At 35.3% G+C, this 72,089-nt stretch overlaps 1 protein-coding gene across 1 annotated transcript; it reads left to right on the top strand.

The window, feature by feature from the left end:
• Positions 1-14,834: 14,834 nt before the first annotated feature.
• On the top strand, positions 14,835-57,794 carry LOC110097064 (probable serine/threonine-protein kinase PIX7). Its single transcript, XM_020823288.2, has 6 exons — positions 14,835-15,496; positions 31,952-32,289; positions 32,405-32,540; positions 35,933-36,069; positions 36,155-36,278; positions 57,041-57,794. The coding sequence occupies exons 1-6, from the start codon at positions 15,304-15,306 to the stop codon at positions 57,538-57,540; spliced, it is 1,428 nt and encodes a 475-aa protein (XP_020678947.1). The 5' UTR covers positions 14,835-15,303; the 3' UTR covers positions 57,541-57,794.
• The last annotated feature ends 14,295 nt before the right edge of the window (positions 57,795-72,089 follow it).

The following is a 72,089-nucleotide window of genomic DNA, read 5'->3' on the forward strand; positions in this document are numbered from 1 at the left end:
TGAAACATTTCTTGGTAGAAATTTTGGTCGGGTCCAAGTGTAGGTGCTGGAGCAGGAGCTCCTCCTTCTTCCTTATAATCATCTCCCTCAAAACTTTGATCCCGCACAAAGAGTGCTGTAAATAGACATCAATAAAGAAAATAGGAAGTTCAGTAGGTGGATCAAGATGGATAAGATTATACTTCTTTTTTAAGATATAGACAATTAGATATCCTAAGGTCACATTTTTCTTCCTCTTATTGTGAGGAAGTCCAATATCATAGAGTTTTTAAATGTAATCCATGATAAGTTGGGCTTCATCAAAAGGTTTTTTCAGTCATAATCAAATATATGATGGTGGACAAGAAAGGAATAAAGTTTATGCGATCACCAACTTTTGGAATAATTGAGGTTCTCAAAATATGCTGGATAATCCAGGCATTTTAATTGAGAGTATAAACATGAGACAAATGACTCACTTGGGCAACACCTCTAAGAGTTCCATTTATTTTTGACAATCAAAGATTGCTCTAGAGGTTAAGGTGTGCACTCTAATTCCTTGGGTTCTTGGGTGAAGGAAGTTGCCTAAGTCTTCCATAGTGATTTCTACTCGTTACTTGAAAACATAGGAGGTAATCCTAATGTGGTATTGGTTTACCATCATGTTAGCCAGAAAAATTTGGAATGTCTCTTTATGGTAGGCATAGATGAGAGTCAAGATAAAAGAAAATTGAGTTGAGGCAAAAGTGTCATAACAGAAAACTTAATGTCACTTTCAATCAGAAGTTGAGATGGGGTAATTTTTGCAGCAAAATACCTATGAAAAGCTTCCTCATTCTATTTAGAAAGAAAGTTGTTGTCGCTACTAGATCAGGAGGATTATCTCTTAGAGGTGTGAGGTCATTTGCTACTGCTGGCCATTCCTATGATTTGGACTCAATAAGATTTGGAATGAATGAGAATATGAAGAAAAACTTATCCAAGACATATCCTTTTAAAGAAAAAATGACCCATCGTATAGTACAATATTGAAATCATATGTATAATTTTAAAATCTTACGGGACAAAAATGTTTTCGGACATACGAACGAATTTGGCCAAAAATGAAATGGCTTTTCATAAAATGTCATTTCTGAGGCATCCTTTCGTACAAACTTTTTTACCACTGGATAGTACAGACGAACACCTATTTGTCCGAGACGATTAGAATAATAAAGATTACTTTATAACGATTAGGTTTTTCCCCATTATAAACTGATAATAGGATCGTACAAATAAAATGCAATTTTGAACGTACAATTTGTGATAAATAACTGTCATTTATTTGAAAATCACCTCCAATCATATGGATAAAATGGCACATATCATTCAATATGATGACATCATTATATAGTACAAAACTCAATAAAAACTTAGTTTTGTGTTCTCAACTTAGAAACCTATCATGTACATGTTACAGAATTCGTACAATATGAAAAAATTAGTATAGTATAAAAAGAACACTTAAAACATGGTAAGATAAACAGAAAATCTTGTAAAAACCAATCACCATAAATCCAATGACATGCAAAAAATTGAAAATTAAGACCAACGATAAAATACTAAATAAAAAATAAACAAAAATAAATAAAGTAAAAACACACAAACTCTCACAAACAATCTAAGAAAACAAACACACAATTACACAACAAATCAAGTTCGTAGAATTTCAATTTAAGCATTAAGATCAATAACACCTAATCTTGTCACTTCATTGAAAATATTTGTATGTTGATTCTCAGTAGCAATATGATGTAAGTCAATTTCTCCTTTAGCTATATGATCTTTAATGAAGTGATGTCTTATGTCTATATATTTGGTTCTAGAATGTTGAATAGGATTCTTTGAAATGCATGTGGCACTAGTATTATTACAGAAAATTAAAATTGTGCCAATAGAAAATCCTAAGTCAATCAATTATTGTTTTGACCAAAGAACTTGTGCCACACAATTACCTAAGATAATGTATTCTGCTTCAGTGGTAAAAAGGGTTACTTAATTCTATTTTTTATTTAACCAAGAAACTAAAGAATTTTTAATGAATTGATAAGTTTTAGAAATACTTTTCTGATCAACCCAATATCTTGCAAAATATGAATTTGAATATCTAATAATTTCAAAAGAAGAGTTGTGTTTAGGATACCAAATTCCTATTTTGAGTTTCCAAAAGATATCACAAAATTCTTTTAACTACCATTAAATATATTTTATTTGGATTAGATTAAAATCTAGCACATAAATAAATACTGAATATTATATTTGATATGCTAGCAATCAAGTAAAGCAATAATCCAATTATACCTCTAAATTTAATTTGATTAACAAATTTTCCCTTATGGTCTTTATCCAACTACACTAAGGAACTCATTAGTGTAGTCACTAGTTTTGAATTATCTATTTTATATATCTTGATGATGTTCTTATTATACTTTGACTGACAAAGAAAAGTTCCTTCCTCATTTTACTTTATGCTAAAACTAAGAAAATAACTCAAATCTCTCATCAAACTCATCTCAAATTTATTACTCATTATTTTTGAAAAATCATCACAAAGATTTTTATTTATATATCCAAATAAGATATTATCAATATATATTTGAATAATGAGTATGTCATCTCCTATCCTTTTCAAAAGAGAGTGGTGTCTACACTTCCTTTAACAAATGAACTCTCTAATAGGAAAGTACTTAACCTCTCATACCAAGCCCTAGGTGCATGTTTAAGTCCATACTATGCCTTATTCAATTTAAATATATGATTAGAGAATTTAGAAATTTTAAACCCTGGAGATTGCTCAACATAAGCATCCTCTTATATCACCCAATTTAAAAAGATACTCTTAATATCCATTTGATATAATTTAAAGTCCTTAAAATAAGCAAAGGCTAACAATACCCTAACTACTTCAAGTCTAGCTACAGGGGCAAACATTTCTTCAAAATCAATCCTTTCTATTTAATTATACCCCTTGGCCACCAATCTTATCTTATTTTTAATCATAACTCTTGAATCATTCATTTTATTTTTGAACACCCACTTAGTTCCAACAACACTTTGATTCTTAGGCTTTTCAATTAATTCTCAAATATAATTTTTAACAAATTGATTTAATTCTTCTTGGATGGCTAAAATCCAAAATTTATTTGAAAGTGCTTGATTTATATTAAAGGGTTTGATCATAAATATAAAGGTAGAATGGTTCACTTATTTGTTAAGTATATGCCTAGTCCGAACACCCTCACTAAGTTCACCTAAAATCAATTTCTTAGGATGATTCTTTGAAAATCTCCATTCTCTATGCAAAGGATTTTCTTTTCCCATATCTTCTTCCAAATTTGTCTTTTTAATTCCTTGGGAGATATTTTTAATATGATCATCTTCTAAACATAGCTCTTTTGAAATGCCAGATTTATCAAAAACAAAATGTGTGGTCTCCTAACCTTCCAAAGTTCTCTTATTAAAAACTCTAGAGCATTTGCCAACACAAGAATATTTAAGAAAAATTCCTTTATCAGATTTTGGATCAAATTTTTCTAAAGGAGTTTTACCATTATTATGAATGAACACCTTACATCCAAAAATATACAAATGTGAAAGATTAGGTGTTCTACCCATAAGAAGTTTATAGGGTATCTTATTTAATTTTGATCTAATGTTCACCCTATTCAGAACATAACAAGCTGTACTAACCGCTTCACCCAAAATATTTTATAAGTGAGTATTCTACTAACATAGCTCTAGTGGCTTCAATTTATATTTTGTTCTTCTTTACTACTATCTCATTGTGTTGAGGGGTCCTAGGTACTGAAATATTGTGATCAATTTATTTCTCTTTAATAAAATCTTCAAATTTTCCATTTTTAAATTTTCCTTCATGATCACTTTAAATTGATAAAATCTCACACCCTAATTTTCTCAAATTCTAAGTACAAAAGTTTCTAAATTTCTCAAATGATTCACACTTATGAAATAAAAATATAATCTAAGTGAATCTTAAAAATCATCAACTATCACAAATCTAAATATTTTACCTCCCAGACTTACAGTGCTAACTGATAAAAAAAAACCATGTGAATGATTTTCAACTGTTTGCTAGTTTTAAGATCCATAATTGAATAAAATGATGACTTCATATATTTTTCTAAATAACATGCATCATACAGGTGATCCTTAATAAAATTTAGTTTAGGTATTCCTCTAACTAATTTATTTTGGATAATTTTTCTAAGATTTTTCATGCTCACGTAATAAAGTTTCCTATTTCATTAACATTATTCATCAATAATTATTTTAAGACAAAAGGCATTAAAAGATTTAATATAATTCAAAACAAGTATATACACATTATTTACCCTATTTCCATGCGATACATTAATTCCATTTTGGCTTATTATGCAGCTTGTGGAAAAAAAATTTACACTATAACTTTTATCACATAGCTGACTAATACTCAATAAATTATGCTTTAAACCTTCTACTACCAATAAAATATTCTTAATGAAAAAATTATTTAAATTTCCAATTATACATGTGCCTACCACTTTCCTAGTGGTATTATCTCTCAGTATAACCTTGCATCCATTATTGGCTTCCAGCGATATGAATTGTGTCATATCTCTAGTCATATGCTTCAAATATCCACCGTCATGTTACCAAATGCTCTCATGAGGTCTTATATGAGAGTGATTCTATAAAAAAAAATTAAATGTTAGACTTAGGAACCCAAACAAATTTGGGTTCACTATTAGCAATAATAATCTCGATGCATAGTTGATATGCTGTGAATTATGTATCTTAGGTCTCTATACTAAATGAGTTTTATTATAAATAGTACAAGTGTGTGAGATATGCCCAATCAATTTAAAAAAAAAATTATTTCACTCTAGGAAAAAAATTTATAAAACTATATGAGTTATATTATCTTTTCCTAAGTTTTAAAATTTTAGATTTCATATTAGGATTATAAAAATCTTCAAGTGTTAGGGGTATCCTATTTTCCTCAAGAGCTTTTATTTTCTCTCTAAGATATGTGTTAGCGCTTTCTTAAATTGCATTGTCAACTTTTAAATAGTGCTCCCTACTATTAGCTATCATATTCATCCATAAATGTTTTAAAATCATTTTTTAAGTTCAATGTGTGACGATTTTAATAATTATACTTTTTGTTTAAATAATCAAACTCATCCAATAATTTCATGTGGTTGTTATTAATGAATATGTAATCATTTCTAAGGATTTCATATTTTTTTGTAATTCTAAAAATTCTATGTTCAACCTAGCATGTAGCTTTTTGAGTTTCATATAAGCATTATGAATTTTCTCAGAAATATTAAATAACTCATAGGTTAAGTTACATACCTCTTCTTGATCTGACTGATCAAGCTTGTCAGTCATTAAACACAAGTTCGTGACTTCCTCCTCTACTTCTATTTCTGAGGAATTTGAAGCTATGTCTGCCCAACATGCTCTTTGCAATCTCTTCTTGCCCTCCCTTACATTGCTTTTCTCCTCAACCTTCTCCTTACTAGGATTCGCTTTGAGATTAGGGCAATCAAATTTAATTTGTCCAGGCTTCCTATATTCATAGCAAATTAAATCATTAGAAGCTTTAGCATTTTTGTAGAACTTACATTTTTTCCAAAGCTGACATCTCATTTGTTTCCTCTTCAGAAAACTTCTGAATTTCCTTGTCATTAAGGCAGTATCATCTTCATACTCAGGCTGAGATTGATCACTATATGAGTCATGCACTTTCAATGCAATATTTTTCTCCTTATGCTTATCACCTACATCAATCTATCTTTGAGTCACTCCTTGCTCGTAAGTAATTAGTGATCCAAGAAGATTGTCAATAGAATAAATATTTAAGACTTTTGATTTCATTATAGTAGTTATTTTTGCATCATAAGCAATAGGCAAACAATGAAGAATTTTTTTATTTTTTCAGTATTTATTAAATCCCTATCTAAACTATGCAATGAGATGATTATTTATGTGAAATGACAGTACATGTCATTGATTAATTCATTTGATTTCATGTGAAATAATTCATAACCGTGTTGTAGAATATCCAATCTTGATTGTTTCACCTCATTAGTTTCTTCATATGTAATTCAAAGCCTATCTCTAATTTCTTTTCTAAATCTACAGGTTGAGACATAAATATAATCTTTAGATAGTGCACAAAAAAAGCTATTTAAACATTTATCATTTAACCGAGCTAAGTCTTTTTCTTTTACTATCAAGTTAGTAAATGGTATTTTAGTTATAATGCCATCTATAAGTTTAGTTGGTCTAGTGTAGCCTTTATGTATTAAAATTCACATGTGATAGATAATTGATTGAAGAAAAGTAGACATATATGTTTTCCAAAAATTGAAAGGGATGTTATCAAACAATTATGGTCTAGTGATCGAATATCCTTCAGGTGTGTTATGGTTTCCAAAAGTAGCCTTAATCAGTTTCAAAAAGTTGTCTAAACCTTAATTTTTGAAAGTAGGCTCTGATATCACTTGAAAGTCTAAATAGGTTATTAAACCTAAAGCAAATGTCCCAAGGCTAATCAAGAGGGGAGGTGAATTAGTAATTTAAAAATCTCTTGGAAATTTTAAAATTTTGATTTTATAATTTTTTAAGCACAATAAAGTTTTATCAAAATAAAATTTTCAACCATAAAATTACTTGTAGAAAAAAATATTAAAAAGTAAATACAAAAAAATAAATAAATTTATAATGATTTGGTCCAACGAAATATACGTCAACTCCCTAAAGACTCCCTCTTCAGGTACTGCACTATACCAAAGTAACTCTCCTTTTACTCCCATAGCAAGGTGAAAAACCCCTTACAATAACCTCTCTTCCACCAAACCCCAGTGATGGCAAAGTACCGGCATCCTTTCATACCCTTATGGTGTTGGTAGAGTACCATCATCCTTTCACAACCTCCTAGTGTCGGTAGAGTACGGTCATCCTTTCACACCCTCCTGGTGTTAGTAGAGTACCATCATCCTTTCACACCCTCCTAGTTTCGATAGAGTACCGGCACTCTTTGAAAATCTTCTTCCAACAGTCTTCAAGAAAGTAGGGAAGTATATTGAAGAATAAGCAAGAGATCTTCAACGTTAGGTAACCTTATAAATCCCCTCACAAATCCCTCTTAGGAAAAATCTAACTCCCCAATCCCAAGACACTCTCCCAAACACTCTCCAAGTACACTCTCAAAAGAAATTTGTAGTAGGAGTTCTTGGGCAGTCTATTTTTAGGACCTAATATAGAAAAGATAAGAAAAACTATCCCAAAAAATAAAATTTCAATTTGACCATCCATAATCATACAGTATTATCATACTTCATATGTACAAACAGTTCAAAAATCCTAGTACAAACTTGTATGAACCTATTTTAGTACTCTATCAGTCGTATGTACAAACTGACATTATACTGTACGAATAGTTCAAAAAATGAACAAGTTCATCAGGTACGATTCTGTATGAATGAATTTCATACTCTAGTCGGCATACTATATGATACTCATTTCGTATAGTATGATCGGTTTAACTAAATTAGGCTTTTTTTGGTACGGACATCATCTGTACAAACCCAATTTTATACTATGGACGTCGTCTGTACAAACTTAATTTTATACAGTACTAACAGTTCAAAAAATTTATATATTTGTATGGATAAACTGGTACACACCCACTTTGTACTCTAGATGTTGTATATACGAAACTCATTTCGTATAATACGATTAGTTCAAAAAATGTTGAGTTCATTTGGAACGAATTAGTATGTAGTCATTTCATACTCTAGACGTTGTCTGTATGACTATAACTTTGTACAGTACAAACAGTTCAATCAAAATTTTCTAAAGCATTATTTGACTAACTGCTTTCTAAAGAAACACATAGTTTAAATTGTCCAGTACGATTACAAAATCATATAGTACAATTAGTTTAAAAAACTATATGTTTTGACTCACTCTCTTAGTGTATGTGTGCAAGGTTACTTAATTATAATCACACTCTCTTAGACTCAAGAAAAAAAAAGTTTATACTTCAATTACAATAAACCCTAATCTAATCTATCTTGAAGTCTTCAACAATTTGGAGTATGATTTTTCTGAAACATTAATACACACAAATAACACAAATAAGGCTTTTCCAATATGCGTTAGAAAAAAAATAAATAATCAACACAATAATATTTTGGTATCTTCAAAAACCCACATGATATAACAGTATAGATTTATAAACTAAGTCGCAACAGTTTCTCACCCTATCCCTAAAAAGAGGAGCACCCAAACCTCTAATGTGTTGTAAATCTGAGTTTATAGATTAGACTTTTGATGATAGTAAACATTCATGATTTCCTATGACTGTCTTGCCTACTAACTTTTCAGGACCACAAGATTGAATGCAACTCAAGCTAGCTCAAGATCGGGTAGATTTAGGTTGAGTCAAGTCTATATTTTTTCCTTTCTTGAGTTAATTGTAAAAGTGGTTCCTTATGCTAAGTAACATTGCACACAAATGCTTGAGGGTTTTTTTTTTAATTATTTTCTGTTTTAAGTACATCAGCCTGAATGATATTCATATCGACTAGGACAATCTAACTAAAAATAGAAACCCTAATTAGGGCATCCTAGTTAAGCAGTCGTCATTAAGCAAATCATCCTAGATGATACTTGTATCGGCCAGGACGATAGGCTCAAATCAGAAAGAACTCCATAATCAATTTAGGTATTCTTTATTTTAATTCATCGGTTAGGACGAACTCAACATCGGGTTGGATGATGCAGCACAATTATGTCTAAATTAATCTAGAAATTATGGAAAGCAATTAAGGCTGATTAATATGATCACATTGGCCGGGCCGATCGCAGGATCGGCCAGGACAATGGACTGGGCGATTGACATCAGCTAGAATCTAATCAGGGCGATGTTCAGGATGATTTTCCTTGGATTTGAACTAGTCATCCAGGACGATATGGAATCGGCCTGGACGATGTAACCAATTTTCTTCTGATTGTCCCAAATCATCTCGGCTGATTGAGCTTACTTTGTACTGATCGACCAGGATGATATTCCTATCGGCATGGATGATAATGTCAGAGACACTTAGTTAGTGCAATACTCGGAGGGTGCCTCCGAGGAGTGGACGTAGGTTAAGGTTTGACCGAACCACTATAAATCCGATGTTATCTTTCTTTGTTTTACTTCCACATTTAATTTCTACATCCGCTACTCTTGTGGTGAATTATTTTGGTTTTTAATTTTATGCTTTACCTAAAGGAAAATTTTTAAAAATATCAATTCACCCCCTCTTGGTTAGCCTCGGGCTAGTTCTTAAGGGATTAACATCTCTAATGAACTTTCATAATATTCCAAATGAAAGCTTTAACCATTAAAAGAAGATGTAACAATTGAAGCATAAGTAACTCTAGGAGTTTGGCCAGTTAAACTCTTATTCATATTATTTTTCTTCTTTTTAACATAAGTAAAACTTTTCTCATTGTTATTGGCATGTTCTTTTGAAGAAGGGGATGACAATGAAACATTATCTATGCCTCCATGATTACCCATAAGAGAATCCTTAGCATGAGTCACAATCTCACCCTCCACCATATTATCCTCCTCATCAACCTCATCAATATTGAGTTGTTCGCTATTTGTATTGAATAAGAGGCAAATCACTAACAACATCACTATTGTGAACCACATCTTCCCTACACTCTAAATCAAAAATTTCATTAGATTGCAAGCTATTATGAATAGGAGAACTACCTTCTATATTTTGAGTATTATCCTAAGGTTTGCTAAAATCCCGAATAGAATTATTCGAAGGTATAGTTTCAGTGCATCTCCCACAATCGTAAGGTCAGGATTCAATTGAACAAGGACATCAACTTATTTAGAATCTCCAATGTCAGATTGATTCACTCCCTTAATTCCTTTCTTGAGGTGTGGATGAAACACAAAACATTCGTTGACCGAATGACCATGGACCTTACAATACGTACAATAATCAGGAATATTTCAAACTCAACGTTCTGTAGATAACCAAAAGTTTCTGAGACAAGTCAAACCACTATTGGATATTCTTTAGTAATATCCAATTCCACAAGTATACATGCTATAAAAGGTCTGGATCTTGAGGCTATTGCTCGGTCTGATTGTAAGGGTCTAACAAAAATTGAACCCAAAGCCTGTAAAATGTGAGAGTTAAATAAGTTCAAACTTAAATTCAGAAAAGAAAACCATATTGGGACAATAGGAGATTCCTCCTTGATGTCAAAATAAGGAGTCCACTTCAACAATCTCATTTGAAAATTGTTTATGTAACATGTTCTTCTAGCAAACACCCGACTATAATCCAAATCATTTGAAAGTTGTATAGCCACATGACTTGCTTCTAACAAACCAATAGAGAAAACACAAGAAAGCTTCAAATTATCAAAAAATGATTGAATATCATCAAGGTTTGTGCAACGAATCAAGAACTTCCTAGCTAAAATAAACTAATACGGAGAAGCTAATTTCATAAAATCATAGTCAGATATCAATAAAGCCAAAAATCCTTTAATGGAAGCTTTCCAAAAAGAAAATTATGGATCTTTTGATGAGGAGGTACCCGAAACTACATCATAAAAGAACCTAGATTTAGGTGAAGAATTGTTACTACTCCCATCAAAGAAGCCAACCTTAGGAGCAATTAAAGAAGAAGGAGGATTACCCGAGAGATTTAGAGTGGAAGACGACGGATTCGATGCCATCAAAAAAGAATGCGAAAAACCTAAGGACAACCAGCCTTATGAGCAAAAAAGGATAAGAATCTACCAAAGCTACGAGGTTAGAAAATGAAGACAACAGGAATGTGATGAGTTCAATAGTGAAAACCATAATCATCAGAGCACTATAATGCAAAGAGGAGAACGAATATAGATGTTAGATTTTTTTTTTTCACAAGCACTTTTTGTTTTGTTAAAACCCTCGAAGGGGCCTACCCGTTAATAAAAAAATGATTATAATGTCCTTACGAGGGACCTTCAGCTCACTATTGCTTAGAAGAGAAACAACATAAGCAAAAATGAAAACCTACAAGACAAATGTACCCTAAAAAAAAAATAGAAAAATATCTAGTAACAATCAAGGGCAGCAAGAAGACAACACCCAAAAAGAGACAACAAAAAATAAGACCTAACATTCAATAAAGAATAATGACTATATTTCAAACAATATGGCTAGATCGGACAATAACTGGTACCCCAAGATTGATGCCCAATTAAAACATAAGTGCAACAATCCAGCGAGCAATAAACGTAGTGTAGCAAAAAAATAAATATATAAAAAATGGATAATCGATCATGCACTCTAAACCTATTAAAAAGGTAATATAAAACAACAAGTAACATATAATAACGATCCCACTTACAGTCAATGGAGTGATCACTAAGAGTTCAATTCCATAAAATAAATTGGCATAGAATTAAAGTAGCATGATAATTATTATTAATACAAAAAAATTGATGCTCAAATCTGACCCATCTCCAATACATCTCAAATCTAATTAATCAAAATACCACATGGGTAGACTCTTTTACTACTAGGATTTTCTTATTGAAGATTATATAGGCTTTACATACAGAAGAATAACCTAGGAAGACTCCTTTATCAGATTTAGGATCAATTTTTTTAAGGGTGACTTTTCATTGATTAAGATAAAGTAGTTACATCGAAAAATATATAAGTAAGAAAGATTGGGTGTTCTACTCTTAAGGAGTTCATATGATGTTTTATTCAACTTGTATCTAATATTCACCCTATTTAAAACATAGCAAGCAGTGTTCACTACTTCTGCCCAAATATACCTAAGGAGTAATTACTGAGCTAGCATTGCCCTAACAGCTTCCATAAAGGTTCTATTTTTCCATTCAGCTATTTCATTCTGGGGGGTCATAGAGGCAAAGAAATTATATTATATTCTTATCTCTTGATAGAATGATTCAAATATATCATTTTCTAACTCTCCACCATGATCAGTATAAATTGCTAAAATTTACCATACTAATTTACTTTAAATCCAAGTGGGGAAGGTTCTAAATTCCTCAAATGACTCACTTTTATTACTAGAAATCTTACCAAAGTGAATCTAGAGTAGTCATCTACTATTATAAATCCATAAGTCTTTCCTCTTATACTGGTTGTACTAATCGGTCTAAATAGATCCATATGAAGGATTTCTAGTGCCCTAGAGGTGTTGATATCCTTAATTGAATGAAATGATAATTTTACTTATTTTTTAAGTTGGCAGGTATCGTATATGTGGTCCTTAGTGAAGGCTAACTTAGGTATGTCTCTAACTAGGTGTTTCTGAGTGACATTCCTAAGTATTTTTATGCTAGCATGGTGCAGTCTTCTATGCCATAACCAAAATTCATCAATTATTATTTTTAAATACAAGGAATTTGAATATTCAATGCAATTCAAGTCTAATATGTAAATATTGTTCATCCATTTTCCTTCTAACACAAGTTTATCATCCAAGCTAATCATATATTTGTTAGAAAGAAATTTTATATCAAATCCTTTATCGCATATTTGACTAATACTTAATAAGTTATATTTTATCATCAATTAACATAATATTTTTAATCATAAAGTGTTTAGAGTTTCCAATTGTACCTAAACCTGCTACTTTCTTAGTGGTGTTGTCTCCTAATGTCACTTTGCCTCCCAACATGGCCTACAATGTGATGAACTGCTTCATATTATCAGTCATATGCCTTGATCACCCTTCATATAATCAGTCACATACTCTCACTAGGTCTTTTGTGAGAGCACCCATATAATATCATTCAATGGTTATATTTGGGAACCTAAGTGAGTTTGAGTTCCACCTTATGCTTGAATGAATGAGATGTATGCATATTATGCTATGATGAATACAATGTAGGCCTCTACACTAGATGTATCCTATAATGGATAGTGCAAGTGCGGGCTATGTGCCATAACATGCCACAATAGTAACACCTAACACAAGGGAATGGGTTTACTAACCTATGTGGGTGATGGTGCCTCTTCCAAGATTTATGTGATGCAAGCTACGTTGAGAGATTTTACCATTGAGAAGTGGTGGTTTATTATTCTTAACTGCAGTAATTTATACTCTTAAATATTCATTTACATTTTCATAGCTTACCACTTTCAGTTTTAGTGCACGCTCACTGATATCTAATTGACATGCAAGTTCTTCTAGATCCTTAAATGCATTTTCTAGCTCAAGATGCTTTTAAAGAATTGTGTGCATTAGATAGATTAATATGCTTTATATTTAATGCATCAAACTCATCTAATAAAGTCATATGATCGCTATCTAAAGTAGAGTGCTTGATAATTAAACTAATAAGCTTTTTTTGCAAAGTAGAAAATCCAGTATTAAAACTAGCATATATTTTATTAAGCTTCTTATACGAATCATGAAATTTTACAAAAATTATAAGCAATTCATCACAAGAGAGTTGACATATATTACTTTGATCTGGTTGATCAAGATTATCATTAACCATTAGACACAAGTTTGTTACCGCCTTCTCTGCTTCTTCTTCTGACAATTCTGAAGTAGAGTCAGCCCAAAAAGCTTTTTTATGTCTTATGCTTGCCCCTCTTATACTTTGGCTTCTCTTCACCATTCTCCTTATTCAAGTGAGTCTTCAGGTTGGGGCAGTCAGCTTGAAGGAAACCTGATTTTCTGCACTTAAAGCAAATTATATTAGATAAAACTTAGTAGATTTGTGGCCATTAGTAAGGCCTTTTTCCAATAAAAAAACCCACCAATAAAAGATTCCATTCCTTCACTCCCTTGGCAATATGTTCCAACGAGAAATGAAATACATGATCCAAAGAAATAACATAGGTAAGGGGAAAATCCACCGTAGAAGTATTCCGAGAAGCTAGAAGGGACTTCTAGTTAAGCATAGAGGGAGAAGCATCTAATCTAGCGTTACAAGATTTGGGAGAATGGGGGTTTAAGAGGAGCGGAGGAAAACCTAAAATGGAAAGAGGGTCATTCGACTCCATATTAAAGAATTTTAAAAAGTAAGAGGCCTCTTTGGATGAGTGTAACGTATATTTTGGTGAATGATTTTTTTTTTTGTTTTGGTTTGAAGTAAAATGAATATAATGTAAAGAATTAAAATGACGTTTGTTGGCAGTTGACGGCGGCGGCGGCGACGACGATGGTGTCCAGTGCCAGTAGTGGTGGTGGTAGACTATTGGCTGCGGTGATGCCCAAAAGGTGGCGACTGTCGTGGCTTGTGCTGGTGGTAGTGGTGGTTGGAGGATGATGATGGTGGGGCACAAGTGGCCAGAAGGGGTTGCTGGTGGGTGGCAGTGGTGGCTTGAGGTTTGTTGAGCTGGCCTACAGTGGTCAGTAGTGATCAAACAAGCTTGCTCATGATGTAAAATATTCTTGCTCAAAATTACACGAATTTGGTTTACCTAAAAAATAAATTAGAATAATTTACACTATATTTATTTTATTTTATTTTAAATTCTATTTTGTCTCACAAAATTTAAAATTATTAAAATTCATACATTTAAAATATTTTATAATTTAAAATATTCTAATGACATAGGCCCTATATAAAATGCTTGCAGCAAGCACCTAGGCCTAGCCCTACATTCGGACCTTCCTGGGCCATTTTCGCTGCCCTGCCCGATGTGCCCGCATTTTCGCTGCCCTGCCCGTTGTGCCCGCATTTTCGCTGCCCTGCCCGTTGTGCCCGCCACCCATTTTGATGAAAACACTGTTCTTCATTGCTGCTTGCTCGCCTAGTTTCTCTCCATCTTGATTTTCCACTGAAAAGGAAAGAAAAAAAAAAAAAAAAAAAGACAAAAGAGAGGCTCCCTCCCCTCCCCTCCGCATCCTTCCTGCCTTTCCGCGCTCTCCGATGGTCGCTCTCGCTTCCCTTCCGGGCGCCCTCTTGTTGCCGTTTCGGCGTCTTCCAGGCCGGCGGGCTGTTCATTTGGATTCCAAGATTCGGTTTTAGGGTTCTAAGCTTGTTTCTGCTGATCCAAGACTACGAATCGCTTTCCAACAAGATCTTTCGCGGTGGATTCCCGATAAAGCATCGGCTTCTGCTTCGGCTTGAAAGCAGGCTTCTAAGGAGAATAATCTTGCTTAGGGCGCGAAGGAGAAAGGGTGTTCATTTTCAATGTCGTGATAGGAGTGGAAGAGATCTGGGGTTTGCCAAGTAATGTGATTTCAGAAGCTTGGATTCTTGAAGATGGGATTGGGTCCCGATGCGGTTCAGGTGGAGGGGTGGGGGAATGTTGGGAAGGAGAAGGGGAAGACAAAGAAGAATAAGAGGAAGGATGAGGAGGAGAGTGGGTGTTGGATAAGGTTTCGGTTGAGGGGGATTTGCATTTCCTTGAGACCCAAAGTGGATGTTTCTACTAGCAGCGCCATCACTACCTGTGGTAATTTTTTGTAATAGATTATCATATTTTGTTATCATGTTTCTTTGTTGTCGATATTTCTCTTTTTATATGTTTAGGGAGGTGTATTTAAAATATTTTCATGGACCAAGCGGAAATTTATCGTAAGGTGCCGTGGCCCATTCCTGTAATTGTCGCTTTTCGTATATATTACAGTCATTGGGCAAGTGATAGTAATTCTGGAAGAGGGATGTATGTCTGACTGGTTTGGATAATCTTGCCATCCTGTATTCTCTGTTCATCTCACTGGTTTTATTGTTGTTTGATTTAATGGTAAAATTTTAATGCAAAGAGAAATAGTTAATAGTTCGCAATTGTACTCTATGTTAGGATAGCAGTTGTTTTCATAATCTATGTGGTGTGGCTTAGTGCTAGGCCATTGAGTGGTGATAGATTTGGGATTGGAAGTTTTTAAAAATATTTTAGGGATGGTGTAGAAGCCTTTGGAATGGTTTAAGAGCAGTGGTGTTAAATTCCTATGCAAAGGAAGTAGGATAAGTAGTGGTGAAGGGAATCTTGCTGAATTTCCCAACTAGAGATTTAGGATTTTGGGGTTTAAAATATGGAAACTCCAAGCCTTGGAAACACTTGGAAATGGAAGAGGAGTTTGTCTACTTTAATTCTGGAATGCTTCACAAATTTTCAAGGGGTTTGGATGGCTCAAATGAGGTGTATAATCAAATTAGTTTAGATTTAGCCTAGCATTGGCTGAGAGCCCTTATAAGTTTTTGAGTGGATTTTTTTGTGGGGAAGTGGATGTGTAGTTGGTATGAGAGTGTGAGGGGATTAATATAGAAGAGTTCAACAACAAGCTATAGATAGGGCTTAATAAGATATGAGTAATTATCACTCATCAAAGTGGCAATATTTGAAGGAATCATCAAACTCCTTGAATGGTGAGGTCGGGTACCAAACCTTCTCTTTCTTTGGAAGAAAATTCAACTTTTTCAATAGAACGACTATCCTTTGATTCTTCATTTTAGCAAGTATAAATATGTTTACAATAATTAATTTGAATTGCATAAAGAAATGGAAAAGGAGGGGGCAAACCACACTAGTGAGTAGTAGAGAGAAAGAGAGTGAGGTAACTACCAAAATAACTACCCCATCCTTTTTGTTTTGGTCGACCAATATTGCTTGGGCCCATGCTTATATGAATTATTCTATTCAAATAAACATTTGAACATTAAAAAAACATATCGTCAAAATTAAAAAAACTCGAAGTTGTGAATTTTTAAATTTTGAATTTTCATAGTTCAAATTTCAAAATTTGGAAATTCACATTTTTTGAATTATAATTGCAACCACAAATTCAAAATCACAAATATTTATTTGTTCACAGAAATTAGCACACAATTAAAATAGAAATTTAACTTAAGAGCCTTCATCTTGCTCATTGTCAGGAGTCCTTGAATCCTCTCAACTTCCTTCTTGCTCTGGATTCTAGTTTATGGTCCACTTTTTATTGGATTGGCATCTTATGCCACAATTTAATTTGTCACATTGTGTCACATCACTATGAGTTTACATGTTATCTAGAATGTAGGTCCTTTATCGCTTCCTTTTTTATTTACATATGCTATTCTTGGTATGTTTAGGACCAAGACATGGTCTAATGATAAGAGAATTCAAATTTTTCTTGAACCTTGGAAAGCTTTTATCTCCTTAAAGAATTATCAATTCATATGCATGTTCACCTTTCACATCAGCATGATAAACTACATCCTTATGTATTCCACCATTTTATAAGGAGAATTGTTATATGATGTGTTCCTCGACATCGTTTCTGTTTTCTGCACTTGTTATCTAAATGACCTAATTGTTTTGTGTTATATGTCGTCATACATTTTGTTTAAGAAAATAGATATATATTTCTTACAACTCATCAGTAAGGTTTTCTATGTTGTCATACATTTTGTTGGGAAAGGTTGACAAAATCAGTTATTTATTTTAGACCTAATGTTCCTTGACTTCTTTAGAAAAACAAATGTTTCCCAGTTGCAGAGGCGCACCATCCAATTTTCTCCTTATTGCTTCTTAATTGAATACATAACTTTGTTTGCAATTAGTAAAGTTTGTGATGGAATTGTATGGAAAATTGTTATATTATGTTCTCTTTGATTTTTTTCCTGCTCTTTGCACAAAATGATCTATTTTTTGTGTTATAGATATCATATCCCTTTTGACGCTCATCAAATGTTGATGAAAATTAAAATATATTTCTGACAATGTGAGAACTATTTTTTTTGTTGCCGTTTATTTTGTTGGGAAAAGTTTATGAAATATGTTTTTATTTTAGATTTAAGGTTCCTTTATTAAGCAAACACATGTTTCTCAGATTCAAAGGTAGAATGTCCAATTTTTTGTTTATTGCTTTTGAATGGAACACGCAACATATTTTGCAATTAGAAAAGTTTGTCTGGATGGGGGGTGAGGACATTGGGCCCAAAGAATTTTATGAGGGTATCATATTTGCATCCAATATAGATTAGGTTCCTATAAAACACTAAAGGGTACCATCTTAGATACCTTATTATTATTTATGTTTAAAAAAAATACAGTATTTATATGCATGAAATGGCATTTGTTTGAATCTTTTGCAAAGAATTCTTTGGCGCATAAATGAACTTATTGGTCTATTTGTATATATTATTTTGTGCTAATGTTTTCTGAGCTATCTTTCACTTGTTGTGTAATTTATATAAGTTCACAGATTTGTTTTGCTTGTATTTTAAGGGTTAAATCTGCATAAAATGATGTTTGCATTTGGATTTATATTTTTACTCTTATGCTTGCGGGCGATTATTTATTTTTCTTTTTTCTGTAGATGAGGCTTAGGCCCCTATCAGTTCCATATGCTAGTTATCTATGTATTGAATTATATTGCATCTTTGTATTACCATCCCTTATTTTGTCCTTACTTCATAGTTGCTTGATGAAGTATTTATGAAGAATATATATATATATATATATATATGAGAGAGAGAGAGAGAGAGAGAGAGAGAGATGTATTGTAAGCTGTCCATTTATTCAGCATATTTGAGCAATGGCATAATATTTGTTATAATTCATATGCATGTACAGCTTGCACATCAGCTTGATAAACCACATCCTTATGTATTCCACCATATTATAAGGTGAATTTTTATATGTTGTGTTCCTCGATATTCTGCATTTGTTATCCAAATGACCTAGTTGTTTTGTGTTATATGTTGTCATACATTTTGATATATACTTCTTACAACTTAATGGCAAGGTTTTCTATGTTTCATACATTTTGTTGGGAAAGGTTGACAAAATCATTTTTTTATCTTAGACTTAATGTTCCTTGGCTTCTTTAGAAAAACAAATATTTCTAGTTGCAGAAGTGCACCATACAATTTTCTCCTTATTGCTTCTTAATTGAATACATAACTTTGTTTGCAATTAGTAAATTTTATGTGGGAATTGTATGGAAAATTATTATATTATGTACTCTATGATATTTTTTCCTGCTCTTTGTATCAAAATGATCTATTTTTTGTGTTGTAGATATCATCTCCCTTTTGATGCTCATCAAATGTTGAAGAAAGTTAAAATATATTTATGACAACTTGATAACTATTTTTTTTTTGCCGTTTATTTTGTTGGGAAAAGTCTATGAAATGTGTTTCTTATGGTAGATCTAAGGTTCCTTTATTAGAGAAACCATGCTTCTTAGTTTCAAAGGTAGAATGCCCAATTTTGTGTTTATTGCTTTTGAATGGAACACAACTTATTTTGCAATTATAAAAGTTTGTCTGGATGGTCGGTGAGGACTAAGCATGCAACCGAGTCAAGCCGAGCTCGACTCATTAACGAGCTTGCGATTCAAGCTTATTGAGTTTCGAGCCCAAGCATAATTTCGAGCTCGAGTTCGATCATCTTGATTACTCATCGAGTGACTTGAGTGTGGAATGGGAACAACAAAATTGTGGAGCAGAAGGCATAATTGCAAGGTGGGCTCGAACATGGAAGAAAAAATCGGGGTGGGCTCGGATTTGGGTTTGGACGTGAAAAGAGGAATCAGAATGCGGGCTCAGACGTGGAAGACAGGCTTGGATGTGGAAGGATGAAGCTGAATCATGGAAGGCAGGGGCGGGCCGTGGATGCTAAATCGGAGCTCAAACCGCCGATTTGAGTTGCTCAACAAGCTCTTTTCACTGGTACGAGCCAAGCTTGAGCTCGACTTGAGTTCGAGCTCGATTTTGAGCTCAAAATTTGGCTTGCGAGAAGCTCGAGTTTGGCCTGACTCGAGCTCGACTCGACTCGTTTGCACCCGTAATGAGGACATTGGGCCCAAAGAATTTTATGAGGGTATCATATTTGTATTCAATATAGTTTAGGTCCTATAATACACTAAAGGGTACCATCTTAGATATGTTATTATTATTTATGTTTTAAAAAAGGTACAATAATATATGCATGAAATGGCATTTGTTTTAAATTTTTTGCAAAGAATTCTTTGGCGATAAGATGTTCTTATTGGTCGTATATATTATTTTGGGCTAATGTTTTTTGAGCTATCTTGAACTTGTTATGTAATTTTGATAAGTGCGCAGGTTTGTTTTGTTTGTATTTTGAGGGTTACATCTCCATAAATATGATGTTTATATTTGGTTTTATATTTTTACTCTTATGCATGTGGGTGCTTATTTATTTATTTATTCTTTTAGATGAGGAATACACTTATATGAAATTCCTTATGCCCCTATCTATTCCATATGCTAGTCGTCTATGTATTGAATTCTATTGTATCTTTGTAGTACTAGAGCTTATATTATTTTAAATTCAATTGGTAAGCCAAGATGTTCTTAATCTAAAACATGAGAAGTTATAGGATGCAAAATTTCATGAAATTTTACTTTCTTTGGTTATCCAGCAAACATGCGGTGATGCGATCGTGGAAAGTCAAGTAAGCATGGTTTTGAGTAGTATTAAAATTGTTGGTGAGATGTATTGTAAGCTGTCCATTTATTCAGCATATTTGATCAATGTCATAATATTTGTTATAACTTATCAAATTTGATTACCAAATTATAAGGTTGATCACATAAATGATTTTGATCTATTATTGAGGGTAGTCTCATTCTAATTTTCATGATTGTATCAGAGCCATTAAAGTTCTACTCATTGTGAGGCTAACGAGCCTTTCAATTTGGAGTCTCTCCTCTATGCTTACGGGCCATTCACTAACAATTGAAGCCAGTCTTCGTCCAACAAGAGTTGGGGAAATACATATGAAGGATCCTTCATTTCCTTCTTGTTTAGGTCATTTGGACCACTAACGCAAAAACAACCATTATTCTTCCAATAAAAACTTATTTTGGAATATCATTGGAGTAAGTTTTATTGCTCAAATAGGTAAATTTTTTAATGTCCTCATAACAAATAAGAAGAAACTATTGCTTGGGTAGTAGACTCAGGAGTATCATATCATATGATATGAGACAAAAATACCTTAATCTTTTGAGATTTTCTTTCTTTATAGTCATACTTATCAACTACGAATGGTGCCCTATTGTGCAAAGGTTGCTGTAGAATCATAACACATAGTGCACAACATGTTACATGCCATTTTAAACATGGAACACAACAATAACAACAACAACATCAAGCCTTTATCCCACTACGTGGGGTCGACTACATGAATCTTTTTTCTCCATTGTGTCCCATTAAAAGTCAAATTCTCGTTTAAATCTAATAAAGAAAGGTCATTCCTAATATTTTCTAACCAAGTCTTTTTAGGTCTACCCCTACCTTTCTTAACATAAGTCAAATCTAATACCTCTACTCTACTAACCGGGTCATCAGAAGGCCGCCGTTTTATGTGACCAAACCATCTAAGGTGACTCTCTCTAATCTTATCTTCTACTGGAGCTACTCCAACCTTTTCACGTATATGCTCATTTCGTATCCTATCTCTAAGGGTAAAGCCACTCATCACCTGAGCATCCTCATCTCTGCCACACGTAACTTAGTATTATGCTTCTCTTTTAATGGCCAACATTCGGCACCATAAAGCATTGTAGGCCTCACTACCATCTTATAGAATTTTTCCTTAAGTTTGAGGGGTACATTTCTATCACATAACAAGCCCGATGCATTCCTCCACTTCAACCATCCAACTTGAATTCTGCTAATAATATCCCCATCTATTTCACCATCACTATGAACAATAGAACCAAGATATCTAAAATGTGTACTCTTATTAATGACTTGATTGCCCAAAGTCACAATCCCCTCACTAGGTCTATTACTACTAAAATTACACTCCATATATTCCGTTTTAGATCAACTCAAGCGAAAACCTTTAGACTCTAAGGTTGACCTCCATAATTCAAGTTTACCTTCAACTCCCTCTCTAGTCTTATCAACAAGAAGAATATCATCAGCAAAAAGCATACACCAAGGTACATCCTCTTGCAAATGTCTAGTGAGAACATCCATGACTAAAGCAAAAAGATATGGGCTTAAGGCTGCTCCTTGATGTAACCCAACCAAAATAGGAAAATACTTGGTCAAACCACCTTGTGTTTGAACACAAGTAATAGCTCCTGCATACATATCTTTAATGATTTGAATATAAGAATTATTGACTCCTTTCTTTTCAAGAACTCTCCATAGCACTTCTCTTGGAACTTTATCATATGCTTTTTCTAAATCAATAAATATCATATGTAGATCCTCCTTATTTTCTCTATATTTCTCCATCAAACCTCTAAATAAATGTATGGCTTCCATAGTCGACCTACCCGACATGAATCCAAAGTGATTTTGAGAAGCATCAATATCACGCCGCAACCTATGCTCCATAACTTGCTCCCATAGTTTTAAAGTATGACACATTAACTTAATGCTTATATAATTCGCACAATCTTGTGCATCACTTTTATTCTTAAAAATAAGAATTAACACACTTATTCTCCACTCATCTAACTTATTTTTAGTGTTCAAAATAGTATTAAAAAGTTTAGTAAGCCATGAAATTCCTTCATCTCCTAAGCATTTCCACACCTCTATTGGAATATCATCAGGTCCAACAGCTTTTCCACCCTTCATTTTCTTTAAAGCCTCTCTAACTTCAGTTTTACTAATACGCCGATAAAAACAGAAATCTTTATTTTTATTTAGGGTGCTAAGGTTACTATAGTCAATCTTATTTTCACAATCTTTATTAAAAAGTTTAGCAAAATATCTCACACACATTTGTTGAATATCATCTTTTAAGAAAAGTATTTTTTGATCTTCATCCTTAATACACTTCACTTGAACTAAATCCTTACTACTCCTATTTCTTTATTTGGCTAACTTATACATATATCTTTCTCCCTCTTTAATATCTAATATATTATATAAATCACTAAAAGCTAATGTCTTTGCATCGCATATTGTTTTCTTAGTATCCTTACGAGTCACTTTATATATTTCCCAATTATCAAAATTTTTAAAATTAAAACTAATTTTTATAACAAAACTTCTTATTTTTAATCTATTCTTACACATTTGGATTCCACAATCAACTATTTTTACTATTAGGAGCTTTTTCCTTTGATACTCCAAGGACATCTTTTCAATATTCTTAATATCACTAGACACGTTTTCCCACATAACATTAGCATCCTCATGCACAGACAAAATCTTAAGATCTAAAATCTTATTCTAAAAAAATATTTTTTTTAATATTCTTTAAATGCCCCCATCTAATCCTAGAAAATTGTTTTACTTTATTTTTTATTTTATGCCCCTTTATCTTAAAGTCCAAAACTAATAATCAATGTTAGGTTTATAAATTTTCACTCGGAATAACTTTACAATCTTTACAATCTAAACGATTTAATTTTCTAATAAGAAAATAGTCAGTCTGGGTTGTAATATATCCATTTTTATAAGTGATGAAATGCTCATTCCTTTTCTTAAATAAGGTATTAGCAATTGAAAAATCATAAGCTAAACAAAAATCCAATATGGTCTTGCCACCTTCATTCGTCGTTTCAAATCAATGGCCACCATGAATGTTTTTAAAATCATCTACCTCTCTACCAACATGTCCATTTAAATCTCCTCCAATAAAAACTCTTTATTCAAGAGGTATATCTTTTGTATTAATTCTTCTAAATCATTCCAAAAATTTAATTTAGAACTCATATCCAAACCTACTTGAGGAGCATAAGCACTTATAATATTAACAATCTTATCTCAACAACAATCTTTAAAGCTATAATTCTATCTCCAATCCTATTTTAAACATGGAACACAATATTAAATAGTTGTAAATAAAAATATATGTTAATATAAAATACTATTAAATAAAAATATTTATTTTCATGATGATAAGAACATCCAAAGTAATATTTAAGTTCAAGTAATCAACCCCTCAATATATTCAAAATATTGTAATAATTTTTTCAATTCTATTTGCTTTTCAAATATAAAACTATCATTCCCAGTGGTTATTATCAACATCAAATATAAAAAAAATGCCTTATGTCTTTCATCAACATAATTATTATTACTTTTATTTGCCAGTTTATCCTACATTCTTTTGAATACATATAATCATGCATGTACTCAAATGTTTAAACCTTTCTTTTAAATATGTGAATAAAATAGTGACTAAAAAACACATTTTTTGGCATCAATTAATTTGACGAAACATTAAAAATATTTCATTAATAATTTATGCTCCTTTTTTGAAAATTAAGGCATTTACATTTAATGGTGTCTGCACATCCGTGATTACCTGTGCAGTTACTTATTCGCAGTTGTCTTGCATATTGTGCTTGAGTCGAGCGGGAGGAACCACCCCTCTTTTGGAATAGTATTTTTGAGGGACTCACTTAAGAGCTAGAAGGAGCTTAACACTGGAACACAATGGACTAGCACTGACCACATCCTCTAGGCAGTCGTCGCCCCACCGGGCGAGTGCGATCTCAAAAGTTTCTCTCTCAGCTAGATATTTTTATCCATCTAAGCTAGAATCAAGTCTCCCATGTACATCATAAAACTAACAACACACATCAGCTCTTCAAAAATCTCTCACGTCAACTCGAAGACCATGTCCATATGCTACTCGCCCCTCATGTCAGCGGGGCGACCTCATATCATCATCTGACCTTACACGACTCGCCCTTCTTTATTGTCATTCTAGTTGGCACCATCACGCGACTTTCATTAAAAGACTGGTGTGACAACTTGCATATCCAGGACATAATCACTACATCCTTTTGAACCCTATAATAAGGGAGGGACAACAAAAAAAAGCCTCTTTCCTCCGACAGATACACAAGAATTGAGGACAATATGGAGGGAAACGAGAGAGATCACACATATTCATTATCAGATCCATGGAATATTGTATCATTTTTTCTTTTCCACTCAAGCTTCATAGTGTAAAGCTTTGGCTTTCATTACTTTTGTATATCTAGCTTAGATAATAAAAATTGTCTAATTTTATACTTCTCTCGAGCTCACCTTCCCTCTTCCTCTCTCATACTCAAACTTCATTACATTCTCCTTACAGGCCTTTAGTTCACAGGTAGTAATAAGTACTGCTTGATATCATCTATCAAACAAAACGAGATTCAACACCCTCTTAGGTGTTGTGAGTGTGAAGATGCCGAAGGCAAGAAAATTGTTACCTATCGAGCAACCTGAAGCCTTGAAGAATACAATGAACCCTGAATATACACTCACCGTGGGTTGCAAGAAATGGAGGAGCGTCTCTTAAAGTTTATTTAAGATATCCTCGCTATCGCTAACCATTCGCCATAAGCGGTCAGCAGCTTGAAGAGGTAACCTCCACAACGAGCCATTGTCGTTAAAACCCTTATCACCAAGTACTTGATCCACAATATTCTGATAGACATAGGGAGTTCAGTAAATATAATTCTCAAGCTAATCTACGATAAGATAAATATGCTCGCCTCTCAACTCGTCCTTACTATAGGACCCCTTATTGGATTCTTAAGGGAACGCAACGAAACTAAGTGAATAATCTCCCTACCAATCACTTAGGGCAGACGATACCATCAATAAACCGCCATGGCAAATTTTGTCATAATCGACACTCCTGTTACTTATAACGCCATATTAGGTAAGCCAATGCTAAATACCTTCAGAGACATGGTATGCCACATACCATGTCTCTATCTAAGTTTTCGGCTAAAAGAAAAGAAGTCACTGTAAAAGACGACCTAGCCCAATCACGCGCCTGCTACCTACAAGCAATAGGTATGGCTGATTCTTTTGAAGAAATTCTGCTACTAGACACATAATGAGGTCTATAGTCTTGAAACAATTGAAGCTGTCAAAGAAGTGACTGCAATGAAAAACATACTCGGAAGATCTCTTATAATCAGTACCTTTTCAATAGAGAGCATGGAGTTAAATTGATGCAAATTCTCTGCAACAACCTCAAAATGTTCGCCTGGACAGCTGCCGAAATGCTTGGCATCGATGAAGAAATCATGTCACCAGCTAAACGTCCAATGGGGCCCTTTCCCCATCAAGCAGAAGATCAGGAAAACTGTTGCTCTACTCACCTAGCTTATCCGAGAGAAAGTAAAAAAAGTTACTTGCCGCAAGTTTCATCAGAGAAGTTCAATACCCAGACTGGATTTCTAACATGGTAATGGTCCGAAAATTAACCGGCAAATGGAGAATGTGCATAGATTTCATTAATATGAACTCAGCATGCCCCAAGGATGGCTACCTTCTTTCAAGGATCAAGGCCCTAGTTGACTCTGCGGTAGGTTATTCCGTCATGAGTTTCTTAGACACTTTCTTAGGTTACAACCATATTAAAATACACCCCGACGATTGAGAGAAAATTGCATTCATCACAACAGAAAGTTTGCATTGCTACAAAGTTATGCCTTTCGGATTAAAAAAACGCCTAAGCGACTTACCAAAGAATGATGGATAAAATCTTTAAAGAGCAAAAAGGTAAAAACATTAAAGTTTACATGGACGATATTTTTGTCAAACCAAATCTCCCGACTTACACGTTAAAGATCTGCAAGGCTTTTCTTACTTTCAAAAAGTACAACATGAGGCTCAATCCTCTAAAGTGTACCTCTGGAGCATGAGCGGGAGAAATTCTAGGGTTCCTTCTCATGCCTGATGGAATTAAATTCAACCCTAATAAGGTACAAGCCATACTCGACATGAAGATGCCTAGAAACACCAAAGAGATCTAACGGCTCACCGGTCGGATCACCAGCCTCAATCGTTTAATCTCCCACACACAACCGGAGGACCCAAGGTGCAGGCCAGCTAGAGCAACTGTGTGAATCACTTTACACATCTTAATTCCCTTAAGGTCCTCCCTTTCTCAACCTCACCTCCTTTCTCTCTTGTAAAGTGGACTCTGCAAGCTCTCTCACTAAAAAAAATATCACTTGACTGCCAAAAGCTTTGTCCTTAAGAAAGAAAGAGTTTATAAGGAGGGCTTTCAAAAACCCTAAATTTCAATTTAGGTTTCCTTATCATCCAGTACGATTAGTTCAATGCCATTAAAAATCGTCGTGTACGATTAGAAATAGTCCAATATGTTTATTTCAAATCGAATGTCAGATCATGCAAGATGAACCAAAGTTCGTCCAAATAGCTATTGGGAGGATCAAATAGTACGTATTTATAGCGTACAATACGATATGCAATTAATTCAAATTCGATTCAATTTCTAAATCCTCATACTTCAATTAGGCAATTATAATTAAACTTTGTACAATACGAAGATGTTTATACAATTCGATCAGTTCAATTTTAAAATTTTAAAATTTTCTTTTTTAAGTAATCAGGATTCGACGGTGGGGTTTCTTAATATATCTAATCGTCCTGTAAGATGTGTATAGCATACAGTTCGATTAGTTATATATTAATTTTAACTAGTCTCACTTAATTAAATATTTTAATTTTTTTGTTTGAATAGATCGTACAATATGATCTTAAATATACAATACGATTAACAGAAAATTAAAACACTCTTTTTTATTCCCCATTGTATGCATGTGCACGGTTATTAAGCCAACATATACCTAATAAAGAAATAGATTTAAAAAATAAAAGATATACTTTGTAACATATAGATTGACTTTTACCTTGATGCTACATTGTTTTGAGCCAATTATTCAGTCTTTGCTTGGTGTATGATCCACCTTAAATGGTTAGTAGCACACAAAATAAATATATAAAATGTAATGCAAAAATTAGTAAATAATGCATCTAATAATGTTTGTAATCATTTAAACATGATATTGGACTCTCGGATTACAACAATCTCTCTCTTTGATGTTGACAAACATAGTTGGTTCAAAATTAAACTTTCAAAGTTTAATTTTAGTTTCTGCTAAGTTTTCCTCCTCACTAAGTGCTTCATTTTTAAAAATGTGGGAAATCTTAATTTTTAATCATTATAATTTTTATTTTTATTTTGTTTTATATATTTTAACACAATAAACATACACTGAAAATAGAAGTTGCAAAGTAAAAATTGGCACTAATTGAAACAACTTGTACAACCAACGTCACTATCTATTCCCCCTTTTTTCATCATTAAAAAGAGGAACTACAAATAGACTATAGTAAAGGAAGAATAAATTACTAAAACATAAAAGACAATCAAAACATAGTACAACCATCATAGTACAAACAACACATTACTTATCAAACGGGCCCTGATCCGATGGTGGCGGTGATAGTTGAATGTAGTGGTATAAGGAAGCAAATTAATCTGTGAACCATGCACGATTGCCTCATGCTATTGTTGCATCTGCTTCTAGTGTGTAATAGACTCCTGAATGTGTCTCTCCAAGCGTAGCTCTAAGCGATTAAATTGTTTAATCCATGAGTTAGGAGTTGGTGGCTAGTAGGTTGGTGCTAGTGCCACAAATGCAGGTGTCTTGGGGTTTGGTACTTCCCTTCATAATCAAAATCATGCAATCAAAACAACACAAACACAAATACACAAACTAAATAGAAACACAACTCATCAAAACACAATAAAATAGTAAATAAACCAAAAATGAACTATGAAACATATATGTATGCAAGCAAAAAACTAAAACAAATAAACATGTTAACAAAATGAGATGAATACAAATTAATAAGCTACAAAATATAGAAACACAAACATTAGTTATAACATGTAATGATTCTTTGAAATTGAACATTTTCTTTCTCAATACCCCATGCTCTCACTGAACCTCTTATAAGAGCATACTTGCAATATTAACATATGTTAATTTTGAGAAACCAAGTGGATTCGTTTTCCACCTTATGCTGAAATATATGAATGCTATGCTGTGCTAGTGATACTTTGGGCCTCCAAATAATGTGTTCTACTGTGTTCGGAGTGTGCAATTGCATGCAATGTGTCTTAGTATGTCATAAGAATAACACTTAATCCCTGGAAATGGATTAACTAATCTAAATATGGGATTATATCTATTTTTATGAGATCATGATGTATGCTGTGTTTTATTATGTGGCTTTACTGTGTGTAGGTCACAATGCATTTTGTTTAAATGCAATGATCTTTTTAATTAAGTGTTAATTGCACTCTTGTGCATGCCTATTTCCACTTAATGCATGCTCATTGTTGTCTATTTCTAATGTTGGCTCTTGTAGTTTTTTAATTGCTACCTCTAGCTTAATATGATCTTTTTATTCAAGGCTTCATGCTTTTCATGTAGTTCAATATGCCTTTTATTTAATGAATATTCTCTTCTTTAATGCACTATGCTTTTCATTTAATGATTCAAACTACTTGTCTAGTGCAATATGATCGGAGCTAAAAACGTTAGCTTTAGTCATCAAACATATGTTTGTTACCTCCTCTTTTGGTTTAGTTTTTATGATTTCGATTCTGAGTTCGTCAAAGGCTTTTTAAAAGTTTGTTTTCCCTTCTTTGTACTTGTTTTTGCCTCACCCGTATCTGTAGTTGGGTGGCTGTTGATGTTCGGCCAGTCATATCTAACATGTCTTGGCTTTCTGCACTCGAAACAAATCACATATGTAGAAAATTTATTAGATTTTACAATTTTATCTTTGTGTTTGTCAAAGTGGCACTTGTGTTTGCGTTTTAGGAAGCTCTTAAATTGTTTCGTCATTAGTATGATGTCATTGCTAATGTCTGTGTTGTTAGCCTTTAGTGTTATTGTTCACTCCTTTTTTCGTTCAACTGTATCTATATGTCTTTTGCTCACGTTTTGCTCGTAGGCAATTAGAGAGCCTAGAAGATTATTAATAGAGTAAACATTTAAATCTTTAGATTCAAATATAATAATTACTTTCACATCCAATGATTTAGGTAGAAAAACATAAGATATTATTAAATTTCCCAGAACTTGAAATCTCTCTAACCAAGGCATGCAAAGATGTGATGGTTTTAGTAAACTTTGTATAAATATTTGGAATCGATTCACTAGGTTTCATGTAAAAGAGTTCATACCCATGTAAAAGTAAATTCAAGCATAACTGTTTGACTTTGTTAGTGCCTTTGTAGATAATGTAAAGTTTGTCCCAAATTTCCTTACCACTAGCGCAAGTAGAAATACACATGTAATCTTTAGATTTCAAATACACAAACGAAGAAATTCAAATATGTAGCTTTAAGTTGTGCAAGCTCAAGGTCTTCTAAAAACCATTTAGTAAAGAAATTTCTACTTTAACTCAATTCAAAATGTGAAGCAATAAAGTATATACAGATTGTATCATGTGCCACATTCGAAAATAATTATTTTTTAAAATGTGGACATATAGATTTTCCAAAACTCAAATCGTATATTATCAAAAAGTTGTGACCGGATAAATGAAAATCCTTCCAAGGTGTTACAATTATCAAACTATACCATTTAATATACTAAAGATATTAAAATCGAAAATAGTGTGAGAACACTTTATCTCTAGTTTTAGGAAGAATTAAATCATGTTAGTGTCAGTCATACACAAATAAGTGACAAATAAACAATAAAGGTGTAATATTGACTCTATATCTTGCTTTAGGAAGAATTAAATTTATAAGGACATGCTTGATGACACGGACATTTTGGACTATAGTGTTGAATAAGGATAAGTGTTGGCTTATGGGTGTGTTTCTGAGAGTGAGACTGATCTGAGTCCAATCATAGTCTTATATTGTGCAAATATTAGAGGTTTTATACCAGTTGTAGAAATATGAAATCTTATAAAAATCCTGATGGGATATTTTTACTGGAGAATGGCCCGGTTTAGGATATTAGACAATGTGATTTGGGCGGCTCTATAATGATGATAAGCAGCTTCACCTTCAGCTGATTGAATTTATTATCAAACTGGGGACGAAAAGAACTCTCAGGATGGATTCGAGCCCTCATGCCGGCCATTGGGAATGCTTAAGAATATGATTTTGAGAAAGATTGTGTGTGATTTAGAGTGAAAATCTCTCTCCAATATATAGAACTTGATCAATCGTACGGTGCGATCGGCATTGCATAGTACGATTGGTATTGTACAGTACGATCTCACCAAGCTCAGCTATAGGAAAATTCCTGTTCACTGGACTTTTAGTTTGTTTCGCCGCAACCGCCTAGCTTGAAGCCTATCCCTTCCCAAGCTGACATCTTACTTGCCTCTCTCCTTTCAAGCGATTCAAGATCTCTCACACAATTCATTGGCAACATCAACAAGCTTGCTAGTCACAAATCCGCTCATCCTTGCACTTGCCCAAGACTCGCCCAAATTTACTCGCCTACTCAACACTATTGAACTCACCCGAAGACAATTTGTCAAAGCCTTCTAGCCTCGCCTTCCATCAACCAGTCAGAAGATGACACATGTTATACGGATATTCCATGTAGTATTGTATTTTTACATTTTTTGTGTAGCCTTTTTTTGAACTTTTAGAATCCCATAAATAAGGGGTGATGAGGAAAAATTGGGATTTTTTGCTGGAGTTTCTGATTGATTTTGGTGGATTTTATAGTAGTTTGAGATTCACAACTTTCTTGAGTTCTATACATATTCTCTGTAGTTGTCTAGTTATCTTGTTCTTTTCCATTTCCCTCTCCTCTGTCCATTCACTCATAGGTTCTCCGGACATCATAGAGTAGGCCTTGTAGTGAGATTGGGTGTTATCTAAGGACATATTTGGATCTAACAATTCATTTGAGAATTTATTTTTATAAGATATGTAATTCAATTTCTTCAAGTGTTAGAAAACTTCATTGTTTTTCATAAAGGCAGTTTTCAATGGTTTGTTCCCATCTATTACTTTTGAAAATTGAATTATGTGTTTGCATTTGCATGCGCTTCCATTTGTCTTCATGTTATCAAATTTTTAACACATTTATTCCCGAGAGTTATCCCTGAAGTTGTATTCTGTTAATGTGAAAATTCATTTATCTTACTGGTGCTACATTTTGCTTGGGCAACTAGAGAGTAAATCAACAAATGATGGCAGTAGTGGTCAACCTGTTGTTCCTATAGTCTCTGGGTCTACCACAACCAGCAATGGGGAGAGTAGTTCATTTACTTCCAGAGTTGGAGAGGACCTTAAAATTGCATCACAGTTGAGGAAGTTTACTTTCAACGAACTTAAATGTGCCACAAGAAACTTCAGACCAGAAAGCCTTCTTGGAGAAGGAGGCTTTGGTTGTGTCTTTAAAGGTTGGATTGAGGAGAATGGAACTGCTCCTGTTAAACCTGGTACAGGTCTCACCGTTGCTGTGAAGACACTGAATCATGATGGGCACCAAGGGCACAAGGAGTGGTTGGTAGGTTTTCATCTTAGTTTCCAAATACTGTTTTATTCTTATTCACTTTTTCCATTTTGCTATTTTCATTCACATGCAAAATACATTTACGTGATAATTTCTTTTGGTTTTGCAGGCTGAAGTAAATTTTCTTGGTGAACTTCTTCATCCTAATTTGGTTAAGTTGGTTGGTTATTGTATTGAAGATGATCAAAGGCTGTTGGTATATGAGTATATGCCTCGTGGTAGTTTGGAGAATCACCTTTTTAGAAGTATGTCTGGATGTTTCTCATATCTCTTCCCAATATTTCTAGATCTATTTCAACTGTTTCATTTTCTCCCTTGTACTCAAAAGGTTTTGATTGACTTTTATTTTAGAAACCTGATGACATTCATTCTGAAATTACGTATCAAAACAATGTTAAAAGTTAAAATCTTTTTTGGGCCAAAGTTTAAATTCTCTTTCAGATATTCCATGCTTTAGGGTTGATAAATATAGAATTTACTACCGTAGGTAGATCATTTCCTGTTTACGCCATTTTGTTGTCTATGCTTATGAAACTATGAAGAGCTGCACGTGGACTGATTTCGCTAATCATTCTGGCGCAAGTTCAAAGTGTGATTTATGCATTTTTTGATCAACAAAATAGTATGAAAGCATTATCAAGTGTGGTTAATGTTTCTATTTTATAATTGTTACAACCTTGAGCTTTCATGTCTTTATAACATAGTTTGGATGAATAATATAAAATCTTCCATTATACTTGTTATATCTTCTGGTTGTATTTCCATTATCAATCTTTATGAGTGCTTGTTAATTCCTTTCGTTAGAAAAGAAAGAATAAAAGTTTATTGTCTGATGTTCACGTAAAGTGAATCTTTTTTTTTCCTTGTAAATTCATGTTTTTGTAACCTTTTTATAATATTTCTTTCATGATAATTTCTGAAATTTTGTTAAACTTTATTTTTTCTAGTGTCTAGGCGCTATTTGATTGATTTTAAAGGTTTGTTATTTCATTTGTTCTTTGAGGATTTTTTTTTAAAGGAAATGGGGGACAAAGCCCACTACATTTATTCTTATTAGGGTTAGTAACATCCTCGTCTTTGACCATTAATTTTTTCTTTATGCATTAGACCAAGGAAGGCAAAAAGCATGTAAAACCAATGGAATGGTTGAAATTTGGTAGATGATTAATGGACGGAAATTTCAGAAGTTCATATGCAATGATTTAGGTTGTATTCATCATATTGCATAATGAAAGTTTGCTTATCAATTATAATCCGTAATTAGTTTACCTATTAAATAAGTGTTTTATGTTATCAAGTTAATCAGTAATTAGCTTACCTGTTAATTAGTATTCTATGTTATCTAGTTTACCTGCTAGAAACTGTTTATGTTATCCGTTATAATAAGTAATAGGTTTACCTGTTAATAAGTGTTGTTTATATATGAGCAAGATTTATTCTTTCAGGCGATATTATGATTGAGATTGCTAGGGATAGATACTGCTTTCATAAAGAAAATAAACGTTGTTTGTTTGTTTTCAGATTTTATTTTAAACTTTAGACCTTTTTGCTTTTGTTTAATCTAAACTTTTTTATTTCAATTAAAGTTCTTAACTGCACTTATAAACCAACTTTGTTTTACTAAGCCCTACGATGCCCACCTCAAGCACATTTCTGGAATCCGGCTGAAGTCTAGTGGGCTTTTTATTAGTGTATTGAGTCCATTTCATCCCTCATAATTAACAATAACAGTAACATCAAGCTTTTATCCCACTACGTGGGGTCGACTACATAAATTTTTTTTCTCTATTGTGTCCTGTTAAGAATCAAATTCTCATTTAAATCTAATAAAGAAAGGTCATTTTTAATAATTTCTAACAAAGTCTTTTTAGGCCTACCTCTACCTTTCTTAACATAGGCCAAATCTAATATATCTATTATCCTATCAGGGTCATCGGAAGGCCGCCGTTTTACTTATCCAAACCATCTAAGGCGATTATCTCTAATCTTATTTGTCACTTGAGCTACTCCAACCTTTTCACGAATATGTTCATTTTGAATCTTGTCTCATCCCTCCTAATCATTGGTCTAAAATCATCCTTGACAGTTAACACAACTATAAAGGATTTGGTCATCATTACATGGCTTCACTACCTTTGCCATAAGTGCATAAATTTATATTTATTGGTCTGTGGATCTTTCTATGGGTCTTCGTATCTGAAAGGTGTTGTTACGTTTCTTACCAATGCCTTATTCTAAGCTAATCTTCTTGGTTGTTTGAGGTCAATTATCATGTTTACCAATCCCATCTGTTTCTCTGTATTTACTTTTAATCTATCAGAAAATATTGTTAGGCCTAGGGCTGTAAATGAGCTGAGCTTGAGAGAGTTGGAAGCGTTCTTGTTCGACTTACTGGGATTTTTAGTTTTTTGAAATTACTCGAGTATGAAATTGGCTTGTTATGAGTACTGTTTGTTTTATTGTTGACGAGCTTGTTGGGCTTGTGTTCAGCTCAAATTTCATTTGAAATAATAGAAAAAATCAGATGAAAAACCTCACCTTCTCTTTGATTAAGGTAATGATCTCTCGCACATTTTTTGGCAAGCTTCTGTCGTTCAACTCACACATTCTCTGGCAAGCTTTCGTCGATGCCTTCTCTAGTAAGATTTTGTCGCACAATTGGTTCGGTCGATTCATATGGGAAACCCAAAAAAAAAGAAAAATTCATGCACAGAGTGATCCAGTCAATGCCTTCTCTAGCAAGATTGGTAAGCCTCCATTGACATTCTTGCTTTTTTGTTCATTGGGGGCGGGATTTTGGGAGAGATTGATTAGGGTTTTGGGATATTGGGATATGCCGTTTGGATGGAGATTATTGATGGCTTTAGCTAAGAACATTTAGGGTTTTTCACCTTAGCCCATCTATCAAATACTATTTAACTAAAATAAAATTTTAATTTCACTCCTACTCTATAACACACACACACACACACACATATATATATATATATATATATAATTTAAAATTTTTAATTTATTTTGAGTTAAGATTAGTTGAACATGATTAAATAAAGGTCTGCTCATATTTGACTCATTTACTTAACGAATGAATCAAACACGAACTACGTAGTGAGCTGAATATGACTGTTTGCAAATAATGACTTTTTATACTGCTGTAGTTAGGATGCTTCCAAATGAAGAGTATCATTTGAATTATATTGACAGTCGGAATGGAACGGCATTGATTCCTTAATTGTTTAAGTTAAAGTCAATATTAATTTGAATTTGCAATAATAAATGCTTTGACTTATTTGATTTTCATCCCATTGTTTCTCACTACACACTGTGCTATACAGTTGCCTTTGCAAACCAATCCCCCACATCCCCTCCCTTCCTCAAATCCTCCTAATGGAAGAAAAAGGTTCCAGCGGTCTCCCAAACACAGATTCAAAATAAAAATAACAAATATTCTGTTTACATCAGCTAGAAAATTTATCGACCTATTATATCATTTCTTTCACTATTTATTCATGTTGAGATAGATATTAATTATCTTATCTGCTTTGCTAATTTAAAGTTATCTATTGCAAATGGAAACATTCTTTATCATTCTGGTGACGTTGTCTTTAACTGTCATTAAAAATGCACTCTTATGCAGGGTCCCTACCTCTGCCATGGTCCATAAGAATGAAAATTGCACTTGGCGCTGCCAAGGGCCTAACTTTTCTTCATGAGGAAGCAGAAAGGCCAGTGATATATCGTGATTTTAAAACATCTAATATCCTACTAGATGCGGTATGCTCCAATTTATTTTAGTAATTCCTCTAAAACCTTCACTACATTTATGGGTTACTCATTTTGAAATAATTTATTTTTGCAGGATTATATTGCCAAACTCTCTGATTTTGGGCTTGCTAAAGATGGTCCCGAGGGAGATAAGACCCATGTGTCCACACGGGTGATGGGAACATATGGATACGCAGCGCCGGAGTATGTAATGACAGGTAACTTTGTTGGCATCTGCTTGTTATTTTCAAAGTAAAAGGTCTGCTGATCAATTGTTATTAATTGGAAATTTTCTTCTTTGAGTATTGACTAACTGTTAATTTATGTTGAAATGTGAGTTTCAAATGTTCTATCTAATCCTTTTTAATGTAATTATAGTGTTACTTCTAAAAAGACTATCTTTTTATAATACCTGATGTCATATGAATAGTTTACTTGGCAGAAGGTTTTGCAATCCGATTTCCAAATTAATGACATGTTTATTGCTCTGGATGGAACTAATATTCCTTTTTGCTGCAGTTTTTAAGCTTTAAATATATACAGTAAAATTCGCATAAACCTTGCTAAGTAAACTGAGAATAGTCTTTTATTTTCAGTTTACAGCTTTATTTTTTACTACACTCATTCCAATTCAATGTACACTCTAATCGGACAGTCATACAGGCCCATATCTATTATGTAGTGTAATTTTTCTTTTTAAAGAAATACTACCTATACCTTTAAGCACGTTCCTACATATTATGAGTCATGATGAAAAGTTTTTGCTTTGATTGCTTTTATTTAACCATTTTTTCGGCTATTTGATTTCTGACAACTATTGACATTTTTAGTTAGCCGCAGCAAAACGGAATTGCATTTATGTAAATTTCCCTTTTGTATGCCATGTTGATGAGTGGAATATCGTTATCTGCTCTTCTTACCTATAATTTATCTTGATTGAAATATCATCTGAAGTTCTATATTGCACATGCAATACCATCATCTTCATACATGTAGAAAGACTGCAAAATTGTTTTCATGTTTACTTGTTTGGCTCATATAATTTGCAACCGCATTGAGATCAACTTTTTTTAGAAAATGCCTCCTTACACAGATCATTTATATTAGTACATGCAATTTTTACCCTTTTAAGCTTTTCTTGCCTGTTACGTTTCTCAAGCATAATGGCTATCAATGGTTAAATATTACTGCGGATGTTTAATTTTGTTATTTGCATTTGTAAAGTGAACCAACTGAGAGAGAAAAATTTAATTTGGTATAGTGAGCCAATAATTAATTAAGAATGTACCAGCATGAACCAAGTTAATATCATAAGTTGCCTGTAAGAACTATCTAGAGCTAAGAAACACCAAATTACTTGAATATGAACTCATCTTTGCGGTACTTAACCTATAATATTTAGCATTCAAACTTGATTGATTAGCACAAGGAAATCATATCCGATTAGAGTTATTTGATAGAGATTTGACTGACAATATTCGTATGATAGTCACTCTGTATTCCATTATTTTTCTTAATCAAGAGAAGTTTGACTTCATGTCACTTGAATGCTCCTAAATAATAAATGTTAGACGCCCCTTGTAGGAGTTTGAGTTTTGTGTTGTCCATCAACACAAACCTTCACTCCTGCTTATAAATATAAAGTTAAGTGTCATGTGTGGGGAATTTATTTCTTGTGAAAACGAATCCAAAGTTCTCCCGTTCTCTTTGAATTCATGTACTTTATCTCGATCTAGCTCATCCTTCTTTGTAACGATTCACCTTAAGAGATCATAGAGCTCAAATTTAGTCTTTTTCCCCTCTTCTTACCTTTTCATTGTTTGGTAGTCCAAAATAGGGATTTTACTTATTTTTCATAGAATAACTTTTGCATCTGTTTTCCTTTAAACCACATTGAATGTTGAAGATGGCTCGAACTATGAACATGACTATTAACAACCATGAAAATCTTGTGAAAATGCCTCAGAGCAATATGTACAAAAACATGGCTTATTTTAACCAAATTCTACAAATGAAAGATTCTTTAATGAGGATCGTCTAAATCGTGATTGAGAGTTTCTTGCAAGCTCCTCACTTATTTGGGAGTAGATTATGTCATTTGTGCCGCATGCACATGCTACGATGTGTGCTTGTCTTATTAACTCACTTTGGTACGACTTCTCTTAATGAAAGTACTGCTAAGATTCCATTTGAAAGGCTAGTTAAGCAAGTAGCCACATCAATGAATGTTCTTATTTGATCTCAAAGAATCTTCCTCTTCTTGAGTTTAAGATGTTTGTCTTGAACTCCCCTTCGGGGAACTTGGACCTTGATTTCCATGTCACCCACCACAAGTCCATTGTGAGTCTTGGTAGTTTGTGACTATGAAATGCCGCTTTGTTTTCACCACCTTTAAGGATGCACCCTTGAGGTTACTCCATCATAAAGAATTATTTATTATATTTAATTCAAGAGGATGTGCAACATTTATTTTACGAGTGCGTTACAATCTTTGAAGAACTCACAAGCTTTATTGAACATGGACAAGGATTGGTTGAGATACTTTGGCAATTCATCATGATCTTGTAGTGCAATATGTTGCATGTTCAAGATTTGGAGCCAGTTTTCATGTAAAATGTGTTCGCCCAAAGCCTCCGAGAAGGACTATTTTGTTATGCCTTGGGCACGAAGCCACATAGACCCTTGTCAAGTTTCTTAAACTCATCAATAACCATATCAACTTATGAGAAGACAATTGTGTGGTCTCGACTCAAGATGCCTAAACCTAGAAGTTTGAGGATTATTGATCAGCTCATTGAGATATTTAGCATAAACTAAATTATCGCCATTACAATAAGTTGATGGAGAAGGCTCATTTCTGTTGAGATAATAATCCTAAAGTTTGAAAGGGGTACGATGTCCTACGATCTCTTTAAACACGAGAGGACATTTCATGTTCATGTTGTAGCCAATTTCATCATAACCGATAGCTTCATCTCCAATAAGGCCATCTTTTACCGCCAAAATTTTAACCTCTTCAAAGTGGTTGTGTTGACTTATCATTTCACACCATTAAGTTCCTGATAGAAGGTTTTCTTATCATAGTCTGAAGGTAGTTGCAATCTCAGGTGTGCTTGCTATCTTAAGATAGTGGGGTATGTTCAAGAGGTTTTCAACTTGAAGATGAAAGGGAAGCCTTGATTGTTGGAATTGAATTAGTTAAATTATTCAGAAGTGTTATTTACTACCCGAATCAGATTTTTTTGTTTTGATGCACACATCAATGTTTGTTATTGCATAGATTTTGTAAACTATTTGTAATTGTTAATTTAGCAAAACCTCTCTGAGAAAGGTCTGGCTGATGACTTCTAAATTTGGAAACTTTAGCACCATGGTTGGATTTCAGGTGTTGTAATAGTGCAAAATTTAATATCAAATGGATGATGCGCATTGACTTTATAATTTTGTACCAAATTTACTTTACTACTACAACAACAACATCAATTCTTTATCCCATTATGTGGGGTTGGCTACATGAGTCCTTTTTCTCCATTATATCATATTAAGAGTCAAATTCTCATTTAAATCTATTAAAGAAATGCCATTTCTAATATTTTATAACCAAGTCTTTTTAGGTCTATCTCTGCCTTTCTTAACATAAGCAAATGTAATACATCTACTCTTGTAATTGGGTCATCGGAAGGCTGCCACTTTGTGATCAAGCCATGTAAGGCGACTCTATAATCTTATTTGCCACTGGAGCTACTCCAACTTTTTCACGTATATAGTCGTTTCGTATCCTATATCTAAGTGTACAACCACTCATTCGCCTGAGCATCCTCACCTCTGCATCACTTAACCAAATTTATTCTAAAAAAAAGATTTTTTTTTCTTTTTTTGGGAGATTCGGCAATTGGTTATCTTATGATGAATTTTAATTCATTTTTAATATATCACCATATCATGATGTTCTTGATGGTTTGCAAGAAGTTTATATTCATCATATATAATTAGTTGCGGCAATCCTATTCTTTTTGGATGAAAGAATGTTGTGGTGACTTACGAACAAGTGATTGAAACCATTTTTAAGAGTTGAAGCATTGCAACATGGAAGTGTATTGGTAACCTACTTGTTAAAATAACAATCCTTACTAGCACTACGACACACCACTTGCAAGAAACATGCTATGCTAAGAAGGTATGTATGTGCCTTAAATCATAAAATTGTGACTTGGGAAGTTTTTGATTTTATGCATCTCCATAAGACATATAAGATAACTTGGATAAGGTCCAAGAAATTCTATACATGTCATCACCAAGAATCACAAAATAGTTGTAGATACCCAGAGGTTTAGTTGCTGGCATAATAAGATGATTCATCTCCATATTTTGTGACGAGCGCTCGCTCTTCTTTTAAGGGCTGCAAAGTGCAAAGCATTTTAAGTGGATAGAGATAGAGGAATGTGATGAAGTCTTCACTTAGTTGTAGATATTTCTTTCTTCACCATCTCAGACTTAGATATCACAAACCTCAGTGGATGGTCAAGAGCCGCTTGAATTGAATGTGCTTGGAAAGAAGAATGTAGTCATCCAAAGTTATGATCGGTGCTAGTAACAATTTGTTTTTTATAATATATGTTAGCTTTACTCAAAGAATTTAACTTGGATAGGATAATCAAGTTAATTGTGGAATAATGCGGGTTCTCCATCTTGTACATGTTGAGAATTACAATAAAAGCTTAAATACTTCCTCACATAACTGTCCAAGCTCATCAATTTGAACAAGACATTCATAAGATCTATTTTGATCAATGTACGTTGATAGGACCTCTAGGAGCAATGTCTGACAAAATCTATGTAGTTTTGAAATGCCCAGTACTCTACTAGGTGTCATCCTATATCACGTGAAAATTTTCTTCTGGGTGAACAAAAACGAAGCCTAGTATAAACCTCTTTTGGTCATCCTATAATTTGCTTTAGTAATTGGTGCAAAGCAAGTCTCTCTCTTCTCAGCTTCTCAACATGGATTTAAAGATAACGAGTATGAAGCTTGACATCCTACTATGCAAAGGTACTCATTCTAAATCATGGATGATATTAGTTAACTTGAATACTTTGTCTTCTTATCTACATTTTATCTTAACTGAAATATTGTTGACCCGTATATCATAAAAAAAATTAAATTAAAAAAATTCAATCGTACCTATTAAGCGTCATTCCTCGCACGTTGACCCCTTGCTCTCTCTCCCACGATCTCATAATTGGACGTCCTCCATTCCTCACACGTCGTTGAAGTGATCTGCACGATCTTTGCACGACTTGTGTCGTTAAAAAGAGCGAGAAAGGGGTATTCCGCGATGGTTCTCGCTGGTTCATTCCTCTCTCGTGACCAATCTCCCCACACAGAGCTCTTTCTCTGCCTTCTTCGTTGTTGTTCGACTTCGTAGCTTCGACGACGTTCCTTTCTTGTCCGAGAGGAAGTTGTGACATTTTGATTGAAAGCAATGAGCGGGAGCTCGTCACTGTGGAGGTAACTCCCACCCTTTTGATCGCTTCTCCAGCTCCCACGTTGCCATTGGACTTCGCTCCGACACTTGCCCTTCTTGTCGGGTCGGAAGCTACAACATTTTGATCAGAGGTTGCAATGGGAGCTTGCTTGTTGACATTCCCCCTCATGTGCGCTTCTTCGCCTTCTTCGTCGTTGATTGACTTCGTTCCATTGACGACATTCTTTTCCCGTTAGAGCGGAAGTTACAACATTTTGGGCGGAAGCAACGAAGGGAACTCACTTTCTATGAAGGTAACCTTCTCCCTTACGCGAGCTTCTTCCGCCAAATCTCGTTGTTGATCAGCCCCTTTGGGCATTCTTTTTTAATTAATTTATAATTATTATTGTTAATTATTATCATTAATAATTAACTATAATTTATTAAAATTAATTATAATAAATTATTTTAATTTAAATTAATTATTATCAGGTATAATTAGATATGATTAAATATTATAATTATAATTAATTATCATTAATTGTAATTAGTTATAATTAATTAATTAATTATAACTAAAAAAGAAAAAAATTCCTCTTACCTCGATGTGCGTGATGCGTCGGTTAACCATATATACACATTTTTTTTAGTGTTGTAGGAGGAAACTCGGTGCGACACATACAACGAGGTTGGTGAGCAACCCTTGGTCACAAAATCCTGTCCTTGATGTGTGTGCTGAGTCGGTCAACCACTTATACACGTTTTTCTTAGCGTGGAAGGAGGGAATCCGGTGCGACACACGCGATGAGGCAGGTAGGCCCGGTGCACACTTTTCTTAGCGTTGATGGGACAACTTTTGTATGCGGTTCTGTGCCTGTGGGGAAGCAACAATGTTTCTTTTGCAACAGGTACATTTGAAGACCCATACACGCTTTTCTTAGAATGGTGGGGGATGAAGATTTTACGGCTGCGGTGTCCTAGGACATTTACCATACATAATTTTCTTAGCGTGGTGGGAAGGCCCAATTTCCTGTAGTTTCCCCTAAATAGTGAAGACGCCGGGAGGCTGTCGAAATTTTGGGTGAATATATGACTGCGCTTGAAACTTATTTGGACTCAAATGATTTGTGGACTAGAACTTGAACAAAATCTAAATGATGAATAAAAGGTTAAACCCAAGTAAAATAAGATCAGATTGGAGCTACATTTAAATCAAATTGAAGTTGCAAAAACTTCAGAAAACTCTGAAAAAGCACTTGAACTTGTACTTTGAACTCGAACTGTACAACATCAAGTGAAACTTAGACTTGAATGTGACATAGTGCATACACACTGGACTTGCAAATGAAATTAAATAGAGAACTTGAACCTCAATAAACCATGTCTTGAATATAAAATCAAACTCAAAACAAGCTTGAGCAAATGATATTGAATTGAACTTGGGCTCAAACACATACACAGTACATAATCATGTACAAGGGAACAAACTCAAACATATATGCAAGTATTTATGCCAAGACTTGCAAATCCAAACTTTACTTGAATCCCTGGACTTGAATCAAACTTGAACAACAAAGGACTTGTCACATTCAACATGGCTCATCTACGAGCTACAAAAGAATTCAACATACAACGAGCTAACAATGAAGGTGTATTCGAAGAGTCCGAAGCAAATGCAGTCCTCATACAATCAATATCACTTGATTGCAAGTGAGTACCTTGCTCTCCTACAAGTTAAGACATACCACAGATATGATGACTCGTTGGATGATATGCATGAAGGAGGAACACAAGCAAATCCAAGAAGATCTATTGTAGATACAAACACTTGTTGGCAATGACGGAAGATTCGCCACAATTACAATGGGCTTATGAGTGCTAATCAGCAACAGGCAATGGATGTTATAACATCCTTGCAATTAATGCTTTATTATTGGCCAATAAATATGTTCATCTACTGCAAGTGGAGGCAGATGATATGAAGTGAATGTAAATGTCTATGGGTGATTGTAGAAAGTTTGTGATACACCCAAAATATTATCCACAAGACAAATGTCAAAGGACTACAATAAAGGCCAGTCCCTGCGGGTTGTAGGAAATTTGTCGTACATATAACACTCCACGCAAGTAGTAATACTTGTGGATAACAACAGTGGGTATATCGTAAGTACAACGAATCCTTGTGAACACAAGTATAGATATCACCTACAACAACGGTGATTAAGATTTGCAAGTATGTCGGATATGAAGACAACTCAATGTACGGAGAAGGACACCTCCCAACAGAATGGAAGAGATGTTTGAACAAATTCGAACTAAACTTCCTGGTGTTCCAAAATTTCTTCTTGGTCCTATACTTAGGAAGAAAAGATTTTTGGCATTCACGAACACTAGAAATGACAAGTCCGCCCAGATACCTCTATTCATTTTGAAGGTCAATTATTTGGTTATGAATGTTACATCATGTAGAAGTCCGATTCATTGTAGACCTTGAAAAGAGTTTTTTTCAAGGCAGCAATCACGAATTTCAAGGACCTCCCGGTGAACGAGAGAAGGGGAGTCAACATTAGGATGATGAGGTGCCTCATGAAATCCAGATATTATCGTCACCGGATCTGCAACATTCATGCAAGCAGACAAGACGTTTACAAATATTCCTAGAATGCCCCTGCACATGCATCATAGTCTGTATACACATAGGTACACAAAGGAGTAAGTGCAATACCGAAAACCCGCATGGGCTCCGGCGAGCATGTTATTGATACACACGTGACGACTAGGGAAGCTGCTCGGGTCAATAGAATTCAACCCGATCCTCCTGAACAAGTAAATATGAGTCGATAACGTTCAGTAAATAATTACAAAATGCCCCCCAAACACCCGCATGGGCCCCGATGAGCGTGTTATAAGTACACATGACGTCTAGGGATGCTGCGCGGGTCAATAAGTGAACTTTTTGCTGGCGACCAATATATTTGTCTTAATACATTCATATTAGGCCTTCAAGCCTATAACAATGAGAATTCACTAACAAAGGCATAAAGCCTACGAAACACCCGATCTTCTGTCGATAACTCGATGGAGTCGACAAGGTTCATCCATAAAATGAAAATATTTTCTAATAGAAATGACCCCAAACATCCCGATGATGGCTGTATTGAATGAATATCACAACTGAAGGGGTTCTCAAATAATTTCAAATGCCATCCCAAATGCCCACAAAAATTCAAAAATCATCAAAATACAAAGATATTTATTTAACTGTGAAAATAAACCATTAAATGTTTAAAGCAAACATCAATCCACCATCCGCAACAGTTTATCGAGGTGAACAAATTAAAATGTACTTTGGTTCACAAAGAGCTAATGTCTAGTAAAAAATATCACTAGGATCCATTCTCAAACAATCTCCTGCCAATAAAGACGTGGGCGTGTCCTCTGACCGGCTGTTTTGCCGCCAAATGGCACCGCAGGATAAACGGTTATGACCCGGGGCCCTCTAAACCGAGTGGTTTTGCTGTCAAATGGCACCACAAGAAACGGTTATGGCCAGAGCCAATATGTTCCTTAATTGCATCAAATCTTTGAGATATGAATAAATAAGATATGATCGATAGGGCACAAAGTTCTTTGTTAGCTAAGGTGGATTCAAAATTTGTCCCCTAGACAAACACTCACTCCAGGTCTACAAGGTCCCCTTAGATGAAGCAACCCTTGGTTGCCGACAAAGATCCTTATATCAGGTTGGGTCGACTACCTCCTCTGACTAAGTAAACCAGGAATCATGATTGCCCGGGACAACAGAACCATGAGATCTTGATCGGGTCTATCATCTATTCTCCCACCATCCGCTTTAAGTGCAAGATGGTGAAATTTCTAATTTTAAAAACCAAATCTTCGAACTTTCCAGAACCCCAAACCCATGCTGCTACTATATGCCATATAACACATATATTCTATGTATCTGATTGACGACTAGCCTTAATCGAAAGTTCTCTCGCATTATCGGGAGGGGTAATTAACTATAGGGGCTTGCGCCTATAGGAAACTAGAACTCAGATCATAAAGTCTTCGTAAAATGAGGGAGAAATCTCTAGGTAACGTTTTATCTACAAATCCATCTGCCTTCCAAAATTTACCCCGGAACTAAATTCGTTAAAACTCCACCCGAAGAAAGAAAAGCACAGTGGGCAGAGGCCGGGGCCGAATTTTCGCAGCCCACAAATATCATGTGGAGTTCTATGCTACATGCAATACCATCATCATCATACTTGTAGAAAGAGTTTGCAATTTTTTTTTCATGTTTACTTTCTTGGCTCATATAATATGCGATTGCATTGAGATGGATTTTTTCTTTGAAAGACCTTACACATATCATTTATATAGGACATGCGATTTTTGACCTTTTATGTTTTTCCTGCCTGTTACAATTTTTAAGCTTAATGACTATCAATGGTTAAATGCTACTGTGAATGTTGAATTTTGTTATTTGCATTTGTTATAAAGTGCACCAACTTAGAGAGCAAAATTGAATGAGATGTAATGTGTCAATAATTATTTAAGAATGAACCAAGCTATAATCAAAAGTTGCCTATTAGGAATTGTTTACTTGAATAGGAACTCATCTTAGTGGTACTTAGCAATTGAACTTGATTGATTAGGCACAAAAATCATTGGTGTTCTTAATCAAGAGAAGCTTGACTTCAAGTCACTTGCATGATCAATTATGATAAATGTTCGATGTTCCTTGTAGGAGTTTGAGTTCTATGTTTTCTATCTTATAATACCAACCATGACTCCTGCTTATATGATGTCAAGTGTCAACAAGCATTGGGCAATGAATTCTTATGAAGAAGAATGTAAAGTTCTCCCGTTCTCTTAGAATCCAAGTACTTTCTCTCGGTTTAGCTCATCCTTCTTTGTGAGGGGTTTGATTAAGTTCTTTATAGTGATTCACCTAAGAGAACATAGAGATCAAATCTAGCCTTTTTCCTCTCTTCTTATCTTTGGATTGTTTTGTTGTATAATTAATGTTCAATTTATTTTTCATGGAATAACTTTGAATCTGTCATCCGTTAAGCTGTAGCGAGCATTGAAGATGATTTGAACTATGGACATGATTATTACCAATCATGAAAATCTTGTGAAAATGGCTTAGACCAAGAGACACAATCATGGCTTATTTTAATCAACTTCTACAAATGAAAAAGATTGTTTGATGATGATAATTTAAATCGTGATGGTGTACTCACTTCTTTTGAAGTTAATTGTGTATTTTGGGCATCATGCATGTGCTTTCTTGTGAGCTTGTCTTGTTAACTCAATTTGGGATGACTTCTTTTAGTGAAAGTATTGCTAAGATTCCATTGAAGAGGCTAGTTAAGCTAGTCGCCCTATCGACAAATGCTTTTATTTGATCACTTAGAATCCTCCTTTTATTTAGTTTAAGATGTTAGTCTTGGACTCCACTTAGGGCAAGTGGACCCGATTGACCATGTCACCCACTTTGAGTTCATTGTCTGTCTTTTGGCAGTTTGTGACTATGAAATGCTGCCTTCATTTCACTATCTTCAAGGAAGCGCCCTTGAGTTTGCTCAAGCAAGAAGAATTACTTATTATTTTTAATTTAAGAGGAAAGTAAAACACCTATTTTACCAGTATTTTGAAGTCTTAGGACTTAAATGCTTTATTGAACATGAACAAGGATGGGTTGAGATACTTTAGCTATTCATCACTCCCCTTCATTTCACTATCTTCAAGGAAGCGCCCTTGAGTTTGCTCTAGCAAGAAGAATTACTTACTATTTTTAATTTAAGAGGAAGTACAACACCTATTTTACCAATGTTTTGAAGTCTTAGAAGGACTTAAATGCTTTATTGAACATGAACAAGGATGGTTGAGATACTTTAGCTATTCATCACTCCCTTGTAGTGCAAGATGTTGGATGCTCAAGATTTGGAGCTAGTTGTCATGTAGAATGTGTTCACTCAAAGCCTTCGAGAAGAATTATTTTGTTATGCCTTGGGCATCAAGCCACCTGGACCCTTTGCCTAGTTTCATAAACTCACCAATAACTATACCAACAGATAAGAAGACAATTGTGTGGTCTCGACTCAAGGAATTTACATTTAGAAGTTGAAGGATTACTAATCGATTCATTGAGATATTTTAGCATAAACTAAATTATCGCCATCACAATAAGTTGGTCGAGAAGGTGCTTTTTTGTTGAAATAATAATTCTAAAGTTTGAAAGAGGCCGATGTCGTACAATCTCTTTAAGCACGAGATGATACTTTACCATAAAAGTGCTTAACATACATTCCAGTATGAGTTTCAATAACAAGTAGTTGTTGCCATACAGAGATAAGGAGAACTTCCAAAGATCGTCATTGATGCACTCAACACCAAATTTTTTGTAGCTTGAAAAAATTTTGCATCTTTCATAACATAATGATCATTAGTTTTGATAACGACTGTTGAAACCTTTACAACCTAATCATTGATATTTTTTGCACCTATAAATTGAACGAATTCATCCTTAGGATGACTGCTTGACAATGCGCCATTGGTTGAGGATAAGATAGAGATTGCTCCAACTTAAGCCCTTCACGTCGTTAATAACATCCAGATGATTTTGGATTGTGTTTTGATGGAATCTTAGGGGTGGTGAAGTCTTAAGCAGTGGAAACCAAGTGAGATCTTGATTGCATCAAGCTCATCGTTCGAAGTACTAAGTGAGATCTTAATCACCATCTGAGGTGTTGACTATCTAATTACTAGAAATCCTTTCAACGATGCCATCATTGGTATCACGTTGAGCTCCAATTTCAAAATCAATATCCTCTTTATAAACCCTAGTTGCTCAGTAAATATTATTTTCAAATCAATTTTTGATGTGATGAATATTTTCTTCATATTTTGGCTTTAATTGGAATGCCCTTTTTTTGATTTTTATGAGGGTGTTGAGAGTCCCAAGGCATCATGCCTTTTTCAATTACTTAGTGTTAGGATGATTTCATGTACATTGTTGTGGCCAAATTTCATTATAATTGATGGATTGACCTCCTGTAACTAAATCTTTTGCCGCTAGATTCTTAACCTCATCTAAGCGGTTGTGTTGACTTATCATTTAGCATCATGAAGTTCTTAGTAGAAGGTCATCATATCACCGTCCAAAGATATTTGGTGCAATCTCAAACGGGATATCTTAATGCTGTGGGGTTTGTGCAAGTAGTTTTTCAACTTGAAGTGGAAAGGGGGCTTTTTTTCAACTTGAGCCTGGATTGTTGGAACTAAAGTAGTTGAGTTATTCACTATTGTTATTGACTATCCAAAGTGGGCTTTTTTGCTTTGATGCATACATCACTGTTTGTTTTTGCATGAATCTAGTGAACTAATTTTGTAATTGAATGTTAACGTTATTGTTTGGTCAGCAATTGACAGCAACATTGCTTGTTAGTGTTTGAAAATTGATGAGGCACAACCTATCAAGAAAAAGTGATAATTTATTATCAATTTAGTAAAATCTATACGAGAAAGGGTTGTTTGATGACTTATAAATTTGGGAAGTGTAGTACTTTTATTGTATTTTGAATGATGTACTGGTGCAAAATATAAAATCAAATGGATGATGGACATGGGCTTTATCAATATGAACCAAATTCAATATAAAAGACAGATTTTTCTCTTTCTCAAATTGATGCGTTGGTTGATTTGTCCATTTTTTATCTTATGATATCACCATATCAAGATGTTCTAGATGGTTTGTGAATGTTTACCTTTATCATATATAATTAGTTGCTACAATGTTTTGCTCTTTAGAAGAAAGAATGTTGTGGTGACTTACCAACTAGTGATGGATATCATCTTTAAGAGCTGATGGGTTGCAACTTTGATGTAGGCAAAGGGGGGGGGGGGGGGGGGGGGGGGGGGGGTACATCCCCCCTGTGTTTGGTCGTGGCTACCTTCCCCTGCTACCCCTTTGGTACCCCCTGCCTAAATCTTACTGTGGCTGGTTCTTTCCCCCCTTGGCTGCCTGTTCCGGTTCCCTGAAACTCTAAGAGAACAAAAACTATACATCAATCTGAAGAAGTGTTCTTTCATGACTTCAAGTTTGACATTTTTGATATACATCATGTCTGCGAAGGGAATTAAGATTGATTCTGTATTTGTCGTTGTGGACCGCTTTAGCAAAATGGCACACTTTATTCAATGCAAAAAAACTTCTGATGCTTCATATGTTGCTGACTTGTTTTTTAAAGAAATTGTTCGTCTCTATGGCATACCCCGAACATTTACTTATGATAAGGATACTAGATTTTTGAACCACTTTTGATGAACACTCTAGGCTAAGTTGGGAACTACTCTTCAGTTTAGTAATGCTTATCATCCTCAAACCGATGGGCAAATTGAAGTTGTCAATCGAAGCTTAGGGAATTTACTGAGATGCCTTGCTGGTGAGAAACCTTCGTAATGGGATTTGATATTATCTCAAGTTGAGTTTGTATATAATAATTCTGTTAATAGATCCACTGGAAAAACTCCTTTTGAAATTATTTTTGGTCAGTATATATCTCCCATCTTAGATAGAACTTGTTTGCCTTTACCTAACAAAGTTAGTGCTGAAGCCACAGAAACTTTTGATCATATCAAATTAGTCCAACAGCAAGTCATTGAAAAACTTCGTATGACAAATATTAAATACAAATCTATTGCTGACAAACACCGAAGGGAAATTTATTTTAAAGTGGGTGATTTGGTTATGGCTTATTTTCGTCGTCAATGATTTCATGTTGATACTTTTGACAAGCTAAGCAGAAAGAAATTTAGGCATTTTCGTATTCTACAAAATTGAGCACGAATGCCTATCTTTTGAATCTTCCTATCACCGTTAGAACTAATCCTGTATTTAATGTTTCTGATCTTTCATTGTATGAAGGAAATTCAGATGATTCTGTGGAGGTTGAGATTTTACCAAATTTCACTTCAGTTCTAAATAGAGAAGATCAGATTGAAGATGTTATTGATATCAAAATTACTAAGACTAGACATGGCGAGCACAAAAGGTTCTTTGTTAAATGGAGCAATCATCCATTGACGGACTGTACATGGATGGATGTTGTTGAGCTAAAAAATCGTCATTCGGATCTCTATCAAAAAATTGTTGAAGCCTTCTCATCAGGAGGTGATATTCTCCCACCAGGGGGAATTGATGATGCAAATTTCAGTTTTTTATTTAGTTTTTATTGTAATTTGAATGCTATAGTTTTTTATTATTATTATTTTTATGCTACCCTATGATGGAAAACATCCAATGATCATGAGTAGGTAGTGCTTGGGCTTGGCAAACTTTGGGTGTGCTAGCTAGTTTGGTGCCTTGGTTCTTGGGCTGATGGTTGCCTCTCGATTTGGGCTTGGCTGCTCGGTTTTTGGCTGTGTTTTTTGGAAGTTGCTATGTTCTAGCTCATTAATGCGTGAGCTGTTGTTTTCAGCTCATTATTATGGGAAGTTCTACTACTTTTTAGCTCATTATGTGGAGTGGATGCTTGCTCTTTCCCCTTCTCTGTGGCCCTTCGGTTCTCACCTCCTGATCCCTCTTCCCGTGGCTGGTTCCTTCCCCCCTTGGCTTCCTATTCCTATTCCCTGTGGTGTCCGTTCCTTCCCCCCTTGTGGTTGCCTGTTTCGGTTCCCTGTGATGTCCGTTCCTGTCCCCCTTGTGGCTGCCTGTTTCGGTTCCCTGTGGTGTCTATTCCTGTCCCCCTTGTGGCTGTCTGTTCTGGTTCTCTGTGGTGCCTGTTCCTGTCTCCCTGGGCTGCATTTTCCGGTTCTCTGTGTGGCTCTTTGGGTGCTGCTTCTGGACAGCCTTTTGGCTTTCTTTATTCTCTATTTTGATTGGCTTAGTTGGAGATATTTTGGGTTGTTTGGCTGCCCCATTTCTCCTATAAATATATGATGTTTTGTAAGCATAAAATGAGAGTGTTATGTGAGGTATTTTTGGAAGCCAAAACCTTTGGGTTTTCTTCTTGGAAAAGCTTGCGAGCTTGTTCCATTTCTCTTCTCTTTGGGAAAGCATGCAAGCTTGTCCCCCTTTCTCTCGTCCTCTCTTTGACTTCGTCTTGGGCTTCTTATCTCTTTCTTTTCTCCACAAGTTCGACGCCATTTGTATCTTTCTTCTTAATCAATGATTGCAAGCTCCTTTAGGTGTTGTTTTATGTTTAGTTTTATGTTATAATCTTGTAAGTGTCATTTTTATGATATAAAGTGGTATTTTATTTCACTTTAAGTGGAGTATTTTGTCTATTTTTTTATTTTCTAGGAAGTCTTTAGTATGCTTGCAAAATCAGGGTCTTCCTGATTTTTTGCTTGCATCAAACTTGGAAGTGTATGTCAACAACCTGCTTGTTAAAGTAACACTCCTTGGTTGCATTACATCACACCACATGCAAGAAACTTTTGCTATGCTAAGAAGGTTTATATATGCCTTAAATAGTAAAATTGTGCATTGGGAGTGTGACTTGGGAAGTTTTTTATTTTATGTTACTCCATAAGGTATCCAAGATAGCTTGGATAAGCTCTAAGAAATTTTATGCTTTCCATTGCCAAGAACCACAAAGTAGTTGCAAATACCCATAGGTTTAGTTGCTGGCCTAATACGATGATTTATCTCCATATCTGGAAACAAATGCTTGTGCTTCTTTGAAGTGCTGCAAAGTACAAAGCATTTTAAGTGGATAGAGGAATGTGATGAAGCCTTCACTTGCAATTTTTTGTTTCTTCTCCACCTAAAGCTTCGATATCATAAACTTCAGTTGAAGTGGATGGTCAGTAACCGCTTGAATTGAATGTGCTTAGAAATAAGCATGTAGTCATCCAAAAGTTATGACTAGTGCTAGTAATAATTTGTTTTTGATAAGATATGTTAGTTCAGCTCCTCGAAGAATTTTATTAAGATAAGATAACCAAGTTAACGAAATTACTAGATGGACAAGAGGGGGGTGAATTGTGAAAATTTTAATGCAATAATTAAAACCTAAGCAGGTTCTAATTTTTTTGATATTTTTAAATTTTTAACAAGAAAATTTAAACTACTACGAAGGCAAACAAATTTTCTCAACGTACAACAATAGAATCCTTTTTCTTTCACAAGTTTTCACCAAGTTGTACGAACAGCTCAAAATCTAATCGTACAGTACGATTCTAAATCGTACAGTATGATCCTTAACACTACTGCTCGTACAGGACGATAGTTGGGACGATCAAATGTCGTCTCTGTTCATCATATGGTACGATACACATCGTACAATACGAATGGTGAAAATCGAGGCATCGTCCAGGACGAATTCCGGGACGATCAAATGTCGTCTCTGTTCATTGTATGGTACGATATATATCATACAGTACGATGAGACAAAAACAAGGGATCGTCCAGGACGATCTGAATTCGTCTCTGTTCATCGTGTTGTACGAACTTGTTCGTACAATATGATTTTCAATTTGTAATTAAGCCTTGATTTCTTGCACTAATCACGGGTTAAATTAAGTAAGTATTTAAAATAGATCGTACAGTACGAAGGTCTTCGTACAGTACGAACGACGCATAATAACTTAAGTTAATGTGACGGCTAGGGTTTTGGATTTGAAACACATCGTACAGTACGATATTAGTCGTACCGTACGATTTGTTCACAGAACACGTTTATAATATAATATCGTACAGTACGAAATAACTTCGTACAGTACAATTAACAAACAATGAAAAATAGTATTTTTTTACTTTTAAAAATCCTCCCCCCTGTGTGTGTGCATGATTGCTCAGACTCACCTGCTTTTTGTGGCCAGACTCAAGAAAATAAAAAATAAAATAAATAACGAATTACATTGTCAGACTCATACTCCTAATCTAACTAGTCTTAAGTCTTCCCGTTGTCCTGAGTGGCTTGTGATCTTCCTGAAATGTTAGTACTCACGGACAATAGCAAACAATAAAATATATTAAATGAAGAGTAGTTTAGGCGACATTATTTGTCATCATCAAAATCTCAAACTCGGGATCATGGGTCACAAAAGTTAATTGTGGAATGATGCGAGTTCTACATCTTGTACATTGCTGAGAACTGCAATAAAAGCTTAATTACTTCACTTTACTCTCTAAGTTCATCAATTCGAACAAGGAATTGACAAGATCTACTTTAATCGATGTGTGCTGATAGGACCTCTAGGAGATACGTTATTAAAATCTATGTAGTTTTGAAATGCCTAGTCTAGTAGGTGTCATCCTATATCCATGTTGTAAAAATTTCCTTCCAGGTGAACAACAACCAGTTTGAGTAGAAACCTCTTTTGGCTGACTTTTAATTTGCTTGAGTAATTGGTTCAATGCAACTCTCTCTCTTCTCTACTCTCAGTGTTTTAATTAAGGTACTGAATATGAAGCTCGAGATCCTACTATGCAAATGTAATCATTTAAAATCAAGGTCCACAATAAAGCAAAACTAATTTGCTAACATACTGTCCAAATTCAAATATCTAGTGATGTCATTATTATTTTCTCTTTCAGGGCATTACATAACTTGAGTTGATGCATGTTGAAATCGCCTCAAACCTGATCAATATTTTTGTTGAGTGCTTGATGCTGGCTGATCTCATTGCCCAATTGGTTATCCAATGAGATTCAAAATCAAGGCTGATTAATATTATTGATCGACGAACATATTATAATTGTCAATGATTTCGGGAAGTGATAATGTACAACATGACACATTATTTTAAGAAATGCAAAAAAAAATAAAAAAGAATTCATGAATAGTTTATTAAAAAATCAATATTATAAATGAAAAATAACTTAAAATAAAAATGAACTATTAATATCATACAAATATAATATGATATTTCTTCGACATATTAAATACTCATTATGGGTCCATGAAAGGGAAAATAATCAAAATGGTTTCTTGACTCTTTATGAAGGATCAAAATAATCCAAAATTATATATTAAAGGACCATTTTGGTCCGTCAAGTCCTCAAAGAAGAACCAAAATATTCCCACGATGAGATTATTTTGGTTCCTCTTTAAAGAGCTAAGTGATCAAAATGATCGTTTACTATAGTTAGGGATCATTTTGATCCTTTATAAAAAGTCAAGGGATTATTTTGATCATTTTCTTGTCCGTGAAATTTGATTTGTGTTATGTAAATTTTAGAATTGCATCATCAGAGTTATGACATTGCATAATTTAGGCCAATAAGTTGTGGGAATGGAGAGATAAAGCATCAAAAGAAAAATAGTTGATGAATTTGAGTAGACATGACTAATTACTATTTCTTAACGTGAATAAATCAATTTGAAATCGTGCCAATCATATTTTAAACATTTTTTTATCAAGAACTTAAACTTAAGAAGCCATTCTTCATCCAACCCCTTAGTTATGCATTCAAGGGTCTAGCTTTAATAATAAATGATAGGAATGCAAAAAAAAGGTAAATCATTAATCAAGTTTAGAAAGGAAAGAGAAGAGGATGGATCAATACTAGCTTGAATAAGTATATTTTATCTATACAATCTTATTATATGAATACTTTTGAAGGCGTTTTAAAGGTACTTATATATGCAAGCAATGTATAAAATAAGAGCATGCAAGAAGATGAAAGTCGTTTTAGTAAGAGGGAAAGAATTAGCGAATTGATGAATGTTTAGATGACTTTAAAATATGAAAAAAAAAAAAAGTTAAGTTGGTTACAGTATAAGAAAAATATTATTATTGAAAAAAATTATTTATTTATTCAATAAAGAAAAAAAAAGGAGAAAATCATACCATAAGCTCATGTCAAGGGTAAGATATTTTTATACTTACAATAAATCTGTTATGCTACCTCAATTTGATGATAAGAAAATATATTTGCATGAGACTTGAACTTGGCTCTGAAATTACTCTTGTTAGACTATGCGTAACATCCAACAAAAGTTTCTTATTCATACAAATAACTTGAATAGATCAATAAATCAGAACAACGTGTAATAAACTAGAAAAAAAGTAGCTCGTACCATGTATGTTATGCGCTAGTGCACACATAGCAATCACAGCACATGTTTTTATCTTTGATGGGCCTTTGCTAGACAAGTAGTACAGAATTTGGGATAGACATAGACTATGTTTGGGCTATTAAGCATGCTATTTTGTAATATTGCAAGGAACATCTATTCAGAACATGTCTGCACTTTACTTAGATGTACTTATAAAAATGAAGTCATTGATATCTTAAAGGAAGTACACTCAAGGGAGTGTGGTAGCTAACACGTACTCCACGTAGGCTTTTGTTGATCGATTTTTAAGAAAAAAGCTCAGACAAATTTTCAAGATGTGTTTATTATCAGAAAATTGATCCTCTGCTGTTGCAGCAGTCACATCTTCAAGGCATTGCATTTCAAGGAGTTAAAGTTCTCTATTGAAGAGGAAATTAGGGTAACAAACAGGCAAAATCAAAAGGCAAAAAAGGTAAAATGAGATTAACTATCATAATGCACAAGCGGGCATGTGCCATGACCATGGCAGCCAAGAATTTGCAGTCTTGATCAAATTTTTGTGGGGCACAAATTTCAAAGTTTTAAGGGCATATTAGATTGTCAGCATTTTCAGTTTTTTGTTCATTTTGGATTTTTTGAAATAGACAAGAATTGGGAGGTTGATGGATACCATTATTCATCCGGGTTGAGTGCAATAAACCGGGCTTAATCAACCAATTAAAGTTGTGAGTCGCCCATTAGGAGTTCTCCAGAGTTAAGAAGTGCCAAGTAGATTGATCAAGAACTCATCTAGCGGTTCTTGTTCGTTGCATTCAACTTCTGTACTTTGGTTGATTAATACTCAGAAGTCATATTCAATTTGATGTACTTAGTTGACAGCCAACTGGTAGTACTGTGCTCATCAGTACTAACCCGTTGCTTCAAGATAGCTACATGACCAACTACGACAAAACATCGACCTCCTCCATGGGGAGCGAAGTTTAGTGTAGCCCATCTTGTTGTATTGAACTTAGCTTCTGCCTATCTTGTGTTCGGTGACTTTGAATCCTTAGGCAAAAGAATGCCAATTTTTATTTAACTTGGTGCTCTTTTTTTAATCTGTTCATACGTTTTTTTGCATGGAATCCTGTTGAGTTCTTTGTAGTCATTCACTTTCCCTTCTCTCATATTTTGATTGTATGGCAATCGAAAGCTGGCTTCAGATTTTTTATTAACGAAAACTTTGGATCCAACTTACACAATTCGAACTAATTAATCAAACTGGCTGTCAATTTTCTGTTGATTTGTATAACTGCACTCTCTTTTCAAAGCCTATACTGGAAAGAGTTATATGAAAAACATAGCACGGGGAGATATTAGCGGAAGAGTTTAAATAAATTGTTGAGGATTTCTTATTTATTAGTCCTTTTATAATGGACTCGAACAGTTTAGTTTTGTTCAACAATTTTATTGTTCGGTTAATTTTTACTTCTGATACCCTACAATATTTGGCAGGGCATTTAACTTCAAAAAGTGATGTATACAGCTTTGGGGTCGTCCTCCTTGAAATGATGACAGGTCGGAGGTCCATGGACAAGAACCGTCCCAATGGGGAACACAACTTGGTCGAATGGGCTCGACCTTATCTTGGAGAAAGGAGGAGGTTTTACCGGCTCATAGATCCCCGCCTTGAGGGAAACTTCTCTATCAAGGGAGCCCAGAAAGCTGCCCATCTTGCTCAACGTTGCCTCAGCCGGGACCCTAAAGTAAGGCCACTCATGAGTGATGTAGTGGAAGCCTTGAAGCCTTTGGTTAACCTTAAGGACATGGCAAGTTCCTCCCCTCTCTTCCAGACCTTGCAAGCAGAACGTGCAGCTTCTCAGAGCAGCAACCAAAACGCAAGGAATGGCTTCAAAACACATGCTTCTGTGAGGAGCCTTTCAAATTGTTCTCTTGCGTCATCACAATCTCATCAATCGGCCAAGCCAAATAGCAAACAGGCATCATTTACTTAAAAAACCATTTGTTGTCCTTCATGTCTACGATTCTATTTGTGATGTCTTGAGAGTTGCTACATGTTTATCCTCTGTTGGGGTTTTGCTGGTCTCTTGTGGATTGAACAGTTGGCATTAAGTGTATTTGCATCTGCTGCATTTTTATATGTTTAAACATGAAGGAATGATATGCTTTCTTGTTTTATTCTCTTGTTTTAGGCAATTACTGCTTGTCCGCATCGGCAGATTTAACTGGACGTGGTTTTGCAGGGTTATTAGTTTGTCGTTATTGGTAGTTTTAACTATTGAAGTAAGCTTTGGATTTTTTAATAACCTGTTTTTTTTTTCTTCCAATAAAAAGTTTATGTATATTTGTACATTTCCATGTAAATTTTTGATAGGCTCTTAAAATGTTTAGATAGGACTCAGATTTATTAGGTTCTTATGAGTAGAGATTATTAATGGGTTATAATCTATTTTGATTGGTTCTTAAAATGAGATTACATTCTAATGATTTATTAGGATCTGAGCAGATTAATAATGGGCTATAATCTATTATGTATTTTTTACATTTTGTTGATGTGGTTTTTGTTGTAGCCCTCGGATCTCTATAATTAAGATGCGAAGAGATATATTTTGAATTTTTTTGGAGTATTATTGATCTACTTTAGCTTATTTTTTTTCTTACTTTTTTTAGTTTTTCTAGACCATTTTAATATTTTCATTTATTTTTCATATTCACCCAAAGTTCTTAGATGTTATATTTTGGTATTGCCTATTAGTAAAGTCGGGTATCATTCACAGATACATTTGATCCAACATCCGAAAATTGCAGTGGGCGTGGATTGATCTCAATGATTAAAAGACAAACACTCATCTATGGATAGTAGAACAAGAACCATATGTTGATATAGATGCTTTTAGCGATACTACATGTTGCGATCTCATAGAAATAGCGAAAATGCTTGTGAAGACGAATCCAAATACCTTGCGAGGATTTATTAGGAATGCAACTAGAAAACATAGACTAGAAGGGTCTTTTGACTTTTAGCAGTGTGCTATAAGAGACAAGAGACTCTTACGCTCATTTTGATACCGAACACAGATCCATCTCGCACATCCATTAGAGAGTACAATCTTGCTCATTAAGGAGGGCGAAGCCTAAATTGTCTAATGCTTTTTCTAGAGAGAGGGAAGAGATGAGGTCACCTCCAAAGTTCAAGATGCCCTTCAAGAGTCTTATAAGGGAATGAACGATCTTGTTGACCATGTCACCTACTTTGATGTCATGATGTCACTGCTTGACTTCAACGATGCCTTGAAATGACCGTTGTTCTTCACAACTTTTAAAGAGTTAGAACACCGATGGGTCACTTGCTTATCTGTAAGAATTTTTACTTCTTTTGCATAATTTAAAAAAATATTCATCACAAAATTTATGAGTGTTCAGAAGCTTCAACAGAGCTTGTAAACCCTCCTTAAGATGTGACAAGAGCTAAGTAAGCCGCCCTATAACTTCATCATGAGATTCTAAAGGGAGATGCTTGAAGTAAAGACCTAGAGTTAGTTGTTGCCTAGGTTACTCTAATTCAAGGATGCCAAGGTCTATTTCACTATGCATCAGGGACACGAGAGAAATCACTTAAGGATTCATAGAGTTTGTTGAAATTCGAGAGCCCGACTAGTGTTTTAATGTTTATAAATATTATTGGTGTGATTGTTTAATTGTTCCTGCTTTATATACATTAACTGTTTCTTTTGTGTGTCGCTAACTATTTCAGGTATAACATATATTGAGTTGGATTAAAGAATTAGACTTAAGATAGTGCAATGTTAATATTTAAGTTAGTTTGTAATGATAGAGTTTGTTCTTTTCTTGAGTCATTTATGTAATTAGGTATATATTGTCTAGACAATTGAACACATACTCACTATGGGGGATTAAAATAAGAGAAGGAAATCCCGTTCATGGGCTTGTGGGGTGTACAACTCGAATTAAGAGGGAACCACTCTAGAGGGGGGAGGAACCTGATGAAAATTAAGAACAACCATAAGGGCTAAAAGGAGTCCCATTGCTCTAGCAAAGATCCATCAAGCCTAGAGCACCCACAACATACCAATGAGAGGGAACAACTCATTGAGCATTTGAGGGGACCAAGTCCTCACCTGTGAGGTATGTGGAAGTCATCTTCCTCTTCTGAGGGGAGGTAGCTATGGGCCCAAGCTGACGGAACTCTTTGGTGAAGTGGGCACTGTAATCTCTACGCTACTTCTTGCGAAGATTGAAGATCATGTAAGAAGTCTCTTCCAATTACTGCACCTTAGAGGACATGAACTGAATAGGTGTAGATGTGACTGGCTGGAAGTTGACTTGATCCTTTACAACTTTGAAATTTCCCTTCTTCCTTCGGGTGACCAGATTCCATGCTCCAAGGGAAGCCTCATCTCTATCTTCACTGCTTCAGAGCTTATCCAAAACTTTGTCCTGCGGCTCGGGAGGAGGGGAGGCCGAGGGGTGGTCCATAGGAAGTGGGTGCTTTGGTGGTCTACTTGAAGGAGGCTGTTGAGGCTTGGAGGGTGGCGACTACGATTGTTAGGGAAGGGAACCTTGGGTTGGGGCCTTGGATAGGCACATTCCATTGTTATGGCTAAGAAAGCCATACTCAAAGCATAGGTTTGAGAAACCTTTATATTCCACTTTTTAAAATCTGCCATGAAGCCCATTTATCCACACTCCATGTTGAATCTTCTTGGATAGATCAATTATGACACAAATCCGTGTATATGAAGATTTGTCCCAAGAGCTTACAGGAGAATCTATCCATAGTATCTCCCCCAACATGCTGGCTAGGCGAGTAATGTTGTTGATTTCCCAATACATGAGAGAGTTGGGGCAGGCAAATCTTGATTTGCAAATGTAGGCCTTGGAGGGAACTTAGAGAGGAGGTGGGAGATAGGGGTGTCAATTCGGGTCAACCCGCCGGGTTCGGGTCGAACCCGACCCGACCCGTATCTAAACGGGTCAACCCGAACCCGACCCGTTTTTACAAACGGGTCGGACATTTCAACCCGGACCCGACCCGGCCGGGTTGCCGGGTTGACCCGACCCGACCCGCGACCCGACAACGTTCTTCCAATCTTCTTTTTTTTTGGCAAACGTGCGTTCCATCATGAAATCCATGAAAAAAAACTTGTCAAATTTGGCAAATGTGCTCTCAAAATTGATCCCACCTTGAAGCGACTGGAGATGGCTATGCAGAAACTTGATAAAGTTACAACAACTGGTGTTGATACTTTCCTTCATCTTGTAAAAAACGCAATGCAAGAGCTTCATAAGCAGCAGCTTGAGCTGCACGGAGCACGTGAAATAGGATCATTGCCTAAAAATGATCTCATTGGGCGGGGCAAGGATAAGGATTAAGGAGCTTGTTATGGAGTGGCTGAGGAATCCATCAAATGAGCATCAGAGAACTCATTTGTACATAAACATTTCTCTATTTTTTTTAAATTAAAAGGGTTTTCGGGTTGACCCGGTAACCCGTCGGGTCAACCCGACCCGACCCGTTTTATCAAACGGGTCAAATTTGTGAACCCGAACCCGACCCGTTTATCAAACGGGTCGGGTCCAACCCGGAATTTCCGGGTCGGGTCCGGGTCGGGTTGTCGTGTCGTGTCAAATATTGACACCCCTAGTGGGAGACCACCTATTCATTGCAAAGATGTTGCCCGCCACAATCCATGGGCCTCTCATTAGTATGGCATATCTTGCTTCCAAAATTTAAAAAAGACAAATAAATGAATTTGGGATTGTTGTAATAACTTGGACAGCACCAAAGTGGTACCATCGGTATTTGAGCTCACTGAGAAGAAAGGGGAAGGAAACTCTCCTACCGATAATCTTGGTCATAAGATCTTTCTCTAGTCTTTTAATGTTCTCATGGACTACAACCACCTTCGGCTCCCTAGAGATGCCATCCTTAGCAAGGAAGGTTTCATCCTTCATCTTGTCCAAGGAAACATATTGCACTTTGTTCTAAGAAAAAGGGCGACTAAGTTGTTCACTAGCTGCCAAGGGGGAGCTTGTGGGGGTTGTGGTTGCTGAGATAAAGTTTCTTGGTTCTTGAGGGCATTACCACAAATAGTTTATGGGCATAATCACGTAGCAGTAGGAATAAGGGTTGGATTGTCTTGAGAATTTTTACACCTACCCTTGGAGGAACCATCCACAATATGTTCCATTACGAAACACACATAGTAGTAACACCACATGGGTTGGGAGGGGTCAAAACACACACCTGGGCAGACTCCTCGTAGCCACAACTTGATAGAGTCACAGGGGTGGCTGGCTTGTCAGCGTTCTGGTCTGGGTCTTGAGGAGGTGTTGGGCTCAATTGATCATCAGTTGAGTCATCAAATGAGTCTTGCATAGCATCAAATTTTACCGGTGTCAGCTGGAAGAAGGCCTCATGAAGCTCGATCTTCATACCTATTTCAGCAGCATCCATCTCTATGTTGGTGTCCGAATGAGCATCTGACTCATCCATTTCATTGTGTTCATTGGATTGGTCTCCTGAGCCCTCCATTATATCTTCCAAACTAGCTTCACTGTCTGAGCCAGTCCACATGCATGCATCCTCTGAGCATTTGTGAGCTATGACAGACATTGACCTGAGGGCGAACAAGTCAAGATGGACAGCATATTTTGGTGGGTTGTTGGGAGATATATAGGTGATGCCTCTAATGCTAAAAGGAAAACCTTCCACCGTGGCTAGTTTTTGTTCCAGCAAGCTGGATGAAGCTTGCTGCTTAGCCACTTCTCTAATTTGCTATCTTCTTCCTTTCCCCACGGGATGATGGCCTATGTTTGAGCAATGACCTCATCCATGACTCCCTAGTGTGACTGCATTCTGAACCTTATAAGAAGGATGGGAAGTATTCACCAGCTTAAGCACCGTAGTAGGCTTGGGAACAACCACCGCCGCCTTGACATGGGGGTCGAGCTCTTGCCAATGGTTGCCTTATGGTTGCTTCTCCTTCTTACATCATCCTCTACCACCATTTGGCGGAGGTGACCTAGGGCCACTCCCTCTAGCTATCCTAGATCCTCTCTCTCTAAAAAAAAAAGTTTTTGGGATCCTTGAAAATTACTATTGCAATAAGTTACTATAAAGGAAAAAAGTACAACCAAAAAATAACTATAGGCTATGTTGTATCACAATCATTCCTTAACACAGACCAAAAAGTTAAGGGGATTTCACTATTGTGTACATCATGCCAAATTAAACTACCAAAAAGTGCTAAATGGGATTAATAATCCGCTGAAAGATTGCCTCCCTAGTGATATAATGGAAAATGATATGCTTGATGTCCATTAGGAAAGTAAGGTTTGGCCCCTCATAGCTGTAATGAATCTTGTAACGATAATCAGCAACTTGCCTACAGCCACTTGATCACACTACTCTAATCTCCTTCAATAATTATACCTACCAATTCAAACATCCAGTCTTGCAAATGGTCTTTGATAGTGGTAGCTTCCAGTATTTCATCTTGGGTACTATCCCAGTGCAGCAAATTCTATAGTGGGTCACCGTCTCCTTATGGGGATGTTGCAACTTAGTTTTTTTTTTTTTTGAAAGTGCAATTATGCATTAAAGGAATCAAAGAGACTAATTACAATTGATAAAAGGGTACATTCCTCCTTGATTAAATCTAGCAAAGAGGATGGAATGTTACCAAAAGAAAAACTATTAAAACTACCATATAATGCCAAAGTAGCACAAAAATTAGCTACTTTATTACATTCTCTATTAACATGATGAAAGATGAATTTATTGAAATTGTTTAGGAAGAATAGCTCCTTGACCGGCCAATTCTCCAAACGCCATTCTACCCTCTTCAAAGAATCTTTAATGAATGTAATCACATTAATATTATCACTCTCAATGATAAGTCCTTTGTTTTCAAGCATCCAACTTTAAATGAAATCTCTTATAGCTCTAACTACCTCCATCTCAAGTTAAGCAACATCCCAGTGTACTTTATTCTTCCCAAAAGCAGGAAGAAGTCTACCTTTGCAATCGCTGAAAATTCCACTAATACCAGCCTGGTTTGAACTCAACAATGAAGCATCCACATTAATCTTGATCCAATCTAGTGGTGGAGGGCACCAAGTTCTATGGGACTCCCTAGGGAGATTAGCACCCCAGCTATCTAGATATGGACTAGATTTCAACATGGCTAAAGAAAAAGCATTTGCCACCACCAAGGAACTAGACATAGCAACCTTACCATGCTTTACCACATTGCGGTTCTTCCAGGACAGAAAAACTGCAACACAATATATTCTAACCATACTAGAATTTCTAATTGAACTTCTTCTCAGTTCTTTTAAATAGCAATCCAGTGAATGAAACACAGGGACATAAAATCCCCAATCTCTAATTTTTGAAATAACATCAACTAGATATTTGCAATGAACCACAATGTGTTCATAATTCTCAACCTGTTGACATCCTCTAGCACAAGAATCATTAACAGCAAGCCTTCGATATTTGAGAAAATGGTTAGTAGGGATAGCAAATTTACTTAGGCGCCACCAGAAAAGTTCCACCTTAGTATTGAGCTTGAACTTCTTGAGCCAATTACAATAACCACCATCATCAACTTTACACCTCCCTTTCATCACATATTCATATGCTAATGCAGAAATTGATCTACTCGAGTATTTGCACACGGTCTCCATCTGATCTTCCTTCCAAATACAATCAATATGTATTTGCCTAATTAACATAATTAGTTCTTCATGAAAGAACTACTTTAGCTTCGCTTCATCCCAATTTCCTTCGTCTGAAATAAGTTGTTGTACCGTCATGCCCTCCAAAGCTCCACAGTCAGCAAATGTAGGCCATGCATTAATACTCTTGCCCAGCAGCCAAATGTCAAAGACATTAATTTTATCACCCCTACCACCTTCCATTTGACAATATGTTTAAGTTGTTTACCTCCATCCTTCATAATTTGCCAAGCACTAGAAGAGCCCTTTTTACAAGTTCCATTTATGATATCATCTCCATACTTACCAATGAGAGATCTATGAAGCAATGAATCAGGATTCTGGATACAATTCCATGCCAACCTCACCCTTAGAGCACCACCTCTAAGTACAGTAGAATGCACTCCCAACCAGCCGTCACATATTGGTTTACATATCTCTTCCCATGCAACATAGTGCAAACCTTTCCTCCCATATGGTTTGTTCCAAATAAATCTCCTACACATTCTCTCCACCTCATACAACACTTTCATAGGAACCAGAGAGTGTGTAAGTAAAAAGTTCGGCATAGATAGTAATGAAGTCTTAATGAGAGTAATTCTACCTCCCAAAGATAAAGACTTCTTTCCCCAAACATTCAATCTATCTGTCACATGGCTCAAAAGGTCTTGAAAATCTGCCATACCTAATCTCCTTAAAGAGATCTTAATACCCAGATAACACAACTCCTTCACCATTTTAAAACCAAGAATTCTGGCAACCTTCTTCTTATGTGACCTCCTAATAGCCTTACCAAAAATAATTTGGAACTTGTTGATGTTAACTCTTTGACCTGTCCATTTACAAAACTCCACAATATTCTTCAATAATCTTAGTTTTTAAAACTATATTTTTATGTGAGTTTTTGATGATACTAAAATATTAATGTGTTGATTATTATTTTACCTAATATATATTGGATATATTTTGTTTGTATTTTTTGTGTGTACTAACGTTTCAAGAAAATCATACTCTAGACTACCGAGGACTTTAGGATAGATTAAATTAGGATTTCTTGTAATTGAAGCCTGCACTTATTTCTATTTTTCTTGAGTCTAAGAGAGTGTGATTGTAATTGGGTAACCGTAATCACACACACTAGGGGAGTGAGTCAAAACTTTTATTTTTTAAAACTAATTCTATTGTACGATTCTTGAATTGTCCTGGATGATTTGACATGAAAGTTCCTACAGAATGAAGTTAATCGAATCATGCCTTGAAAATTTTCTTTTGAGCTATTCGTACTATATGAAGTTGGATTCGTACAGATGACATCCAGAGTATATAGGGGATACGTACCATTTTGTCCCAAATGAACTCACCATTTTTTGAACTAATCATATTGTACAAAGTGGAGTTTGTACTGATGACATCTATAGTATATAATGGGTGCATGCCAGTTTGTCCCATACAAACAAATAAATTTTTTAAATTGTTCATACTATATAAAATTTAATTCATACAGACAATATCTAGAGAACATAATAGGTTCATCTATGTTCGTACCATATGAAGCATGATTTGATTAAATAGTTTGTACTGTACGATGTAGGGTTCATATAGACAACGACCAGTATATAAAATGGGTTCGTATGAAATCATACTGGATGAACTTGTTCAATTTTGAACTATTCAAACTGTATGATGTTAGTTCGTACATATGATGGATAGAGTATGAAATTAGATTCGTACAGGATCGTACATGGATTTTTAAACTATTCGTACATACAAAGTAAGATTATACTGTACGATCCAAGTACGTTCAACTTTAAATTTTTAGTTTTATAGATGATTTTTACTATCTTTTCTATATAAGAGTCCAAAAAATAGACTATCCAATTTTTTCTACAAATTTTCTCATGGGAGTGATAGTAAGAGTGTTTTATGAGAGTGTTTGGGAGTGAAGGTTGAGAGATCTTGTAAGTGGAAATTATGAAGGGTTCACAAGGTTGCCCAAATGTGAGGATCTCTTTGTATGTTCTTAAAATCTCTGCCCCACTTCTTTGAAGACTCTTGAGAGATGATATTTGGAGAAGATCCGGTACTCTTCCATCATCAAGTGGGTAAGAAAGGATGTTGGTACTCTGCCATCACAAGGAGGGTGGGAAAGGATGCCGATACTTTACCGTCTCCAGGAAGGTAAAAAAGGATGACGGTACTCTACTGTCACAAGGAGGGTAAGAAAGAATGTTAGTACTCTGCCGCATAAGGGTTGGTCGAAGAGTGGTTGTTGTAAGTTCTTATCCACTTTGCTGTGGGAGAAAAAGGAGAGTCACATTAGTATAGTGCAATCCCTGAAGAAGGAGTCTTCAGGGAGTGGACGTAAGTCTAGTTGGACCCAACCACTATAAAATTTGGTGTTCTTCTATATTTATTTTTTACTTCTTTTTATTTTATGCACATTTAATTTTTGTGGTTGAAAAATAGTTTTGAGAAATTTTAATTATTGTGCAAAATATCTAAATCTGCTTTTAAAATTACCAAAAGTTTTTTTTAAATAACCAATTAACCCCCCTCTTGGTTAGCCTTGGGACACCCCCATGGGCAAAGAGGGGAGTCCACCAAGTTTTGCCGATACAACGAGGAATTAGTTGGGATTGCCACCTAAGGAGATGCCATCAAAAGAAGCTTTCTCTGGGGTGCAATTTGAACTTGCAAAATAACCCAAACTCATATTTCCTAAGTTTAAAATAAGTCTGATATGCCATAGCAGTAATGGTCGAATTAGTTTGAGAGTTGATTAATTTTGGGCAGTCCTCTCCCTCATTTAGGTTGATGATAACCGTTAGAATGTGCTGAGCTAGGTGCTTGCCAAAGTACCTTTTCAGCTTGTCACAATCCCACCCCCATAAGTTATCTTGGAACATAGTCTCAGATGAGTTCTCCATCTAGTTCAAGTCAAAATATATTGGTCATTAACTTAAACGACGATCCAGGAACAAGATATCTTTTAAAGTATCAATACTCATCCCATCACTAATTCACCATCTTAAAAGGGGATGGAGAATTTTCACACTTTCCTGGATGACCTTCCATGAATTTGAGACATTACATCCATGTGTTACAACCCTTAGGTTCATCCTATACTTTGCACAAAGAGTTTTATGGAGCAAGGATTAGGGATTCATTAGCACCTCCCAAGCGACCTACAACCAAATGGGCATTCGTAAGTCTGTGACAAGAGAAAGCTGAGCCACCAATTGGCAGTGGTTTGATCATCCCAAGCTACATAGTGCTGCCCTCTGCTATCAGTATTCTTGTGTAAGAGGTTTACAAGATACCTTTGGGAAGCAAGGTAAGTGTCATGAGGTACATCAGAATAGTTAATAGGGAAGTTTTTATGAGAGTGGATCTACCCACCAAAGACAAGAGTCTTTTACCCTAGATATTGATTTTTTTATTAGTAGCTCATAAAACTTTTAAAAAATCTGAGGCCACAAGCTTTCTTATAAAAAGAGGAAGCCCGAGATACTCCAAAGATGTGATAATTCTAAATCGTAGCCTCCTGGCTAGTCTTCCTTTCTTATAATTGGGGCATTCCTTGCTGAACATGGTTGAACACTTCTCACAATTAATTCTCTATCCAGTCCAGCTTAGTAGCTATCAAATATAGCCTTGATATGATCAACATTTTCTTTGCTAGCCTCAACAAAGATCAGAATATCATCGACATAAAGTAGGTGTGAAATTTGTTTGGCTGAGCTGGTGATATGTAATCCCAAATGGTCCCCCATTTTCTAGGTTGCCTTAGAAAGCAATTCTGAACATAAAATGAATAAGTAGGGGGATAACAGACACCCCTTATGGAATTCACTTTTTGCCTCAATCCATGGGGATCAACTCCCGTTAATAAGGAGTGTGAACCAAGGCAAGGACACACATTAAATCACTCACTGTATAAAGAAATCAGAAAATCCCATCATTTGTATCAGCTGTTGTAGGGTATTAATCATAAGCTTGTTCCATATCGACCATCAATGCCATCAAACCAGTCTTTGAGGTTGAGTGTTAAAATTTACAAATCAACACATCGAAAATCAACCTATGATTTGAGATGGATCTCCCAAGGAAAAAAACACCTTGTTCCCACTAATCACCTTTTCAAGAAATAGTTTAAGCTGGTTGATGATTACTTTGGCCACCACCTTATGAAGTGACTGGGATAAGCTGATTGAATGAAACTTGGATGGTGAATTAGTACCTTCTTCCTTCGGGAACAAAATGACCATAGTGTCTTTCTAGCTCTAAAGCATAGAGTTAGTATGAAAAAAGTCTATAAAAGCTCTAGTAACACTACAAATGATGATTCTCTAATAAAATTTTAAGAAGGAAGCAGTAATACCATCAATACTTGGGGCTCATTTATTTCCCAAGGTGAACACTGCTTTCTAGACTTTAGCATCAAAAACTAGCTCGTTAAGTGCGTCCTGCCACCATTCCAGACTTTGACATAGTTTGGAACATGGGCTTGTTATTAAGGAAGACACACCTATCCCTCCACTTATGTTGGAAGAATTGCCAAAACTCTTCATGAATAAGTGCAGGCTCGGACACAACCTCCCCATTATGGTCCTTAAATTTTAGGACATGGTTACTATGGCGTCTCACTGAAGCGATAGAGTTAAAGAAATTAGTATTGGTATCACCCTCCTCAATCCACCAAACCTTTGTCTTCTGTCTCAACCACATGCAAATTTGAGCAAGAGTTGAATTGAGTTCCGCAACTTTGGACCGGAGCTCTTGTTCTTACTCAACATTCAACCCCTCCACTAAAGAATCAATTATTTAGAGCTCTAGTATATGACTTTTAAGTGAAACTTTTTAGATCTCCCAAGTTTTAAGGAGGTTTCGGCTCCAATGGAATAATGCTTTAAGTTTTCTGCTACATTTATGGTTCACCACCTCTGTAGGTGGCCTAAAGGCTTGCTTATTCTAGCTCTTCCAAAAAACACTATAGGAGGCGGGAAATGTCATCCAAATATTTTCAAAATACAGTCATTGAGCAGCTGACGCCTTGGTTTGAGAGTTAAATCTCATTAGCAGTGGATAATGATCTGAAGCTATGAGGCCAAGGTGAGCCACCGAAGAAAATTGCACCAAGTTAAGTCCACTAGAGTTCTTAACAAATCTGTCCAGGTGCACCCAGATCTTATTGTTCCCATCCTTGATATTCAACCATGTAAACTTCAGCCCAGTGAATCCCTAATCATGCATGACATTCTTGGAGAGAAACTCCTACTTTTTTTGCACCCCATTCTAGTAGACAAAGAGCTTTCCCTCCTTCTCCACTTCAGATTGGAAATAATTGAAACCCCCTCCAACAAGGATAGGGAGGTCAGCTACTATATTAACTTCGATGGCATTCCACAAATTACAATGGATATGGTAATCCTTATTTGCATAGACAATAACTATAATCTACTTCTCCAGACTTGGGAAAGTGACAGTGCTAATTAAACCTTGATCCGAAGCATTGACCAAACTAAACTAGACTAACTCACCCTTCCAAAGTGCAAGTAGCCCACTAGATTTGCTCCTAGCTGGGTAATGGAAAAGTTACCAACCACCGCCAATCAATCTATCCACATCAGATCAGATAATTCCCTCGATCTTGGTTTCAACAAGCCTAATGAATCCAACCTCATTAACACCTACAAGGTGTCACAAGTAGTTACCCACATTCTTCTTATAGACACCCCTATAATTCTTTCTTATAGACACCCCTATAATTCCAAAAGATATTAGATGTCTTTGATTTAATACAAGGGAAGGTGTCCCCGCAGCCAGCTTCATCATCATAATCCTTTCTTCCTTTCCTTGGGAGTTGTTCAATTGGTCCTAATTGCATTAGCTCTTTTTGAAAATGGGCCTAGGAGATGTGATTCCTACCCTAATTCTCCTTATTCAGCTTAACTCCAGCATTGAAAAGTAGAGGGTGTAGAATGCCCATATGTCTCTCCTTCCTAGACGGCTTGAAATTCTCTTATGGTTTTTCTATGTGGGGCTCAGAGACAAGACACAAGTCAACCTTCATGGGGGGTATCCAAGACTGTTACGCATTAGCAGCATCATTATCTTTTAATTAGGGATGGTTGGGTCTTTGATGTCTTGGGGGAACCTATATCCACGGTCCAAGTTGATCCTCGTCCCCCGGCTAGGTGGCATTTCCTTCTACTGGTATATTAGCAACTTTTTTTAAGATTCAATTGGGTGTTGTCATCCATTATACCTTTCTTTTCCTTCCAACTGACTGTTGGTTGAAGCAAAATTATTTGAAGAAGCTTGTTCAACTAGTTGGCTGGAATGCAATGGTGAAGCAAACACATTCTCTTGCCTTTCACTGGGTTTGGTTTGCTCCATAGGTTGAATAGTCCCGCCGCTGTTTAAAGTTTTCATTCTTATTAGGCACTGTTCCTTTAGTTGTCCCACCATTTTGCAAGCAAAACACAGAGTTCATGGCAAGGTCTAATCTCATTGAGGCAAGCCACTCATTCTCCACTTTATGATAAAACTTTCCATTGAGGCCTTCAATCCATATGCCATTTTAAAGCTTCATGGAAAGGTCTAATCTCACACACGCCTATGTTAATTCATATCTCCCTAGATATAAGTATAGGCATCAGTCCACAGGGGAATGCCAATCACAAAGGCAATCCGAGTTAAATTCATAACATCCCAATATTGCATCAACAAAAAGTGGAGCCTGATCCGCACTGGTGATGATAGTCCTTCCAAAGAGCTAGGGGATAATGTTGGTGCCTATTTGTCCAGGCCAACTATGCTACCCCCGATAAACCATGGCCCTGCACATAGTATCGCATCTTAGGCCTCCACCAAAGAAAATGCACAAGCAAAGTAGTCGTGATCAATAGTGGGGAGTTGGAACTCCCCAAACTATCTCCATTACCACTGAACCTAAGATTTTAGCAAGAAAAAGGGAAGTCTTCTACCCATGATCTTACCGACAACAGTACACTCATGTATTGTGAGATTATCCTTCATAGAGTCCAAGTGAAATTCCACTAAAATCTCATCCATCAATCATGCCTACAACTGCGATGGCACTATCACCATTCCTTATAGAAGATCAACACACATTCATACCTACCATAGGGGAATCCGAGCTCATCCCCACCATTTTTCCTTTTCATACATCCATGGGATTGTCAATTAAGATCATGGACGGGGTTATGTCTTCCACACCATCCATAATGCTATCCATATCACAATAATTTTTTAAGCTTTCATTTTCCATTGATGTCAGCCCCCCTAGTAAATGTCGGGTTGTCAATCAACCTTATTCCATGCTTCAAGCTCTTAGCATCCCTAGTTGGAGGAGGAGAATCTGTGCCCTTCTATACAGTAGCTTTGGACGACCCCAAAGCTCCCTTGTTCGACTGCTGCATCAGCTTAACATCATCATGACAGGATAGCTTGTCACCCGCAAGCTCTATAACTTCATCATCTGTAAGCTTACTACCTGAATGGACCTTTCTCTTATTCTTACCCGTGTTGAGTTTGTTAGGGAAATGTTCCCCAACCTTCCGATTAGCTCCTGAGCCTATACCCAATCGCCTACTATCCGGATCAACTCTACCAACCGCTCCATCACCTCCACCCTAGCTAGAGTGAGGAGACCTTCAGCTCCATGCCCTCCATGCCCAAACTTTCTTTCACAAGGTGTCTAGTGAGAGAAATAAATGGTGAGAAATGAAAGAGCCTTAAAATTTGCATTTGTATTGATCAAACTATAAAAGAA

This window comes from Dendrobium catenatum, unplaced genomic scaffold (assembly GCF_001605985.2).
Source record: "Dendrobium catenatum unplaced genomic scaffold, ASM160598v2 fragScaff_scaffold_1056, whole genome shotgun sequence".
Taxonomy (NCBI): domain Eukaryota; kingdom Viridiplantae; phylum Streptophyta; class Magnoliopsida; order Asparagales; family Orchidaceae; genus Dendrobium; species Dendrobium catenatum.

Excerpts from the sequence above, each read along its gene's own strand:
- LOC110097064 (XM_020823288.2), top strand. The coding sequence starts at position 15,304 with ATGGGATTGGGTCCCGATGCGGTTCAGGTGGAGGGGTGGGGGAATGTT. Across the intron at positions 15,497-31,951 it reads CAGCGCCATCACTACCTGTG|AGAGTAAATCAACAAATGAT; the intron begins GTAATTTTTTGT and ends TTGGGCAACTAG. Across the intron at positions 32,290-32,404 it reads AAGGGCACAAGGAGTGGTTG|GCTGAAGTAAATTTTCTTGG; the intron begins GTAGGTTTTCAT and ends TTGGTTTTGCAG.